The sequence below is a fragment of the Larus michahellis genome, chromosome 3 (assembly GCF_964199755.1).
Source record: "Larus michahellis chromosome 3, bLarMic1.1, whole genome shotgun sequence".
Lineage (NCBI taxonomy): Eukaryota > Metazoa > Chordata > Aves > Charadriiformes > Laridae > Larus > Larus michahellis.
Window position 1 is genome coordinate 43616072 of NC_133898.1, and position 69660 is coordinate 43685731.

At 45.8% G+C, this 69660-nt stretch overlaps 2 protein-coding genes across 2 annotated transcripts; both read left to right on the plus strand.

The window, feature by feature from the left end:
* Positions 1-2951: 2951 nt before the first annotated feature.
* LOC141740510 (protein ELYS-like) lies at positions 2952-24783 on the plus strand. The gene is made up of 24 exons (XM_074579335.1): positions 2952-3072; positions 3792-4045; positions 5748-5928; positions 6723-6930; positions 7647-7763; positions 8731-8815; positions 11839-11989; positions 12640-12772; positions 12860-13041; positions 13417-13478; positions 14312-14440; positions 17702-17792; positions 17881-17970; positions 18133-18273; positions 19038-19142; positions 19918-20011; positions 20960-21083; positions 21205-21261; positions 22230-22376; positions 22468-22655; positions 22825-22969; positions 23065-23196; positions 24394-24541; positions 24629-24783. The coding sequence occupies exons 1-24, from the start codon at positions 2952-2954 to the stop codon at positions 24781-24783; spliced, it is 3240 nt and encodes a 1079-aa protein (XP_074435436.1).
* Positions 24784-36401: 11618 nt separating this feature from the next.
* LOC141740511 (protein ELYS-like) lies at positions 36402-56172 on the plus strand. Its single transcript, XM_074579336.1, has 24 exons — positions 36402-36522; positions 37242-37495; positions 38632-38812; positions 39621-39828; positions 40545-40661; positions 41628-41712; positions 44733-44880; positions 45531-45663; positions 45751-45932; positions 46314-46375; positions 47208-47336; positions 49080-49170; positions 49259-49348; positions 49511-49651; positions 50426-50530; positions 51306-51399; positions 52348-52471; positions 52593-52649; positions 53618-53764; positions 53856-54043; positions 54213-54357; positions 54453-54584; positions 55783-55930; positions 56018-56172. The coding sequence occupies exons 1-24, from the start codon at positions 36402-36404 to the stop codon at positions 56170-56172; spliced, it is 3237 nt and encodes a 1078-aa protein (XP_074435437.1).
* Positions 56173-69660: the final 13488 nt, after the last annotated feature.

Here is a 69660-nt window from a genome sequence, read left to right on the forward strand (position 1 = left end):
CGCCCCTCTCTGCCCTTCCTTAATAAACCGTGACTCCAGGTCTGGAACTTCTGCCAATAGAAAGGAAGCGTGGCGTCAGTCTTTCAGATCTAATAATTGCTTCCTGATCATGTTTGATAAAATGATGGGGGTTTGATAAAAATTAGGGACTTAATTCTGTCGGGAATGCTGAGCCCTGTGTGGGGTGTATGGCTAACCGGGGTCGTTCAGGTGCTCCCTCTGGATGGTTGTATCGGTCTTGGCTGGCAGCTGGCACAGGCGTTTGGGCACACAGTACCGTACCCTGTTCTGCTGAGGACAGCTTCTTGTTCACCTGCTGCATCAACTGGTTTTCCTGCATTGATCTGCCTGGGGTTTGCTTTGTTAAGACAGTGAAACGAACATAATCAGGCTTCTGTTAATTTTGTGCCTTCTACCTAGGAAGCTGTCGGATACAGTTTTAGAGAACTAATGGTGACAAGGCTTTGCTGGTGTGGTATTGCTTGACTTGTGTGGTGGAGAGAAGCCTTAAATTGGCAGGAGAGAGTCACCAACAAGCCGGGCCTGTTGCACGTGTTGCAAATGCATTTGCAGTTGGGCTTGTCAGGTTGCTCTTTGTCAAAGTATGTTTCAGAATGAGATACGCAAAAGCCGCCTGGGCACGGTCCTGGGCAGCCTGCTGTAGGTGACCCTGCCTGAGCAGGGGGGCTGGACCAGAGGACCTCCAGTGATTCTGGAAGGCCTTTCTCTTCATTGTGATGCTGGGATTCTGGAATTCGTGCTGGGATTCTGGAATTCGTGCTGGGAGAGGCGAGCGGTGTGGTGTGCTGGGAGTGCCTTGCTCACCACTGTCTCCCTGTGCTGGGAAGGCTGCGTGTATGTTCTGTCCTGAGACACTCAGCGCCTACGTCTGTCTGTGCAGGTGCACCGAGCAAGGTAAAAAAGAGCGTAAGGTCAGAAGTGCCTTTGGGAACCGCTGCGAGCTTCGCCACGGTAGACGGGGACTGCAACTCTTGAACGGAAGTATAGTCGTGTTAGGGAATAACCGCAGGAGGTAGCTGGGTAAAGTGGCTCCAGCGTCAAGTTCTGATCTGTGTTGGTTTTGTTTGTTTTTTCATGGAGAGGGATGTCACATCTGTGGTCTGCATCAGACACAGGGTCTTCGCTGTTGGGGGCTGTTGGGGTAGAGAGCTGAAATTCTTTCCTCGTCTCACCTTCTGCTGTAGCTTTGTGCTTGTGGAGCATCTGCACAAACTCGGCAAGACAATCTGTAGGCTGCACTTGAGTGAAATAAGGCCGACTGTAGGATTCTGGTACAGACCGTCTCTGTCACGCTGGTGGCTTTTTAGACTACAGCTTAGGGCTTGGATGAAATGTAGGGTTTTTGCCTAAACCGCCGGGAGCGGGGAGGCTTTCTGCCTAAGCGGGAAAGACCTGACCCGGTGGTACTCCCTAAATCACCTGCTCACTCACTCGCTAAATCCTCTTTCTGCAGGAGTAAAATCCGGCAAAGTGCAAATTCACTGAACCTGACGACTACGAGAGTGCAGAAAGTGACTTTTCCATCTGCTGCTCCTTCAGTGCTTGTGAGTTGCTTCCTGTTTCTCTGGGGAAAATGTCATGGAACCAGTCATTAACAACAATTCAAAAATTGGTATAACTTTTATAAACCCTTTTATAACCCTTCCCTGAAATCACTTTAGCTTCCACCTCTGGCGGAATGAAAGAACGACGCCTGTCAGCTGCAGCCTCTCCCAGAGAGCTAGGGAGTCTCTCCGTGCAAGAGGGAGTTAAAAGTTGCCTTAAAAGATGCCTGACTGTGTCCTGGGTGGTGTCCTTTCTAAAAGTGAAGGGGTTTTTAGCCCTCCCTGCAAACTGAGTGTGCCGTTTCACCCGGGTATGAGCTAGCAGCCCGGGCTGACTGCCACAAAAAGGAGATGGACAAATTCCCTCTCCTTCTTCCCGATGCGTGGTCCTGCCTCCTTCCTTGTGCCACCTCTTATGCTTGCTGGTTGTCTCTGCAAGGCAGTTGAGCTCTCGAAGCTGGTGGAACACCACCTGCTTTTCTGGGTGAGTTTCCTGCCTGCTCAGGGAGTGAACTTGGCTCCTAAAGTGCTCTAAGGCACTGTTAAGGCAGCGCGAGGTGAGCCACAGGAGTACGGTAGTAGAACAAAGGAGCAGATGGAGAGATGGGAGGCGGCAGCAAGTCCTCTCTTTTGGTGGCAGGGAAGTCAACATGTTTTGTGAAACCATCTCTTCAGCTGCGGCTGGCCATATTTTTAGCTTTTTCGTCAGTAAGCCCATTGCATTGTTGGCCCTTGAAACGGATTTTCAGGTACTACCGTCAGTCAAAACTGACGTCCCTGAACCCTGACTTGGCTGAATGTGATTCTGCTTGAACATGTAATTTCTCCATGTTTATTCTTCTTGGAGCTTTTTAATGCAAAAATCTATCCTCAGCCTGTGACTCGTGGTACGCTCCTTTCTTTGGAAATAGTTTGGAAGTCATAAGTACCTAAGGTGAAGACCAATGGTAATTTTGGCTGCTAGAAGACAACTGACAATAAGTAACAAAGGGTAAAGTACGAAATCAAGGGAAAGGACAAATGGAAAGTTGTACCTGTTACTGAGAAGCTTTTTAAAATCTGATTTTTCTCAGCTCCCATCTTCCTAACCTGTGTGAGCAGACTTGAACTCAGTGTATTGGGCTTTTTCCTGTTATTTCTCTGTTGATACGTCTGGGTCACTTTTTGTTGGTGATCTCACAGGCATCAGAAAAGCAAAGGATTCTCCTTTTGCTCTGCTGGGAGAGCAAAAAGTCTCCCGAGTGCCATTATTTGCAAGGAAAAGAGCTAGAGGTGATGTCTAGGGGATTTTTCACTGCATACTGATGAAACTTCTGTCACTCTCAAGAATAGTTCTGGCTGACGTGAGTCTAGTTGTGCAATTTTTTCCTGTATTTACAGCGAAGAATGCAAGACCTAACAGCTGAGGTAACGAGCAGTCTGCTGCAGTTTCCAGAGGTGACTCTTCAGGCACTTGGGGAAGATGAGGGAACCCTCGGCTCGGTGCTGTGCGGGAGGTTTTCTGGAGGTGAGCATTTTCCTTTAAATTTGGTCTCGGTATAAAGTTGTTCTTGCCTGGAGGCTACCTGAAGCCTCAGGTCATCGTATCAGCTGTGTCAGGTTGGTGCTGTTAAGAGGCATCCTGTTTAGAGAGAGAGAACAAAAAGGGTGCTTCAGCGATGACAAATGCTAATATTAAAACGTGAGTATAGTTAAACTTTGAAGTGGACTTTCCAGGTGATGTGACAGTAGAGCTGGGTGCCTATCTGGAGGTCTAGGCTTCTGTTAAGACCAGGTAGAATCTATCTACCTGAGTGTAAATGCAGGGATTGAGCTCATACTTCCTTTGGGCTGGCAGTAGTTCAGTGAAACAAAATGCCTTCGATTCTTCCTCTACGCTCTAAGACTTGTATTCCCATATGCGTTTAGATCATTTCTAGCAAAACCAAGGCGAATATGGTATAAAGGCTGTCGATCAGGACCTTGTCATCTTTATCCCAAACAACCCAGATTCTTCGGTGCGGGAATGACAAGTACAAATGCAAAATAACAAGGTGGTTAATTTTAGGAGGGATTGCTTGGGGATTTCAACGGGTGATTTTGAATCATTGACTAGAATGAGGTAGGTCGGTCTTCCTCTGCTAGGTACGTTTATTGAAGGAAAGGGGCAGGCACTGTGATTTTTTTTCAGCTGTTTTCAGTCTTCCGTTGGACATTTGCTTCAGTCCTCTTTCTTTTCTCTCACAGGGAGAAACGGCCTGGCGTGGTTGGCACGTGGTCCTCACCTTGAGGTGGTGAACTCTGTGACAGGAGAGCGGCTCTCTGCGTACCGTTTCAGTGGAGTCAATGAACAGCCTCCCACTGTTCGTGTGGTGAAGGAGTTTTCCTGGGAGAAGAGAACTGGACTGCTGGTTGGGTTGGAAGACGCAGAGGGAAGTGTTCTCTGTCTGTACGACCTTGGACTCTCAAGAGTGGTTAAAGCAGTTGTTCTTCCCGGGAGGGTAGGTACTTTTTAATTGGAGAAACGAAGCTTTGATGTTGTTAGGTGCTGGGTAGGCCTGTTTTAGGACAAGCTTTGGAGCGTCTCTTTGTAGGAGGTATTTTTTCTATCGTGCGTTAACATCCTGTCACTTGAGAGTATCCAGTCAAGACGGCGTTGCTGTAAAATCTTGGGCTTAATGTGCCATTATTGTTGGAGTTTGCTGAGAGTAAAACAAGTTTTCTGGTTTTATTGTAGAGCACAGAGTTACCTGATTCTCTCCTTCCACAAAAAGGCATTGAAAAGCACCTTTTTTTGGCCCTAATTGCTTGATTTCCATCAGAAATACCGTCTTTAAAATGGCTCAGAATTCCATAGTTGTGCTGTAAATGACTTCGACACATTGCCTTGAATCTCAGCCTAGCAAGCAGGCTGAGGAGAACACATTTTTCTGTTGACTTAGGAGAGGAAAAAAGAGCCTCTAGTGAGTTATCTGACAGAGTGTTGGGAGGTCACCTTTCAGCCTGCAGTCCTTGAATCTCTGCTCTCTGACTAGTGTGTTTGTGTAGATGGGACACACTGGTGTAATGTTGCTGATGTTTTCTGTCTTCTGTAACCCAGAAACTCAAATGATGTGTGTCCCCTAGCCTCATTATCTCAATGTAAACAAGAATCGGTGGAAGTCAATAGAAGATCAAGATTCACTATATTTCTATCATCTTAGAATCTGCAACAACTAACTAACTAACTTCTTAGCCAGCTTTCCATCAGGTGCTTTGGTTTGACTTGCTAGAATACAGGTGGAGTTTTGTTTGTTTGTAATGCTACAGTGTGATGACTAGTAGTAAGCATTCGTATTGGGGTCACTGAGAGAGAGAAATACGTACAGCTTTAGCGCAGGAGTCTTTGTGTGCTCGTGTCTCTGCTCTAGCAGTCAGTGTTGTCCTGGGATGTGCTGCAACGTGTGCTGAACGGTCTGTCTTCGCCTTGTGAGACAGTTGCGTGCAGACTGCTGGGCACGTGAAAGAGCAGTGTGCGCTTCCTCCTTTAGGTGGAGTCACCTTTTTATCTGAGAAGCTGCTGCTTTAGGCTGGCTTTTAACATTTTTCTCAACATTCGTGAAAGCGCTGGTGTGCATTTAAAGCTTCTTTTCCTTTATGTGGTTGTTACTTTTCTTCTAAATGCGGACTAGTGTGAATTTTACTAAGCTGGTCTCTCCCTTCAACGCTTTCTAAATACGTTTCACTCCCATGGAAATGGTGTGTCTCCCATGCAACTTGGCCGCTGCCTCGTCTGACTCTCGAGCCCTGATTTATCCTAACGCCCGTTTGTCAAAGAAGGCATAGACCGTATCGCGGTGCTGGTGGGCTGTGAGCGGTGGGAGACCTCGATGTAGTTGTGTTTGTCTGTCTTAAGCCCCTTGAATACGATAAAGTTTCTTGCGTATAACTGATTTTCTGTGTTTTCCTCCAGTTAATTACTGCGAAGTAGGAAATGGAAATTGCTAAGCTGTACTAATAGAATGCCCCATTTAAGTTGAAGTTAAGTCACTTACCCGCAGGAAATCTAGTAAATGGAAGGCAGTAACAGGTTTTTGTACGGGGCTTTTTGGTCTTTGTCTCTTTTCTTGATCTAATTGCAAACGATGCTTTGATGCTCCTGTATTTACTTTTTCTATTGAGCTTGTCAAAGAGTTCAAATAGTAACTTGTAGTTTTCCTGTAGGTAACCGCTATAGAACCCATAGCGAATCACGGAGGACCCAGCGTGAGCACTCAGCACCTCCATCAGAGTCTGCGATGGCTCTTTGGGGTGGCAGCAGTGGCTACAGATGCTGGCCATCTACTTCTGGTTGACCTTAGTTTGGATGATTGCTCCTGCACTCAGAATGATATCGAAGCATTGGGTAAGCCTGCAGTTTTTCCACATGAATTTAAACGCAAGAAAACTTCTGTCTTCTAACGAAACAGTATGCATCCCACTTTGAAGACCCTTGTGTCAGACATTTCTGACGACTGGTTACAGGTGGCAGTTTGACATCGTATAGTCCTGACCTGATTAAACCTGGGAGTGTCTGACTGCTCCTCGCAGTGTTGTAAATGCCCCCTCCCACCAAGATCCCTGTGCCACTATGATTCTTGCCAGAGAGGTGTAGGAATTTTGCCACGTGAGCCGGTGCGGCCGCCTGGTAGGAAGTTGTGTTGGAGGAGCCCTGTTTCCCGGGAATGCTCTTCTGCTTGTGTTAATTGACTTGGGGCAAATTTTGGGCTTGTTTTTTAAAATAAACCCCACTTACCAACACCCATGCATTTGGATGAATGAAATCTCGAATAGGTGTACTCAGATTGCATACACCGTTTTGGCTATTACAACAGCAGCTTCAGCAACTGGTGCCACTTCAAACACGAGGTGCCACTTCAAATTTCATCACGAGGCCCAAACTCCTGCTTTTCAGAGTCCAGGAAGAATTTGGTTACGCTTTTACCTAGCTTTCAAACGTGAGTGAGAAAACTTGTCTGATCCGAGAGTTCTTATGTTCTTTGAAGACATACATAATGGAAATGGCAAAAAAAAGTGTTGCATAAATGGCTATTTTGCCTGGCACGGTAGCATTAGATGATAGGGGTTGTCACGTCAGTGCCTAAAATGCAGCCTAAATGGCATAACGTATTCATTTATTGCTTGGTTTTGTGTGTGTAGATCTAGAAGTTGTCACTAAAAATCCTGCTGAAGTTGCACAAAGAAGAGAAACTGCGACCAGCGAAGGGAGGTGTCTCTGTTTTCAACTACAAAATGCTTCCGGAACAGCAGTATCAGCCCTGTGCTACATAAGCAGAAGCAACCAGCTCGTTGTGGGTTTCTCGGATGGCTACCTGTCGCTCTGGAATATGAAAACGTTGAAGAGAGAGTAAGTAGGCCTTTACACTTGGCCATGCCTGGAGGTGTGGGGCTCTCGATTTGTTGCTTAAGGAAGTATGTGGATGTAAAGAGAACTTTTTCAGGGACTGAAATGAGTATGAGTATAATCTTGGCACGTTCAGAAATCCTCTTCTGACGTAACTTTTCAGTCATACCTGGATGAAGTGGTCCGCCTTCTCCCCAGTGGACTAGGATTGTTTTCCTTATTGTGCCTGTGGATTGAGGAATTGTGGGAAGCATGGTTCCTGGGGTTTTCAGAACCGGTTACTGCAACTGGGGCATCCATTGAAAGGCTGAAGTATGTCAGTGATGTGATTTTGGTGCCGATATTCTCTAAAGTGTCCAGGGTGAAACTAGTGAGACATGAAAACTCAACAGCTGACCTGTGCCTGAAAAATGTATTCTTTCCTGCATGTCAGCTTTGGCCGAAGGAGCAATCTCACCTGAAATATTTGGCTAACTTCTGGTCGGGATTCCCTTCAGCAGATCTGCACTGACTCCCCAGAAGCTGTTGGATGCATAAATAGGCAGTGGAGGAATAATTAGGTGGCAAGAGTAGAGTGTGGAGGTACAAATAAGGTTCAGAAGTCAGGAAGAACAATGCTTGACGTAGTCCAAGAAACGAGAAACTACCTGTGTTTGGGCCAGTAGGCTCCCCTTTTGTTTTCTTTTTCGTTTTGCTTTTTTTTTCCCCTAAACCTGTAGGCACCACTCTCAGCTTGAAGGAGGGAGGATTCCTGTCTATGCTGTCACTTTTCAAGAGCCGGAGAATGATCCTCGCAATTGTTGCTACTTGTGGGCTGTTCAGTCTACGCAGGAAAGGTGAATAAAAACTTTAACTATCAGCCACTGAATTAATTCTTTTTTTTTTTTAAGGATATTTGTTCCCATACAGTTGAACATGTGTATTTGTTGTGTGTCTGCGATTCTTTCCGGTACGGAAGGTGTTAAACTTAGAATGCAATTTTTACAGGATTTACCAGACGTGAAGAGGGACCTACTAGTTCCTGCCTTCTGTCAGAAGGCAAAGCAACAGTGGCCATATTCTTCTGCTCGCATTCTCAAATGGTTTGCTTGTGTTCCTCGATGACCGCTTCATCATTTGTTTGATAGTCACACCGTGGTATTAAAATACCACTAGGAGCAGTTGAGGCTGCAGATCTAGAACACCAGACGTGCCCACACAACAGCCTGCCGCCCCTAAAGGCGGCGGTGACAGTATTGCCGATGGCCTTGTGCCAGCGTCAGCAGTCTGTGGAGCCTTGGTGAGCCAGTGCAGCTCCCCTGGCAGAAAACGATTCAGCAGAAAAGCCAATGGGTTCCCGCTGTTCTGCTGAATCAAATCGGACTTGGAAGGGTGCAGAGTGTGCAAGAGGGGGAGGGGAACTTTGGTGGTAAGGGAAGGGCAGAGAGATCTCTCTTTCTGCATCAGCAAGCGATTCCATCAGCTCAGCTGTTGGTAGAGTGGCAGTCTTTTAAAACTTGACTTCAAAGCAGTTTTGATGGAGAACTCTTCATTGTGAAGAACTATTTCCAACAATTCTTAGTCCATACAACATATTACAGCTTTCCAATTGTACGGTTGGCTTTTGCCCCTGAAGCTGTTAGTGTCAAAACGCCCTCCTTCATGTTTCAGTGGCTAAATGTGGCCGATGATCATGTTTTGGGAAGAGGTGGTGTTCTTTTCAGCAGGAGCATGCTATTAAGAAAACGTCTAGGTCTACTAACACGACAATGAGGACTATAAAGCAGCTTTGTAACCAAATTTCATAATTTATCCCTTTTTCAGTGAAGGTGATGTGGTGAGTTTACACCTGCTGCAGTTAGCGTTTGGTGACAGAAAACGCGTGGCCTCAGGACAAGTCATGTATGAGGTAAGAGGTGCATGCGTGGGAAAAGCAGACAATAGTAATTTTCTCTAAGGGAGTATCAGTTGAGTTATAGGGGTGAGATTTACCATCAAACTTCAGAGCTGGCTGAAAAAATAATAATGTTTTGCTGAGTCTTCTTGGGCACGGCCTTTGTCCATACCTTTTGGAAAGAAGGCGTACCATTTTATACTGCAGTGTCGTGTGTTCCAGCTAGATTCATCTGCAAAGAGCCCGTATAAATGAAATTCCTGAAGAGGACGCGGCTTTTGCAAATAAAATTATTCTGAAATACCAAATGAATGGCATGTAGGAAGAGAAGATTGGGCCTTGAATCGCTTGGTTTAACCAAGCTTCGGACTTGAATAAGCTTCTGTCTCTCTCCCTTTCTTAAAATACAGTCATACTCTAGTCTTTGCTGATCTTCAGTTTTATATTCTTGGTTTCCCTTAGAGCTTTGTCAGCCGGACTTCTCACATGAAATGCACCTACAGTGTCTCTTCAGTGTTGATCCTGACACTTAGTAGCTGTAAAGATAACTCGTTCTTCTTTTTGGCTGGGTGACCTATTCAATCTACTCTTAAAGCCAGGAAAATATGTAATTTGGTCAGAAGAGTGTACCTAAATGTTAGATCTGGCTCCAAGGAGGATGCGTTTAAAATACAGATGTGAGGTATCCTTGTATCTCAGATAGCTAACAGAGACAAGGCGCATCTGTTAGATGTGTAATTCCATTCAGTTGTACGCCTGGAAGTCTTCCAAAATCTTTTTGAGGGGACAGTAATCTTAGTTCAGAGCAAGTCTTTCCTCCTGATTTGGTACTTTCTCTTGCATATTCTCAATAGCTATGGAACGAAACAGGGGTGACTCTTGTATCGTGGTACTCTGGTTTTTGTAGGGACTGTGCCTTTTGATTTTTTTGGATTAATTTAGATTTTGAGTGTTTTGCTTATGTGTAGGAAAGGTGCTTCCTCATTTGGCACTGTTGCTTTTGCATAGATAGAGGTTAGGTGTTTGGAAAAGGTGGTGTTTCTTTAAAATGCATTATCTATCACGGTGACCAAGTAGAAGGATCTTCCAGTGATTCATGGCGTGCTGGATGCTATCTCTTTATCTTTGTTGATGTGCGGGACCTGTGCTCCACAGCGGATACTTTTAGTCTCAGAACACTTCCTTGTAGTCACAGATTGGTTAGTACTACATGACTGTCTGCCTGCATGGCTGTCTGAGTCAAGTTTCTTGTCCATCTTCAGGGGTAGAAAATTTAAGTGTCTCCCGTTTGCTAGGCCAAGTTTGAGTAAAGAAGGAGGAATCTACTGTTGATCCTTGTTCATTGGATAGAGTTCATAGGAGCTCAAAAGACTTTTTCAATACAGCAGTGCTTTTTGTTCCAGGAATTAGGTTTGAGGCTATGAAGCAGTGCCTCTTTGACTGTGTGTCATGGTAAAAGTCACAAATAGGACTTATGGAACATGTGGTACTGTGTTTTTCTATATGCGTGTCAAACTCTCGTCTCCATTGCCTTCAAGGCTGGTTTAAGTCTGCTTAAGTAATTAAACAGAAAGGTATGTTTAAGTAATGCTTCCAAAGACCTTTTTTGTACTGTTGCAGCAGTTGCTAAATCTGGTGCATCAAATCACGATCGTAGAGCGCATCTTTACCCTCGTTCTGCACAATGCTTGCGGATGGGCAGAGTATACACTCTCTACTTTGATATCAGAGTTTGACCAGTGCATCTCGTTTGAAAACTTGTTTTTGTGTTTTGCTAGTCAATGGAGTCATTACTTAACATCTCCCATACAATGGAGTTCCTTAGAATGACTTTGCCCGGCGTGGAAAGTTTAAAATGCACTGCTTTGCTTCAGAAGCATTTTCTTTTTAGTTATGAAAGACTTTTTTTAATTATTTAATTTTTCTTTTTAGACAACCTTCATATTTATTTGTAACTCTTCCTGGAATCATTAAGAGAAAGCTCGCCTCTTCTCAGATTAGGTGAATTAGATGTATCCTATGAGATCATACGGGAATGTGTGGTTTCATGCCAGTTCGTTTCAGAGCTCTGCAAGTTTAGGAAACTTGGGTAGAATGTGGCGTTATCAGTTTATGGGTTGTGTGGGTTGGGTTTCTTTTTCCCTCTTTTTTTTTTTTTTTTTTTTTAATTATAGAGCTGCTATTTGTCCCCAGTACACCCGTTCATGTGTTGTATGGTAGACAGTTTGAATGAATGCTGTATTTGGAAAGACGGTATTTCACTTCACGCTTACTTAAAAAATGGCACTATCAGAGGTTCAACACAATCGTGCCGGGGTTTCTGTGTATCTCAAAATTAGTTTGTTTACTGTGTAGTAATTCGTGATGCTAAAAGCCTTGGCCACGTGCACCCCGTGTCCTTTCTGGTTTTCCCTTTTGCTGTTGGCTGTGCTTGGTGAAGGAGCTGAGGGATATTTCACCCGTTAGTCTCTGACAAGATGAGAGGAGGAGCTGTCATAGCTTACGTGGCTTGAAAGAAGATTGCTAATCAGTATGAAGTTCTCACAGTAACTAGAGAGGGGTGCACGGTCACTCTGGTGGTGTGCCCATAGAAAATACCTCTTGACAGCTTTAGCTGCTCTAATGCTGGGGCTTCTCTAACTTCATCAGTTCTGCAATCAAGACATGGAGCAAAGAGCTTTGCATGCATGTGTGTTGCATCATTTTAGATATCTCTTTGTAGCGATATATTTATTTTTATAAAGAACATTCTTGGATGTCGCAAGGAATTCTGCAAAACATGTTTAGATCTGAATAATGTTAGGGAAATTCTAAATTTTGAAAAAGTGCAAAGCCTTTACAGCCAAACTTATCCGTTACGATTTGACACTGCATTCTCTTGCATGTCAGGCGTAGTTTCTATTTACCATCAGAAATAGGCTCATGCGAAATAGACAGTATAATAAGCCTATTCTGTTAGACTGTCTTTCATATTTAGCCATAATGTATGTTTTTCTCTTAGAATGACCTTTGCTCTCTTCTCTGATTTTTGCCCCCAGGGTTTGGAATACCGTGGCAAAAAGTTCAGTTTAGATCTCACGGGTGGAGTCTTTCCCTTGAGAGGCCAGACGAGGAGTACGAAATTAATCAGCTGCCAGACTGTCGAAAAATTCCGCAGCGACGTTGACGGAGAGGATAGCGTAAATGAAGGTTTGTTCTGATGTCCGTGTTTGGTGATTTTAAAAGAAGTGCTTTTGGAACCTAAGCAACGAATGCTGTTCTGTCCCCACAGTCTGAAAGTCTTGCCTATCTGCATAGACTAGACTGTTGGGATTATTTTCGAAGAAAAAATGGATGCTTAAGTTATGTGGGACTTCTTTAAGGGAAAAAGTGGGTTTTATTTTATGCTTGCTGACATGCTATCGCGATGTATGGTGGGGCCGTTTGTATGATGATGGTCAGTCGTTTTACTCCTCCAGCTGCCATCTTTGAACAAGAAGTTCAAACTCTCCATTGCTTAGGAATGTTACCAGAATTTTTTCCCTTCTTCAAACCGATGTCCGCATCTGCATCCAGATGGTAGCCCGTCACAAGTGCTGTTCCCCAGGGCACTGCACTGGGGCCACTTCTCTTTAGTATCTTGACCAGTGATCTGGACGAGGGGACAAGAAAAAGGGGCAGTGTGACTGAAACCTATCACAGAGATGTTTGCTATTCCGTAATTACTGTAATCACTCTTAGGAAGTGTTGTGTTTCACGAGTGACAGAACAGAATGAAGCCAAAATAGAAAGTGGTGTTTTAAAACTATCGCATCCATCGTATTTTCTACAAGTCAGAAACAATGTCTTGTCTTTTACAGTCACGTCTCCTGACACCAGTGTCTCAGTCTTCAGTTGGCAAGTGAATACGTACGGTCAGGGAAAACCATCTACTTACCTGGGTGTATTTGACATTAATCGCTGGTATTCTGCTCAAATGCCAGATTCACTAAGGTAGATTTTTCTTCAGTAGTTTTCCATATGCCTGCCAATAATTCATTTGAATGTCGGCATTTAGCTTACGCGCTTGTTTTCTTTAAGGCCGGAAGAATTCCCTCATGAGTGCCCCTATTTTGCACTGTGGTCGCTGGATACCGTAGTGAGCGTGACTTCTCCGAAGCTCCTTTTGGATATTCTGGTCCATGAGCGGAGTCTAAGTCGGGGAGTTCCTCCTTCTTATCCACCACCTGAGCGGTTTTTTCATCCAGGCAACTATAACTTTGGTAGGTATTTCACTGCTTTTGAGAGTGATAAGCTTAAAATGAGGTCAAATGCCATTCATTGGTTCTCTTGTTCAGTCATTGTTTGTCATTCAAAACCCAAACCAAACCAAAAAAACACCCAGTCCCCCCCAAACCCAACTCTGATCGTGTTGTACTGACAAGGTATTTACTATTGTGAAACATATCTGACAGCCGGCTGAGTTTTGGTGCTTTTGTAATGTAGCCGGTGAAGTGGTGCTGGTTATAGCCTGAAATGACCGTGAACTGAAGCTCAAAGCTTATATGTTTCTAGATACCGGTGTGTAAAAACTGTAAACTGGTCATGGCATAACTGTGAGAGTACGGAAGGTTGTCAAACGTTCCCTGTTTCTGCAGATGGTACGTGCTTGCTGACCTCCGGAGTCGTTCACATGACTTGCACCGGCTTCCAGAAGGAGGTGATCTTTTACTGTATCTTTATTGCGAGTGGCAGGAGATGTAGCTTTTCTAAGTTTTCTGTTGCACTGCTTTCCGTGTTAGGGACCGTTTCATGCTCATCCTGCCCGTCCACACGCATAGTTGCAATTGTATCCTGTCGCCAGTTGTATGCAAATGGTAATGTTTTAGGTCCCCTCTTGGGACTGTACAACTGCCGTTGTCTCCTCTTGAAGCACGATCGGGGATTGAATGTCTAGAAAGGAACGCAACGTTGCTCCAGGAGCAAGAACAAAACCACTGTAGAAGGCGGGGAAAGGTGTTACTTCTTTATTGCCCCTCAGTCGAACTGCCTGCATAGTCTTGAGTTAGAGTTTCGATCCCTGATTCTCTTGGAAAAAGGAGGGAATGGAGAAAATGAAAAATCACATAACTGTTTGAGGAGTGAAAATTTTGTTTTCTCCCAAACTCGGCCAAATTATAACTTCTGAGCCACGGCACAGATTGTGACAGATAATTTTGAGTGAAGTTTCAGCTCACTAAATGTTTCCAACATGAATCGGCTTCCATACGAATAGGCATGGAAAGGATCTTCCAAAGCGTGAAGTTGCATGTTAGCTGAGCTTATATAGAATGTATTTTGTGTCAGTGTTGAGGGAAAGAGCAAGGCCTGTGTATAGACAGAGAAGGTAGAAAAGACTTAATTACGCAGATTGCTAACCTAAAGCATCTTAGTGGTTCAGGCTGTCTGACGGTGTCAGTGAACATTTAGATTCTTCCTTTTAGAGGTTATCCAGAAGCGTAGTGACGGAATAACAATGCTGTCTTAATCTGTGGTTTTCGATCGATGTTTCAGACCTTGAATTTTTTGAAGAAATCTGGTCCTTCAATATGGGAAGCCATTCAGGATAGCTACAATAGGTGTCTTGTAGCTGGCTTGCTGTCTCCAAGAGCAGTTGATGTCCAGCCATCCAGTTTGAGTCAGGTGAGTGCCTATGAGGGAATCAAGAGGGAAATACATCCATCTGGTCTGACAGGGCTGGAGGGGCTACAAGACACGATACTCCAATTTGAAATACAGGTGTTGACCTGAGCTAGCAGAAGTAACCGTATCCTTAGATCCAAAGTGGTGACTTTGACTGGGAACAGCCCTAAGAGATCTGTCTTTAGAGACCCCTCTCTTAATTCGGTGCCACACACAGATGCGCACAAGGAAGCGTGCAGTCAGTGCTGGTCATGCCCAGCATAACGCATGTGTCCCCCAGAGTAACCCCCATCCCTGTCAGTTTCTCAAAGCAGTGGTTCAGTGCAGTAGCCGACGATGGGGGCGTCTCACTGGGATGCGAGCTCTTGCAGGCGTCGGCTTGCTGCACTGTACGTGATCATTTGCTTCCAAGGAAGTGGGCTGTGGTAAAGGATTACTGCTGTCAGCTCTCCCTGGCAATTTCTTCACGGCTTGCCCTCGTTTTCCCTTCATCGGTAGGCTTTTCTGCATCCTCTCCGGGCGGATCTTCACCTCTGTAGCCTCTGCCTTGTGCTGCAGTAGCCCAATTTGCTGCTCTGAGACTGCCCTCTTGCAGCTGCAACACCTTAATCACCTTTATCTCATGACACTTGCTACCTTCTATGTGCTTTATGCCACCACAGTGACTTCACTCCCCCTGCCATAGGTTTTCCATTTGCATCAACCTTTCTCTGTCATTTGAAGAGTTCCGTGAGAGGTGGAGCCTTTGTGATGAGCAGCCCATCTTCTTCCCCCCGGCAGGGTCTAAGCGAAAGGATCAGCCAGCTGGTCATCATGCAGTGGAGCCATCAGCAGGAAGGGGAGAGTAGCCTTCCCGCTGCCCTCATCTTCCTGCCTCCTGGATTCTACATCAGGCTTGTTATGCATTTGAGCAGGGATTTCCTGTGAGTGTTAGGAAGACAAATTTCAGAAGTAGGGTCAAGAAGCTTGCTTTGCAGTTTTGTTTGCCACTGTGAGCAGTATTTGGTGTGTTTCCTTGCCTGAAACCAGTATTCAGAAAAGGTGGAAACATCTCATGTGTCTTCTAATGTGTAGAAATCGCTTTGAATGTCATGGTTTTGCCTGGAAGGGAAGGATACTTTTCAGTCTGTTTTAAAATAAACAAACAAACAAATCTCCCCTCCCCTCATCACCCCCCGCAACAAAATAAAGTTTTCTGAGGGATCCTTTCATCTGGAAGAAGTATGAGAACTCCAGCTGAGACAAGCTACTACTTAATATTGCGCGTCTGTGCATACCTGTGAATTATTCTTCTAAAGGATTAGCACCACATTATAATCCAGTATTTGAAGAGCCTAAAATTTAAACCTATTAGAATGTAAATGTTTCACTTTTCTGTTATTTCAGAAAATTCATAGAATCGTTTGGGTTGGAAGGGACCTTAAAAGATCATGTAGTCAACCTCTCCTGCGGTGAGCAGGGACGTCTTCACCTAGATCAGGTTGCTCAGTGCCCCATCCAGCCTGACCTTGAATGTTTCCAGGGATGGCACATCTACCACCTCTCCGGGCAACCTCTTCCAGTGTTTCACCACCCTCATTGTAAAAAATGTCTTCTGTATATCTAGACTGAATCTATCCTCTTTTAGTTTAAAGCCGTTACCCCTGTGTCCTATCGCAACAGGCCCTGCAAAAAAGTTTGTCCCCATCTTTCTCATAACCGCCTTCTAACTACTGAAACCCCTAATAAAGTCTTCTCGGAGCTTTTTCTTCTCCAGGTTGAACAACCCCAATTCTCTCAGCCTGTCCTCACAGGAGAGGTGCTCCAGCCCTCCAAGGGGCACAGTCACCTGCCTCGATCTGCTGGCTGCACTTCTTTGGATGCAGCCCAGGATATGGTGGGCCTTCTGTGCTGCACGTGCACAGTTGACTCACGTCCAGCTTTTCATCCACCGGTACCCCCAAGTCCTTCTCCTCGAGGCTGCTCTCAATCCCTTCATCCCCCAGCCTGTATTGATACTGGGGGTTGCCCAAGGTGCACTTGGCATTGTTGAACCTCATGAGCTTCACACAGGCCCACTTCTCGAGCTTGTCCAGGTCCCTCTGGATGGCATTCCATCCTCCAGGCATATCAGCCGCACCACTGAGCTTGCTGTCATCTGCAAACTTGTTGAGGGTGCACTTGATCCCACTGTCCATGTCACCGATGGAGATCCTAAACAGTACTGGTTCCAATATGGATGCTTGAGGGACACCACTTGTTACTGATCTCCATCTGGACATGCAGCCATTGACCACTACCCTCTGGATGCCACCATCCAACCAATTCCTCAGCCACCAAACAGTCCACCCATTAGATCCCTGTCTCTCCAATTTAGAGGGAAGGATGTTGTGGGGGACCATGTCAAAGGCCTTACAGAAGTCCAGGTAAATGAACCCGTAGCTCTTCCCTTGTCCACTGGTGTAGTCACTCCATCATAGAAGGCCAGTAGGTTGGTCAGGCAGGACTTGCCCCTGGTGAAGCCATGCTGGCTGTCTCAAATCACATCCCTGTCCTCCGTGTGCCTTGGCATAGCTTCTAGGAAGATCTGTTCCACGATCTTCCAAGGCACAGAAGTGAGGCTGACAGATCAGTAGTTCTCAGGGTCCTCCTTTCTACCATTTTTAAAAATGGGTGCAGTGTTTCCCTTTTTCCAGTCACTGGGCATTGTTACCAATTTGCCAGTGCTGCTCGTGGAGGGGGTACGCTTTTTTTGACCTTCCTTTTCTGGCTGACTTATAACTTAATTTTCTGGCTGACTGAAAATTCTAACAGTGTTTTTGGGTATGAGACCTGCTTCATGTCTTCACAGTCTAGAAAACTGCTTGGCCGTAGCTTCAAGTGTTTCCAAGCAAACAATGTATTTGTTCTGCCCCCTTCGTGCACTCCAATGGCAAACCTACATGCACAGAATGCGTAACAGGTGATAGCAGAGGATGTTTCTGAAAATAGTTGGAACTCAGTACGTGAAGACTGTAATGCAGAGGCACGCGAAGAAAGATTAGAATTAGGCTGCAGTAAGTTGAAATGTCAGAGGAAAAGTGTGTTAATGTGTTCCTCAGAGCAGTGAGCAGTCCAGCCTGTGGCTGGAATTAAGAGAAAGGACGTGGCATTCCTGGCCTGTGTCCTGATTGACTTTGTGATGTCTGAATGAGTATGCAGTTAGAAAGAAACATTTACTGTTGATGGTTCACATGGTGCAAGTAGGTAAGATTCTCATTTGAGTTTGTCTGTTACGTTTAGGAGGAGCAGCTGGAAGCAGTATTGTCAGCTGCTGTCCAGACAGGTTCTGTGGGACTTCTGACTGGATGCATTAAACATTGGATATCTGAAGGTAATACTTCGAACGTTGTTTTTTTACGTGGTACCTCTTTGAGTTGGAGCCTGTTGATTCATTTCTTTTTTGTTCTCTTTGTTTAAAGAGCAGCCGAGGTCTGCTGGTAATTTACGGTTTGTTCTTGAGTGGACATGGAACCAAGTGATCTCTACAAAAGAAGAATTTGACCAAATCTGTGAGTACTAGTGTAGTCATTCCGCAAACCTAAAGTCGTTCTTTCTGATTGAGCTTCCTCAGTAATACGCCGCTATAGGATATTGCACGCGGTCCTTGAAGTGCGCCTTGAAACTCTGGAATTGCTCTGTCGGCTAACGATTTAATATTTATTCTTGAAAAGGTGTTCCGCTGTTTGATGGCTCTTGCAACTTCATTGACCCCCAGACATTACGGTCTCTCCAGCGCTGCCAGTTGCTTTTGAGCAACCTTAGCACGGTCTTAAACTGTTTTCTCACAGAAGCACAAGAGCTTACTGAAAAAGGTTTGTAGTAGTGCTACAAAATCTTTCGTATGTTTTACTAAGATTTGGAATTGTGGCAACATGGGCTTTTGTTGTTTTTGAGGATTGGAAGACAGTCACATTTAGCTGGGAGAAGGGGCTTAAAGCTGAGCGCTTGGGACCACCACAAAACACGCATGGAGTTCAGGGCAACAGTTTATGGTGGAGCTCATGCAAGGGGGTGGGGGAGGCTACATTCAGAGAGAAGCTTTGTAGGCAACTGGGCTGAAATTACAGCAACCGAATGTGGTATTGCTGAAAATTATTCCTTTGAGTTCTTAGCTAGCAAGTTCTAGTTGCATGCAGACACCGTGTTGCAAATTGCTAAACAATACGAAGGAAGCGTAAACGAGTAACATGCAAAGTAAGTTACTTGAGTTTCTACAGCTTTTTCTCTTAGAAATGGTTCTTGGCCTATTGAGAAAAGAAAAGAATATCCCTTTGCTATCAGAAGAATCTCTGCTACGTGAGAAACAGATGTCTTATTCCTGCGTGCATTTAGTAGTTCAGGCTTTGTTCTTTTTTTATTTTAGCCTTTAGTGAGTTTAGTTCTTTATAGGGGTTGCTTTTTGTTTTGGTGGTGATAGTGGGGTTTTTCTTCAAATAAGAAAGCGATACAGCGTGAAAAACGCAAAGACAAAGATTTCTAATGTGCTATTTTTATACTTTTGGTTTAGTAGGATGAAGGGAGTTTTGCGAAAATGAACGGAATTGCATAACACTAATCATCTCCTGCCTTTTTTCAGGTTTTGCAGACGTGACAAATAAGCAAGCGGTAACCGGCCTCATTTCTTTGTATGCACGAGTGGTCATCTGGTTCTGTCGATCCGGTCTCCTTCCAGAGGGTTTAGGTAAGCGTGACCTGTCATACGTTTGTAACAAGGCGACCATCCAGTGAGTGACTCCCACGAACGCGTGCTTAGCCATGTTTTTGTAACGGTTTCGTCAGGAAGAAGTCGTGCTGGTTCAGTGGCAGGGTGTGCTGAAGTTCTGTGGGTGAAGTTGAGATTTTGCTGGGTTGTCAAGTACACAGCGTAGAATGAGGCAGGCAGTTTCTTTCCTGGGTGAATTTTAGGAATAGCAATGGGCCTCTGACTTCAAGGCGCTGCTTGTGTCCACAGCTTGAACTACTTGAGATTTTAAACAAAGTACTATTAAACAACAAGTACCGGAATGCTTGTTTTTACAGTGAGAGCATTACCTGCATGTTTTGAACTTTCTATCAGTTGCTTGAGGAGAAAGTACACCTTGGAAATCCTTCTTTAGTTGGATGGATTAGAAATTCCATTGTCAGCCTTAATTGTCTCACAAACAATTGTTTTAAACAATGGTTTTAAAACCATTCCCTTTGAGAACTGGGTGGTTTTTTTTATAGTGAACTTCAGCTTACCCTACATGTTGTGAATGCTGCGTGAACTGTAACCTTGAAATGGCACTTGGGGCAAGAAGGAATTGAGTCTTGTCTCTTAGAGCTCTTTTAGCAAAGGCAGAAAGAGGATTGGCTTCTTTCAGAGTTGGAGGCTTCTTGATGCTTAGCTTGTACGATCTTCTGTCTCTTTAGGCAAAAATTTTCGTTTACAAGTGTGATATGACTGCTTTAACTTGCTTCTACTTTGTTGCCTGTAGATGACGATACGCGTTTGTCAAGACCTTTCTACAATTATCCTCTGATTGAGAGCTACTATACTGGTCACCGACAGAAACTTGAGCGTTTATCAAGGTAAGAGCTAGGGGAAGACTCTAGAACACTTCCACGGCAAATTCAGAAGTGGAAGGGAATGGCTTTTATCTCAACAGTTGCATGGGCTATGCGTAATGCCGCTGCCAGCAATACTCTTGACTTCAGTGACACGCGTGTTCTGTTGAACAGAGAGGTTACTTTCCTGTGTTAAAACGTTGCTATCTACCTCTGCTTAGTACCACTGGTTGGTATCATCATTTTTCGGGAGTCTACTTTATTCATTGGCTAATGTGTATAATTTCTGACTACTGAAAAAGGCCATGTGATTAGGACAGGATCAGTCACCTCCAGTTCAGCAAAGCAGGGTGTTCACAGAACAATTGTTTTGGAAGCAGAAGAAAGCGTGTTTTTTAAAAAACAATCATCTCCGTCCTTGACTGGTAATAGAGGGTCATAACTGTATTGGCCTAAGTCCCCTTCTCACAAGTACGTGGTGTGATTTCGTAAGATGGTTGGAGTTACATGGAGTTGGCACGCCTCGCACTCTCCTGGCTGTCGGATAGAAGTCACTTGCGAACGTCAGCTCTCTTTCCTGGACTAGCTGCCTAGCACATAGGCGGCATGCCTTGGATTAGCTGATAATAGGTTTTTCTTTGGAAATTGTTCTGAAAACTGAATAAAGACCTGACCAAGCTTCGGCGATGGCACTGTGACCAAGAGGCTGCAAGGTGAGTTAAGGTGGAAGCTGCAGGGTAGGAGGTATTGACTTCAAAGTTCATCTTCCTTGGCTTACTTCTCAAGTAACTTACATACAGGCTCGTGTGTTCCTTCGAAGCACAGAGCCTCTAGTGTCCTTTTTCTGCTTTGTGCCATCGGGAGATTAAAGGGCAGGGCTGCAGTCAGCAGAAGACTGGAGGAAAGCCGTTACACCGGGAGGCTGGAATTAGTGTTTAACTCTGTCCAAATCCTTGCTACCTTTTGTTCCAGAGGAAAATGGGACTCGGACTGCTTGATGGTTGATGGAATGGTTTCCCAGTTAGGAGACCAAGTGGAGAAGCTGTGGCGGAGAGATGCAGGAGGAACTGGGAAATACCCGCCTGCCAGTTTGCATGTGAGTGTCCTGTTCACTGAGAACAACAACAAACGGCCGCCCTCCCCGCCAAACCCCACCCAAAAGCCAATGATTTAGGGAAGACAGGCTTTTTTTCAGAACTGTTAATTTTTCATTTCAGGCACTGCTGGATCTCTATTTGCTAGAAAACATTGAAGAAAACTGCAAACACGCAATTGTATCCTTTCTAGTTATTTTTATTACACCTCCAGGGGATGCACATAAATGTTCTTCAGTGTTGGTCGCCGACCTGTTTCATGACATTTTTTCATTTATGCTTCAAAGGCGATGCAAGTGAAAACATTTAGTTTAGCGTTAAGTTGTAGACAGAAGCGCTGTTTTATTTCTTTGTACTGTGGATTTTTGATGACTTTTTTCTTAAACGTTTTGTTGCAAAAGTCTTCTCCGATAGGGAGAAAACAGTTTTAGTAATAAGGGTTGAAGATATAAAATGTCCTTAGTTTTTCTCCAAATTTAAACACCGTTTAAAATTGTCTAAAACACCCATGATGGGTTATAAAACAATTTCTGTTTCAGAGCAAAAGGATTTCTAAGAGTGGTTTACCAGTACCGGATTTTTGCTGAAATCACGGGTTTTCCAGCGCAGCTCACGGTGCTTGCTTTGGTTCCATTGAAAGTGCAGGCACACGGAATAAGCAACAGGGAGAAGAGAAAAGTCATGGGGCAGAAACTTAATTTTTAAGCTGCTGAAATACACAGCCTTGCTTTTGCTGTTTGTTGCCTAACCCGCGAGGGGAGCCTAGAGAGCAAGGGGCTTAGAAACGCTTATAGCCCGGAGCTGTCTTGTTAGATGATGTCCCTAAAACCGGACGTCAGAAAGAGAAAATGACGCTACCAATGAGTGACCCGCATACTGGTTTAAATCCAGTTTTAATCATTCGGAGCTGAGCTGTACTGTAAGGATGCCACAATTTACACTGTTTTATAGACGCTGGACATGAGGGAAAAACCCAACTGTGGAATTTATTTGCTGTAATAATTGAGCGTTGGATGCTCCAATGTTTTGAATGTATTTTCTGCTTCCTACCACTTTTATATTCTTACTTCATTATGTTTTTCTAAAGGTAATGTGATAAACTTTTGGTCTTACAAGCTGATTAGCCTTAATGAGATACCTGATGTCAGACAATTTACTTGCTGCTGGATATCAAGCGTTCCTTTCCGAGTGAGACAGAAACTTCAATCGACTCCTTCGCAACTGCCTTTGGCATGCCTTGGGGACTTGTTAAGCTTGTTGAAGGTTTTTGGCTTCTAGATCACAATGATTACGAAGTAAGTATGGTAGAGTTGAGTTAGACATACATGGCAGTACAAAGCTATAATCTAGAAAATGATTTTAAAACCCGATCTCTAACTTGTACAGAATTCACTGGCCCTGCTCTTTCATCCCGCTACAATCAAAACCGCGTCATGGCAGCACAAGAGAATTATTCAGTCCCTCCTGTGCCAAGGGGAGCATGGGCAAGCCCTCAGATACATCCAGCTGATGAGGCCACCCACGGCAAGCAGCGGGGAAGTGCAGCTTCTCCTCACTGTGTTGCTCTCCAATAGGTAAAGAAATATACCCCACCATTTTGTCACGCAAATCTTGTGAAAATGGAGAACAAAGAATAGAAATCATCATCCCCTAAGTTTCCTTTAAACTTTGAGTACAAGACTCTTGGGGCATCTCTTTGGTTATGCTATTAACATCCCTTTACGTCTGAAACATTAATTACAGGTGCATGGTGGAGGCTTGGGGTCTGTTGCACCAACATGCCGCTCAGGCAAACTTAGAAGACCTCTTAAAACACATGTACGAAATGTGCCGGGAGATGGGCCTGATGGAAGACTTGCTGAAGCTGCCTTTCACAGACACCGAACAAGTAAGTGGGAGCAAGGAAAAATGTTCATCGTCTCTTTGAAAAGAGAAAAGGCAGAGCCATAACAGATTTTTGGAATGATTTTTTTTTTCTCATAGGAGTGTTTGGAGAAGTTTTTAAGGACCAGTGCTGGTGTTCAGAATCAAGAATTCCTTTTAGTCTACCATCTGCAGCGTGCCAACTACATTGCAGCCCTAGAGCTGAATCAATCCATGAATGTAAATCTTATGGTAAGCGTGAAAGTTCTGTTCTGTCAAGCGTGCAAGTTTCTGCTGGGTGTTACTAACTGGTTTGGATAGTACTCAATAAAAATCCTGCTTTGTTTTTTTCATACCAGTCTTTGAAACACTCGGAACAAGTTTCTACACCTTTGGTTACAGCTGAAGCTAAATGTTGACCAATATACGTCACTACTCCAAAGCTACTCTATGAAGCTATAAATTAAATGTTACACACCACTGTTGACCCCACTGAGAACAGTTTGTTTGCATCTGAGGAATAAACATGTATCTTTCCCATCAGCCAATCGTACCATTCCGTTATTGAGATACGTATGTTATGCGTGGCTTAGATTACTGGAAGTTGTTGGTGTCACTCCTTCCTGTGGGATGACGAGTAGGTTGTATGTCATCGCTTGTGTCTTGCACGCAACTGTATTTTTCTAGCTGAGAGCAGGCTAGGTGCCAATCCACAGGTTAAATTTCTGTGGGTTTTCTTTGTTTTTTTAATTTCTGCGAGTTATAGTGTGCTCTCCGATTCACAACTTTCATTTCACGGCTTTTATGACAAAAATTCTTGTCTAACCTCTATTTCTCAAAATAGCCAGATTACATTTTGTGTTACATGAACTTGTGTTCTGGATTTGTGACGCGTTTGCTGTTTTCTGGAATCATAGTTTTCCAGTGACTCAAACTTCTAAGGTGGTTTTGGAAGTCGTAGGTCCTGCATTTGAAAACTGTCATGCGGCCAGGTGGTGTGCGTAGGTCGCTTTTTCTTGCTTGTTTTAATCTTCACATCATGTTGTCCAGGGTAATTTCCAGTTGTCCCGTATATTCAGGGCACTGGCGTTTCAGGAAGAACAAGGGAAAGCCTGCTATGTAGTAAGTCGTTTGCAAATTGCAGGTGATATCAGAAAATTGCAGGTGATAACAGGTGTATCAGAAGAAGGTTCTGCAGAGTGCCAGCATTGTTTTAACTTCAAGTTGTAGGCTCTGTTGCTATTCCAGTCTTCCTTCCACTTTGCTAAAAGTACCAGGTGAAATCGGTGTGTGCGGATGGGTAGAACTTGCCGCTGTTCTGTGCAGTGGAGGTGTTTTCCCACACCCGTAGAGGAAATCTGCTCACTAATGCGAAATAGCAGGGAGAGGTCTGTGCAAGGAACTTCTTGTAATTAGTTAAGCTTTTGCTTTCCGCTTTTCCTTCATCAGAACGACGGCGATCATCGCTTGACCGACAGAGCAGTTGCCAGAAATTCTCTATTAGCCCAATATGGCAAGATCCTTCCACGAATTGAAAGGCAGCTGGCCGTAGAGAGAGCCAAGCTTTACCATTTGCCTGCACTGGCCTCAAGAGAAGGTAACTTTTAGCGGGGGGAAATAGAGGGGAGAATTCCCTGTCACTTGGATGACACCAGGCTGAAATTTTTCCCCTCTTGCTTTCCAGTCTCAAGACCAAAGCCATTAACTCCAGTAAGAAAACAAGCTAAAGCAGGAAATGTGCGTCGAAGACCAAATTTTCTGGCGAAAATATTGTCCAGAATTAAAGAATCCTGGGCAGGAATGAAGGAGAAAACCGGTTTCTCACAAGGTGGATTTTAAAGATGCTGTCGTTTTTATAGCTGCTAAACGTGCTGTTTCTTCAGCAGGATGTTTCTAAAATTGAGGATGTTTCTAAAATGGGACCTGTTGAGATCCAAACAGGAGAGCAAGCAGTTGGGTTTCAACAGCACCCGCCAGTCCCTCACTAGAGACAGGAACAAGAAGAGACCTTAGATGCATTCACTTATTCAGCTCGTCTCGGCTTTGGGATTTAGGACAACACTGTAGAGAAGACGGGGCTGGACTTGGGAATACGCAAATCCCTCATGGGAGTCAATGGAAAATTTGGGATGGGAAGAAGGCAGCAGGTCACAAAGCTTCCGCAGTCATTCCCGTAGCAGCGCAGTGAAGGTGTTTCTGCTTGCGTTATAACTGGTGGGTACTGATGTAGATGTAAGCGCCTGGTTTTGGCTTGTGGGCCCTCACTGAATTTAGGACAAACTGCTTACTGCTTTCTTGTTCGTAGATTTGTAAGCATAAAAGGAAAGTTTACGCAGACTAGTATTTCTTGACTTTAGTTTTGAAGCATGGCGTGTTGCTAATAATATATCGCTTTCGCAAGTTTTGACGAGGCGGGAGGCAAGAAAATAAGCTGATTCTATGGAGACTGCTGTTGAGGGGCTGCTTCCTTCTGCCGTTGTTGGCTAGCACTGCAACTTAGAGGGCTGGGCAAAGGTCTTTACACGTGGATTCAATTATCCCGACCATCCGAGTCCCTGGAAATAAGTAACGGTTACTGCTTTTGTTCTCCCCATAAAACCCCGAGTATCTTCACGTGGATCTAGAAGAAACGAATACTTGCTCAGCACAGGGAACGGGAAAAGACGAGGTGGAGCTATTTAGAATATACTGTGTTGTCTCAGGCAGTCCAAGCGATTCCTTGAAGTGCAGGGTTGAGCTGTCGGATGTGAGGGCTGGCCAGTTTGACAAAGTGTTGCCGACTGGAACTTTCAGCTTTTCTCTCATCGTTGCCTTTTACCCTGTTAGATGCAGAGTGGGTCGCCGTGTGGGCATTTGTCGTCAGTGCAGGAAGTACTGCAATGGGATGATTTCTGCCAGTTGTGGCTACAGCTCGCATTGTAAAACTGCTCACTTTGTCCAGGAGTGGTGGCAAATCGTAGTCAGGAACAGAAACACCAGAAACGGGGCACGCGATGGCCTACACTGAACACTCTCTTCTCTGTCCCTTAGACACAGAGGCTGTCATCGGTAGCAGAGAGTACACTGTATGTTTCTGACTTTACACCCAGCAGTGATCTGAAAGGAAAAGCGGCATTTCACTGTCCTCAGTTTCATCTGTGTGAGTGTGAAGTCAGTCTGTTTGGTAACGACTATTGCATTAACAGGCTTTTTTTTAACTGTAGGTGGTGGAAGATAGTGCGCTTAAGTCACCAACCTCAGAAGCAGCACCGGCAACACCAGGATAAAGTGAAGGACATCCATCGGGCGATCGTCCATACAGCTAGGATTCTCCAGAGTCATAGTTAGCATGTTGTTTGACTGTCAATAAACATTGTTGAATGTGATGCAGCTGAAGGAGACGGAGAGCTTTTTACACCTCAGAGTAATTTTCAGCGACAAGCGTTGTAATAAGGAATGCCCCCCAGCCCTCCTCCTCTCGCTTAGCTTTTGTAGCTGAGCAGACGGCAGAGGGTATGGAACATCCCTTTGGTCAGTTTGGGTCAGCTGTCCTGGCTACGTGCCCTCCCAGGATCTTGTCTTTTTTCCTCCTGAGTCCTTTCTCAGACCCAGCCTTCGCACCGCACCCCTAGCAGCTCCCTCTGCATCTCCGGGATGATCAGTTCGCCCTCCTCTACGAGCAAAGGAACCCAGAATATCTTCCAGGAAGGAGAACTCGAACCCCACGTGGACTGATGGCGTAAGGTGGGCTGTAGTTAGTGATTTTTCCAGTTAAAGGCTTTACAGACCGTGATTACACTTGCAGTTTTATAGAGTTTGCTCAAACTGCTTACGTTGAGAACTGGAACTGCAAATCAGAATGGCAGACTTGCATTTGGTCTTAAACGGCTATGTTAGGCCTTCTGTAACGTCACCTGCCTGCCTGCAGGAACACTCGGAATTAGGAGAATTTGAGATTTGAGGTTTGTGCGGTGATGTCATCCTGGGAGCTTCGTCCAGTTTTGTATGGACTCTATCTATTTCATTATTTCCCTTTTTATTTTATTTTTAGGATTTCACGAAAGCAGTTTAGTTTCTCCTAAGCTCGTAAATCTCTCTCTACCTCTCCTCCTCCTCTCCGTGTACGAGAGGTTGGGGGGGAGCATCTGTCGCCGGCCATTGGCCAATTCGGCCAAAACCACGACAGATTTATTGGCGCCCGACGTGGGGCACGAACGCAGCTCTGATAGATTGCCTGAATAGTTTGAATTCCAGCTTGTTCAGGGAGAACAGAGAGTTCACAGCATGTCGGTCTTACGTGAAATCTGGTATCGTGCCTTTAGAGAGCTTTGTATGAAGTTAATGGACGCAGTGGGGTTTAAGCGGTCAAATATATTGCATGGCCTGTTTCTCGTTTGTGTTTGGACGCGGTGGTCTAAGCGTGCCACGTTGGCGTGGGTTTGCCTTCAGAGGTATAAAATAATTGCTTGGATAACGGTTCTGCCTGCCTATCTTGGGCATCTCGTGATGGAGGCTTTTCCTAATTACACTTTCGGGATGGATTCTTTTCCTAATTACGCTCTTGGTCGTACCTGGGGAAAGTTGACTTTGCCCTTCGGTGATGATGCCAAAGCGACAGTAACAGAATCGGGATGAGAAACCTTCGGGCCGTTTCGAGAGTGAAGGTTACTTTCATTCGTACGTGATCCTGTTGTCGGTTTTCCCGAGTGTGTTGCAGGGCTGGTTTATTGTTAAATATCGGTGCAGGAGTGAGTATGATGTGACATGTGATGTTGCTACTCAGACCCCGGGGCCAAAGCCAAAGACAGCAGAAACTCGGGCAGCCCTGCCACCGAAAGCTGCAGTAGGAATTCAGACAACCCCCCCACGGAAAGCTACAGCAGAAACTCAAACAACTCAGGTGACTGCCCAAGCCGCAACACAGGCACAAACAACGCCACCGGCCCCGACACCAGCCCGAGCGGCATCGGCTGCCCCCCACCGGCCCCGGCATCGGCCAGGCCCACGGCGGCTGCGCCGCCCAGAGGCCCCGGCGAAAGCCACGCCTCCGCCCATACAGGCCAAAGCCACGGCCCGGCCGTAGGGACACCGCCGCCAGCGGCATGGGCTGCCCCCACACGGGCCCCGGCAAACGCCACGGCTCCGGCCCGGAGGCGGTGGAGAAAATGACTAAGACAATAGCTGAGCAAAATGAGAAAAGTGCTAAACTTCATGAAATGCTTGAAAAAGTGTCTGAGAAGGGGAAAGAATCCCACTCTTCCCCTGAACAGAGCCAGGTTGCAGTCATTAAGAAACAACGGTAGCGATTCAGCTTTTGGCCACCTCACTTGCTCTTCCTCACTTGGCGGTACAGTTCTGCTCTGACTTTGCGAGCCTGTCCAGCTTGCTGGTCTCCTGGGCACCGTTTTCCCCACTTCACGGTTCAGTTTTCTATTGGAACCAGAAGAGGGAGGGGCTGGGAAAGGCCAAGTGGGTGCTACTCTTTGCAATGATGGCGTGCTCTCCTGTCATTCCACCTTACGAAACCACGCTCTTACGGTCTTTAGTTCCCCATAGAAGGCAGGAGTGGGTCAGACAACGAGTAAAGAGAACGTCTTGTTTCTGGCCGTGTTTTCCGGTTCCTTCTGGAAAACCGTCTGGGGAGAGCTGCCTCTTAAAATCAGGGCGTGGGGGCGCTCAAAAAGCTCACGCGAATACTGAGTGAGAATGCTTGCGACAGCCTGGTAAGGAACGAAAGCAAAAGGAAGCTTCTTTCTGTATGTTTTCTGCCTTGACCCTATCTTCAAAGAAGCCCATAAATAATTCTTTGGCATCGATTTTGTAATTCCAACATTGCAAAACGTTTTCCTCTACTGAATACTGTTGGTAATCAAAAAATCAATTTGATACTTCTCTTTCTTTTCAGGACCACAAGAAAAGGAGGCTCTTGGTCACCTCCACCGGTGGAAATAAAATTCGTCTCTCCTTTTGGAAGTGCACTGGATAAAGCCATGGATCGTATTGCAAGAATATGCCCAGTGTGCGAATATGTCTGAGGATAACCGAGCAGTTTAATCCCCCATCAGAACTTCCCCTCGTGGAACACTACTCTCAGGCTTGTTATTTCAATAAAATTGTTTGCTGCAATTTCATCAGTTCCCATGTAACCACTCGTAAATAGCTTTGTTGTTGATTTCTGGTGGGGAAAACAAGCTACGGGCAGAAACCAATCCATAGTGTCTCACGAGTCATTTAGTTCTTATCCATAGTCTTACTGGTACAGAACAGGTTTCTTTTTGGCGTTGGTGAACTTAATACTGCGAAGCTTAAAGCTTGATGCCGGTGTCTGCCAAGTAGCGAAGGGTTGTTACAAATCTGCTGAGCCGGGGCTTCGTCCTTGCTGGCGGCAGGAGCCCGGCCTGGTGCACCCCAGACCTGGGGGTGTCTCTGTCCCAGACCCTTGGATGCGGCTGCTGCTTTCCCGTTTGCAGGTCAGGCCAGTAGCAAGGCTGAGGGTGCACCACACACATGCACGACAGCAACGCGGCTGGCTACGCAGGCTGCCAGAGACGGGGCCGTGCCTTTACCACCTGCCATCTTGCACTGGGGCAGCTCACAGAAAGCCGCCTCTCTGGCTTGTTGCAGTTGAAGCTCACGAGTGACACCAGAGGCATGCTGTCACTCTGCAGGTTCCCCCACGCAGCCACATTTGCAGAGCCCCAGAGGATCAGCAGAGCCTTGAGCCCAGCTGTCGTCTGTGCCCCAATTCTGGGCTCCGTCTCTCACCTCTGGCTGAGACACCGCAACTTTCCAGAGGTGGCTTTTCCTCCTGCTCACTGGCTAGCCCACCCTGAGGTCTGCTAGCGGTTTCCTCGTGCACATTTGGCTAGGGGAAAATACAACAAAAATACAATAAAATGGTGTATTGAAACGTATGTTACGATGGAGTTTAAAAAGTCTTCTCTGATAAGAGAAAACAGTTTTAGTAGGAAATGTTGAAGATATAAAATCCCTTAGTTTCTCTCAAAGTTTAAACACCGTTTTAAATTTTTTAAAACCCTCCTATCTGTAGCAAATGGCTTCTTACTAGAATGATGTGGTGAAATATCCTGTTTCAGAGCAAAAGGATTTCTAAGAGTGGTTTACCAGTACCGGATTTTTGCTGAAATCACGGGTTTTCCAGCGCAGCTCACGGTGCTTGCTTTGGTTCCGTTGAAAGTGCAGGCACACGGAATAAGCAACAGGGAGAAGAGAAAAGTCATGGGGCAGAAACTTAATGTTTAAGCTGCTGAAATACAGAGCCTAGCTTTTGCTGTTTGTTGCCTGTCTGTTTTACCTTCTAATTACTTCTTGTCTTTACAGAACACTTTCAACATGCTGGAAATCTATAATGACCAGGTAATGAGGTCGCTTTGCTTCCGTATTAACAAATCTTAGTTTTCTGTGTACGTTGATTTCTTTTTTGCTCATTGTAATTTGAAAATCATCCTTTATGCTCTCTTAACGTGACCCTTCTGGGCATGTTGGCTGAAGTGTGTGGGTGCTGCCTGGACCTAAGAGCATCGTTTTGCTGCTTGAGCCACCCGGCTGCTCTGCCGTAACACTGGCCAAGCTGTTTCATCTCTTGTAGTACATTCCTTCTTTCTCTTTTCTGGGTTGTCCTCCTTTTTTGAAGAAAAAAGGGGGTTAAGAAGGAAGATCCGAGGGCTGGAGCACCTCTCCTATGAAGACAGGCTGAGAGAGTTGGGGTTCTTCAGCCTGCAGAAGAGAAGGCTCTGGGGAGATCTTATAGCAGCCTTCCAGTACCTAAAGGGGGCCTACAGGAAGGATGGGGAGGGACTCTTTATCAGGGAGTGTAGCGATAGGATGAGGGGTAACGGTTTACAGCTGAAGGAGGGTAGATTTAGATTAGATATCAGGCAGAAATTCTTTACTGTCAGGGTGGTGAGGCACTGGAACAGGTTGCCCAGGGAAGCTGTGGATGCCCCTTCCCTGGAAGTGTTCAAGGCCAGGCTGGATGGGGCTTTGAGCAGCCTGGCCTAGTGGGAGGTGTCCCTGCCCAGGGCAGGGGGGTTGGAACTACATGATCTTTAAGGTCCCTTCCAACCCAAACCATTCTATGATTCTAAAAGATTCGTAGCACTATTAATGCATCACTCAAATGGAGACCATTTCTGTTTTCAGAACAGAAACGTGGCTGACACAAAATCGATCTCTCGCTTTCTACGTTAGAGATTGAAACCCCGCTTCTTTTGCAAGAGTTCTCTGCATATTTGGAAAAATTTAACTAAATAGAGATAAATGCAGCTATAAAACTATAAGCACCTGTTTTATATAAACGCCGTGTTCTTTACATAAAGCGAGGCAGTATTATAAAACAAGTAGTTTTGTTTCCTGTAATCTGCGATTACTGTTGGTCCTGTGCACCAGATGTTGCATTCCTAAATAAGATGAAACCCCCACAGGGTCCTCTTTGTCTCGGGTGAATTAACTGTATACTCCAGCACCTTTGAAGAGGTATTTTTTCTTAAAGCAAGTACTATCAAATGAAAGATGGAAGAATACAAATAGAAAACGTGCACATGCGAAAATGTTGACTGTAAATGCTGACAGTCTTCAAACAGCTTACCTGAGTTTCTTCAAATGCTAACTTTCTTACTGTTTTGAACAAATTTAAGGACAGATTCTTCAACTGTTACTTGTACCAATACCATCGACGTGGTTTTGAGGGTTCTTTTTACGTTGGTGCTAGCGTAAGGCAGAGTTACCAGGATTTGAGCACCTTCGGTATTCACTTTGACAAAAACCACCTCTGTCTCCTCATCTGTCTGTCTCTCTTTCTCCTAAATTGCTAACCTGCTAAAAAGAGTTAGTTTATAGCCAGATTGCTAAGACACTAGGATTCTTCTTTTATGTTTAAGGACTTTATGGTCATCTTTTCCATGTTAATCCCTATCTCATTTTTGGTAGGGTTTAAAACTAATTTTAAAAACCTCCTTCAAAATCCAATGGCAGGTAATACGTTTGATACGCTCACAGACTGCAGCCGAGACTCCAGCAGACCTCTGTTACGAAGGAACTCTGTCAACCTGACGATACGCTGAAAGGCACACTTTCATAGTTTTTCCCGCTCTGGTCTCGGTGCCAATTGCGGTCAGGTGCTGGGCAAAATGAGAAGAGATACCAGCTCAAAGTGACTGACAGCTGAGGAGGAAGGAAAGGGTGAATGTGCCAATAAGGGAGGGCAGCATATTAAGAGCTTATTCTGTATTCTTATTAACGCACGGCGTATATTTTGACAGCTAAGTTATGTGACGGAGGTAGCTCTTTTTCCTGAGAATTCTGGGTCTCTCTCGTGTGCGTGACTTAATTCAGCTTCTTTCCTTCCCTTTCTCTGCCGGCAATGCAGCACAGAGTTGAAACGTAGAGCGTACAGATGACCCCTGCTGCCAGGCGTTGGTTGTCTCTGCTTCCCGATGCCGGATCCCAGCGACAGTGCCACACAGAGCTATTCCTTCCTGCCCAGGAGCAGTTTGCTTCCCGGCCACTTCCCCAGTCCCCCGTCTCCTTCTGCAAGAGGAGGTTCCCTCTCTCCTCCTGGCCTTTCTGGGGCTCAGAACTGAAAACGGCCCTCTTTGCAGTCCTTCCAGACAGGCTTTCGCTGGGACTCCAGCACTAATTATTCCTTCTTATTCCAGCTCCCCTGAAAAGAGCTCAGGCACTTAGATGTCTGCTGTCCCAACGCGGTTCATGGCTCCGTGACCGCGTGGCTGCAGCTGCCTGGCTACGAGGAGATACCAGGAGCAGAAGATTTAACGTTTCCCGCACCAGTTCAGTCCTGCAAAGAGCTGAATTGCTTTCACGTGCCGATGAACGCAGACCCCTTGTTGTGTCTGAATTAGGACTCCATCTGACCCGGAGATGAGGCCCATGTGAACCAAGACCCCCAGAAGCCTTGTCTGGGGTGGGCGCTCCCTGACAGCGGCTGCTCTCCCCTTACTGCCTGCTGGCCAGCTGGTGCTCTGCTCTATTAAGGCATCTTAGCAGCACCGCTGCATTTCTGCCTGGCGATACAGGAGTAGTACTTAATAGCTGTGACTTGGGATTTTTTTTCAAAGGTGTTCTGTTTGGTTTTTTTCTCCACAGACACATTGTTTTTAAAAACTTGAGAAGAAAAGAAGACAGCTCTGCCTTTGAGAAATGGTCCCTGTCCTCATCTGCAGCACTGGCGTGGGCACATCCAGTTGCTCAGAGTCAGTTCCCTTATCAAGTGCTGATCAAGACAAAAGCCCAAACCCAGTGTAAGTAAGGCTATTGCAGGCAGGAGGGAGAAGAGTTTCTGCTGGCTGGGAATGAGTGGCGGATCCGGAGCACACAGGCCACGTGGGAGTCCCGTCCGGAGGAAGCCTGGAAGGAGTGGGAGCACCAGCACATTGCTGTGGCTCAGGCGAGTTTCCCAGTAACGGGCATTGCGGCCAGATCCATTAACCTCTGGTCTTCTGAGTCTGATGTTTTCCCCTTTTTGTCATCTTTAAGATTTGTTACTCACGCCCCTCTCTGCCCTTCCTTAATAAACCGTGACTCCAGGTCTGGAACTTCTGCCAATAGAAAGGAAGCGTGGCGTCAGTCTTTCAGATCTAATAATTGCTTCCTGATCATGTTTGATAAAATGATGGGGGTTTGATAAAAATTAGGGACTTAATTCTGTCGGGAATGCTGAGCCCTGTGTGGGGTGTATGGCTAACCGGGGTCGTTCAGGTGCTCCCTCTGGATGGTTGTATCGGTCTTGGCTGGCAGCTGGCACAGGCGTTTGGGCACACAGTACCGTACCCTGTTCTGCTGAGGACAGCTTCTTGTTCACCTGCTGCATCAACTGGTTTTCCTGCATTGATCTGCCTGGGGTTTGCTTTGTTAAGACAGTGAAACGAACATAATCAGGCTTCTCTTAATTTTGTGCCTTCTACCTAGGAAGCTGTCGGATACAGTTTTAGAGAACTAATGGTGACAAGGCTTTGCTGGTGTGGTATTGCTTGACTTGTGTGGTGGAGAGAAGCCTTAAATTGGCAGGAGAGAGTCACCAACAAGCCGGGCCTGTTGCACGTGTTGCAAATGCATTTGCAGTTGGGCTTGTCAGGTTGCTCTTTGTCAAAGTATGTTTCAGAATGAGATACGCAAAAGCCGCCTGGACACGGTCGTGGGCAGCCTGCTGTAGGTGACCCTGCCTGAGCAGGGGGGCTGGACCAGAGGACCTCCAGTGATTCTGGAAGGCCTTTCTCTTCATTGTGATGCTGGGATTCTGGAATTCGTGCTGGGATTCTGGAATTCGTGCTGGGAGAGGCGAGCGGTGTGGTGTGCTGGGAGTGCCTTGCTCACCACTGTCTCCCTGTGCTGGGAAGGCTGCGTGTATGTTCTGTCCTGAGACACTCAGCGCCTACGTCTGTCTGTCCAGGTGCACCGAGCAAGGTAAAAAAGAGCGTAAGGTCAGAAGTGCCTTTGGGAACCGCTGCGAGCTTCGCCACGGTAGACGGGGACTGCAACTCTTGAACGGAAGTATAGTCGTGTTAGGGAATAACCGCAGGAGGTAGCTGGGTAAAGTGGCTCCAGCGTCAAGTTCTGATCTGTGTTGGTTTTGTTTGTTTTTTCATGGAGAGGGATGTCACATCTGTGGTCTGCATCAGACACAGGGTCTTCGCTGTTGGGGGCTGTTGGGGTAGAGAGCTGAAATTCTTTCCTCGTCTCACCTTCTGCTGTAGCTTTGTGCTTGTGGAGCATCTGCACAAACTCGGCAAGACAATCTGTAGGCTGCACTTGAGTGAAATAAGGCCGACTGTAGGATTCTGGTACAGACCGTCTCTGTCACGCTGGTGGCTTTTTAGACTACAGCTTAGGGCTTGGATGAAATGTAGGGTTTTTGCCTAAACCGCCGGGAGCGGGGAGGCTTTCTGCCGAAGCGGGAAAGACCTGACCCGGTGGTACTCCCTAAATCACCTGCTCACTCACTCGCTAAATCCTCTTTCTGCAGGAGTAAAATCCGGCAAAGTGCAAATTCACTGAACCTGACGACTACGAGAGTGCAGAAAGTGACTTTTCCATCTGCTGCTCCTCCAGTGCTTGTGAGTTGCTTCCTGTTTCTCTGGGGAAAATGTCATGGAACCAGTCATTAACAACAATTCAAAAATTGGTATAACTTTTATAAACCCTTTTATAACCCTTCCCTGAAATCACTTTAGCTTCCACCTCTGGCGGAGTGAAAGAACGACGCCTGTCAGCTGCAGCCTTTCCCAGAGAGCTAGGGAGTCTCTCCGTGCAAGAGGGAGTTAAAAGTTGCCTTAAAAGATGCCTGACTGTGTCCTGGGTGGTGTCCTTTCTAAAAGTGAAGGGGTTTTTAGCCCTCCCTGCAAACTGAGTGTGCCGTTTCACCCGGGTATGAGCTAGCAGCCCGGGCTGACTGCCACAAAAAGGAGATGGACAAATTCCCTCTCCTTCTTCCCGATGCGTGGTCCTGCCTCCTTCCTTGTGCCACCTCTTATGCTTGCTGGTTGTCTCTGCAAGGCAGTTGAGCTCTCGAAGCTGGTGGAACACCACCTGCTTTTCTGGGTGAGTTTCCTGCCTGCTCAGGGAGTGAACTTGGCTCCTAAAGTGCTCTAAGGCACTGTTAAGGCAGTGCGAGGTGAGCCACAGGAGTACGGTAGTAGAACAAAGGAGCAGATGGAGAGATGGGAGGCGGCGGCAAGTCCTCTCTTTTGGTGGCAGGGAAGTCAGCATGTTTTGTGAAACCACCTCTTCAGCTGCGGCTGGCCATATTTTTAGCTTTTTTGTCAGTAAGCCCATTGCATTGTTGGCCCTTGAAACGGATTTTCAGGTACTACCGTCAGTCAAAACTGACGTCCCTGAACCCTGACTTGGCTGAATGTGATTCTGCTTGAACATGTAATTTCTCCATGTTTATTCTTCTTGGAGGTTTTTAATGCAAAAATCTATCCTCAGCCTGTGACTCGTGGTACGCTCCTTTCTTTGGAAATAGTTTGGAAGTCATAAGTACCTAAGGTGAAGACCAGTGGTAATTTTGGCTGCTAGAAGACAACTGACAATAAGTAACAAAGGGTAAAGTACGAAATCAAGGGAAAGGACAAATGGAAAGTTGTACCTGTTACTGAGAAGCTTTTTAAAATCTGATTTTTCTCAGCTCCCATCTTCCTAACCTGTGTGAGTAGACTTGAACTCAGTGTATTGGGCTTTTTCCTGTTATTTCTCTGTTGATACGTCTGGGTCACTTTTTGTTGGTGATCTCACAGGCATCAGAAAAGCAAAGGATTCTCCTTTTGCTCTGCTGGGAGAGCAAAAAGTCTCCCGAGTGCCATTATTTGCAAGGAAAAGAGCTAGAGGTGATGTCTAGGGGATTTTTCACTGCATACTGATGAAACTTCTGTCACTCTCAAGAATAGTTCTGGCTGACGTGAGTCTAGTTGTGCAATTTTTTCCTGTATTTACAGCGAAGAATGCGAGACCTAACAGCTGAGGTAACGAGCAGTCTGCTGCAGTTTCCAGAGGTGACTCTTCAGGCACTTGGGGAAGATGAGGGAACCCTCGGCTCGGTGCTGTGCGGGAGGTTTTCTGGAGGTGAGCATTTTCCTTTAAATTTGGTCTCGGTATAAAGTTGTTCTTGCCTGGAGGCTACCTGAAGCCTCAGGTCATCGTATCAGCTGTGTCAGGTTGGTGCTGTTAAGAGGCATCCTGTTTAGAGAGAGAGAACAAAAAGGGTGCTTCAGCGATGACAAATGCTAATATTAAAACGTGAGTATAGTTAAACTTTGAAGTGGACTTTCCAGGTGATGTGACAGTAGAGCTGGGTGCCTATCTGGAGGTCTAGGCTTCTGTTAAGACCAGGTAGAATCTATCTACCTGAGTGTAAATGCAGGGATTGAGCTCATACTTCCTTTGGGCTGGCAGTAGTTCAGTGAAACAAAATGCCTTCGATTCTTCCTCTACGCTCTAAGACTTGTATTCCCATATGCGTTTAGATCATTTCTAGCAAAACCAAGGCGAATATGGTATAAAGGCTGTCGATCAGGACCTTGTCATCTTTATCCCAAACAACCCAGATTCTTCGGTGCGGGAATGACAAGTACAAATGCAAAATAACAAGGTGGTTAATTTTAGGAGGGATTGCTTGGGGATTTCAACGGGTGATTTTGAATCATTGACTAGAATGAGGTAGGTCGGTCTTCCTCTGCTAGGTACGTTTATTGAAGGAAAGGGGCAGGCACTGTGATTTTTTTTCAGCTGTTTTCAGTCTTCCATTGGACATTTGCTTCAGTCCTCTTTCTTTTCTCTCACAGGGAGAAATGGCCTGGCGTGGTTGGCACGTGGTCCTCACCTTGAGGTGGTGAACTCTGTGACAGGAGAGCGGCTCTCTGCGTACCGTTTCAGTGGAGTCAATGAACAGCCTCCCACTGTTCGTGTGGTGAAGGAGTTTTCCTGGGAGAAGAGAACTGGACTGCTGGTTGGGTTGGAAGACGCAGAGGGAAGTGTTCTCTGTCTGTACGACCTTGGACTCTCAAGAGTGGTTAAAGCAGTTGTTCTTCCCGGGAGGGTAGGTACTTTTTAATTGGAGAAACGAAGCTTTGATGTTGTTAGGTGCTGCGTAGGCCTGTTTTAGGACAAGCTTTGGAGCGTCTCTTTGTAGGAGGTATTTTTTCTATCGTGCGTTAACATCCTGTCACTTGAGAGTATCCAGTCAAGACGGCGTTGCTGTAAAATCTTGGGCTTAATGTGCCATTATTGTTGGAGTTTGCTGAGAGTAAAACAAGTTTTCTGGTTTTATTGTAGAGCACAGAGTTACCTGATTCTCTCCTTCCACAAAAAGGCATTGAAAAGCACCTTTTTTTGGCCCTAATTGCTTGATTTCCATCAGAAATACCGTGTCTCTGCTCTAGCAGTCAGTGTTGTCCTGGGATGTGCTGCAACGTGTGCTGAAAGGTCTGTCTTCGCCTTGTGAGACAGTTGTGTGCAGACTGCTGGGCACGTGAAAGAGCAGTGCGCGCTTCCTCCTTTAGGTGGAGTCACCTTTTTATCTGAGAAGCTGCTGCTTTAGGCTGGCTTTTAACATTTTTCTCAACATTCGTGAAAGCGCTGGTGTGCATTTAAAGCTTCTTTTCCTTTATGTGGTTGTTACTTTTCTTCTAAATGCGGACTAGTGTGAATTTTACTAAGCTGGTCTCTCCCTTCAACGCTTTCTAAATACGTTTCACTCCCATGGAAATGGTGTGTCTCCCATGCAACTTGGCCGCTGCCTCGTCTGACTCTCGAGCCCTGATTTATCCTAACGCCCGTTTGTCAAAGAAGGCATAGACCGTATCGCGGTGCTGGTGGGCTGTGAGCGGTGGGAGACCTCGATGTAGTTGTGTTTGTCTGTCTTAAGCCCCTTGAATACGATAAAGTTTCTTGCGTATAACTGATTTTCTGTGTTTTCCTCCAGTTAATTACTGCGAAGTAGGAAATGGAAATTGCTAAGCTGTACTAATAGAATGCCCCATTTAAGTTGAAGTTAAGTCACTTACCCGCAGGAAATCTAGTAAATGGAAGGCAGTAACAGGTTTTTGTACGGGGCTTTTTTGTCTTTGTCTCTTTTCTTGATCTAATTGCAAACGATGCTTTGATGCTCCTGTATTTACTTTTTCTATTGAGCTTGTCAAAGAGCTCAAATAGTAACTTGTAGTTTTCCTGTAGGTAACCGCTATAGAACCCATAGCGAATCACGGAGGACCCAGCGTGAGCACTCAGCACCTCCATCAGAGTCTGCGATGGCTCTTTGGGGTGGCAGCAGTGGCTACAGATGCTGGCCATCTACTTCTGGTTGACCTTAGTTTGGATGATTGCTCCTGCACTCAGAACGATATCGAAGCATTGGGTAAGCCTGCAGTTTTTCCACGTGAATTTAAACGCAAGAAAACTTCTGTCTTCTAACGAAACAGTATGCATCCCACTTTGAAGACCCTTGTGTCAGACATTTCTGACGACTGGTTACAGGTGGCAGTTTGACATCGTATAGTCCTGACCTGATTAAACCTGGGAGTGTCTGACTGCTCCTCCCAGTGTTGTAAATGCCCCCTCCCACCAAGATCCCTGTGCCACTATGATTCCTTCCAGAGAGGTGTAGGAATTTTGCCACGTGAGCCGGTGCGGCCGCCTGGTAGGAAGTTGTGTTGGAGGAGCCCTGTTTCCCGGGAATGCTCTTCTGCTTGTGTTAATTGACTTGGGGCAAATTTTGGGCTTGTTTTTTAAAATAAACCCCACTTACCAACACCCATGCATTTGGATGAATGAAATCTCGAATAGGTGTACTCAGATTGCATACACCGTTTTGGCTATTACAACAGCACCTTCAGCAATTGGTGCCACTTCAAACACGAGGTGCCACTTCAAATTTCATCACGAGGCCCAAACTCCTGCTTTTCAGAGTCCAGGAAGAATTTGGTTACGTTATTATGGTTACGCTTTTGCCTAGCTTTCAAATGTGAGTGAGAATACTTGTCTGATCCGAGAGTTCTTATGTTCTTTGAAGACATACATAATGGAAATGGCAAAAAAAAGTGTTGCATAAATGGCTATTTTGCCTGGCACGGTGGCATTAGATGATAGGGGTTGTCACGTCAGTGCCTAAAATGCAGCCTAAATGGCATAACGTATTCATTTATTGCTTGGTTTTGTGTGTGTAGATCTAGAAGTTGTCACTAAAAATCCTGCTGAAGTTGCACAAAGAAGAGAAACTGTGACCAGCGAAGGGAGGTGTCTCTGTTTTCAACTACAAAATGCTTCCGGAACAGCAGTATCAGCCCTGTGCTACATAAGCAGAAGCAACCAGCTCGTTGTGGGTTTCTCGGATGGCTACCTGTCGCTCTGGAATATGAAAACTTTGAAGAGAGAGTAAGTAGGCCTTTACACTTGGCCATGCCTGGAGGTGTGGGGCTCTCGATTTGTTGCTTAAGGAAGTATGTGGATGTAAAGAGAACTTTTTCAGGGACTGAAATGAGTATGAGTATAATCTTGGCACGTTCAGAAATCCTCTTCTGACGTAACTTTTCAGTCATACCTGGATCAAGTGGTCCGCCTTCTCCCCAGTGGACTAGGATTGTTTTCCTTATTGTGCCTGTGGATTGAGGAATTGTGGGAAGCATGCTTCCTGGGGTTTTCAGAACCGGTTACTGCAACTGGGGCATCCATCGAAAGGCTGAAGTATGTCAGTGATGTGATTTTGGTGCCGATATTCTCTAAAGTGTCCAGGGTGAAACTAGTGAGACATGAAAACTCAACAGCTGACGTGTGCCTGAAAAATGTATTCTTTCCTGCATGTCAGCTTTGGCCGAAAGAGCAATCTCACCTGAAATATTTGGCTAACTTCTGGTTGGGATTCACTTCAGCAGATCTGCACTGACTCCCCAGGAGCTGTTGGATGCATAGATAGACAGTGGAGGAATAATTAGGTGGCAAGAGTAGAGTGTGGAGGTACAAATAAGGTTCAGAAGTCAGGAAGAACAATGCTTGACGTAGTCCAAGAAACGAGAAACTACCTGTGTTTGGGCCAGTAGGCTCCCCTTTTTTTTTCTTTTTCGTTTTGCTTTTTTTTTCCCCTAAACCTGTAGGCACCACTCTCAGCTTGAAGGAGGGAGGATTCCTGTCTATGCTGTCACTTTTCAAGAGCCGGAGAATGATCCTCGCAATTGTTGCTACTTGTGGGCTGTTCAGTCTACGCAGGAAAGGTGAATAAAAACTTTAACTATCAGCCACTGAATTAATTCTTTTTGTTTTTAAGGATATTTGTTCCCATACAGTTGAACATGTGTATTTGTTGTGTGTCTGCGATTCTTTCCGGTACGGAGGGTGTTAAACTTAGAATGCAATTTTTACAGGATTTACCAGACGTGGAGAGGGACCTACTAGTTCCTGCCTTCTGTCAGAAGGCAAAGCAACAGTGGCCACATTCTTCTGCTCGCATTCTCAAATGGTTTGCTTTTGTTCCTCGATGACCGCTTCATCATTTGTTTGATAGTCACACCGTGGTATTAAAATACCACTAGGAGCAGTTGAGGCTGCAGATCTAGAACACCAGACGTGCCCACACAACAGCCTGCCGCCCCTAAAGGCGGCGGTGACAGTATTGCCGATGGCCTTGTGCCAGCGTCAGCAGTCTGTGGAGCCTTGGTGAGCCAGTGCAGCTCCCCTGGCAGAAAACGATTCAGCAGAAAAGCCAATGGGTTCCTGCTGTTCTGCTGAATCAAATCGGACTTGGAAGGGTGCAGAGTGTGCAAGAGGGGGAGGGGAACTTTGGTGGTAAGGGAGGGGCAGAGAGATCTCTCTTTCTGCATCAGCAAGCGATTCCATCAGCTCAGCTGTTGGTAGAGTGGCAGTCTTTTAAAACTTGACTTCAAAGCAGTTTTGATGGAGAACTCTTCATTGTGAAGAACTATTTCCAACAATTCTTAGTCCATACAACATATTACAGCTTTCCAATTGTACGGTTGGCTTTTGCCCCTGAAGCTGTTAGTGTCAAAACGCCCTCCTTCATGTTTCAGTGGCTAAATGTGGCCGATGATCATGTTTTGGGAAGAGGTGGTGTTCTTTTCAGCGGGAGCATGCTATTAAGAAAACGTCTAGGTCTACTAACACGACAATGAGGACTATAAAGCAGCTTTGTAACCAAATTTCATAATTTATCCCTCTTTCAGTGAAGGTGATGTGGTGAGTTTACACCTGCTGCAGTTAGCGTTTGGTGACAGAAAACGCGTGGCCTCAGGACAAGTCATGTATGAGGTAAGAGGTGCATGCGTGGGAAAAGCAGACAATAGTAATTTTCTCTAAGGGAGTATCAGTTGAGTTACAGGGGTGAGATTTACCATCAAACTTCAGAGCTGGCTGAAAAAATAATAATGTTTTGCTGAGTCTTCTTGGGCACGGCCTTTGTCCATACCTTTTGGAAAGAAGGCGTACCATTTTATACTGCAGTGTCGTGTGTTCCAGCTAGATTCATCTGCAAAGAGCCCGTATAAATTAAATTCCTGAAGAGGACGCGGCTTTTGCAAATAAAATTATTCTGAAATACCAAATGAATGGCATGTAGGAAGAGAAGACTGGGCCTTGAATCGCTTGGTTTAACCAAGCTTCGGACTTGAATAAGCTTCTGTCTCTCTCCCTTTCTTAAAATACAGTCATACTCTATTCTTTGCTGATCTTCAGTTTTATGTTCTTGGTTTCCCTTAGAGCTTTGTCAGCCGGACTTCTCACATGAAATGCACCTACAGTGTCTCTTCAGTGTTGATCCTGACACTTAGTAGCTGTAAAGATAACTCGTTCTTCTTTTTGGCTGGGTGACCTATTCAATCTACTCTTAAAGCCAGGAAAATATGTAATTTGGTCAGAAGAGTGTACCTAAATGTTAGATCTGGCTCCAAGGAGGATGCGTTTAAAATACAGATGTGAGGTATCATTGTATCTCAGATAGCTAACAGAGACAAGGCGCATCTGTTAGATGTGTAATTCCATTCAGTTGTACGCCTGGAAGTCTTCCAAAATCTTTTTGAGGGGACAGTAATCTTAGTTCAGAGCAAGTCTTTCCTCCTGATTTGGTACTTTCTCTTGCATATTCTCAATAGCTATGGAACGAAACAGGGGTGACTCTTGTATCGTGGTACTCTGGTTTTTGTAGGGACTGTGCCTTTTGATTTTTTTGGATTAATTTAGATTTTGAGTGTTTTGCTTATGTGTAGGAAAGGTGCTTCCTCATTTGCCACTGTTGCTTTTGCATAGATAGAGGTTAGGTGTTTGGAAAAGGTGGTGTTTCTTTAAAATGCATTATCTATCACGGTGACCAAGTAGAAGGATCTTCCAGTGATTCATCGTGTGCTGGATGCTATCTCTTTATCTTTGTTGATGTGCGGGACCTGTGCTCCACAGCGGATACTTTTAGTCTCAGAACACTTCCTTGTAGTCACAGATTGGTTAGTACTACATGACTGTCTGCCTGCATGGCTGTCTGAGTCAAGTTTCTTGTCCATCTTCAGGGGTAGAAAATTTAAGTGTCTCCCGTTTGCTAGGCCAAGTTTGAGTAAAGAAGGAGGAATCTACTGTTGATCCTTGTTCATTGGATAGAGTTCACAGGAGCTCAAAAGACTTTTTCAATACAGCAGTGCTTTTTGTTCCAGGAATTAGGTTTGAGGCTATGAAGCAGTGCCTCTTTGACTGTGTGTCATGGTAAAAGCCACAAATAGGACTTATGGAACATGTAGTACTGTGTTTTTCTATATGCGTGTCAAACTCTCGTCTCCATTGCCTTCAAGGCTGGTTTAAGTCTGCTTAAGTAATTAAACAGAAAGGTATGTTTAAGTAATGCTTCCAAAGACCTTTTTTGTACTGTCGCAGCAGTTGCTAAATCTGGTGCATCAAATCACGATCGTAGAGCGCATCTTTACCCTCGTTCTGCACAATGCTTGCGGATGGGCAGAGTATACACTCTCTACTTTGATATCAGAGTTTGACCAGTGCATCTCGTTTGAAAACTTGTTTTTGTGTTTTGCTAGTCAATGGAGTCGTTACTTAACATCTCCCATACAATGGAGTTCCTTAGAATGACTTTGCCCGGCGTGGAAAGTTTAAAATGCACTGCTTTGCTTCAGAAGCATTTTCTTTTTAGTTATGAAAGACTTTTTTTAATTATTTAATTTTTCTTTTTAGACAACCTTCATATTTATTTGTAACACTTCCTGGAATCATTAAGAGAAAGCTCGCCTCTTCTCAGATTAGGTGAATTAGATGTATCCTATGAGATCATACGGGAATGTGTGGTTTCATGCCAGTTCGTTTCAGAGCTCTGCAAGTTTAGGAAACTTGGGTAGAATGTGGCGTTATCAGTTTATGGGTTGTGTGGGTTGGGTTTCTTTTTCCCTCCTTTTTTTTTTTTTTTTTAATTATAGAGCTGCTATTTGTCCCCAGTACACCCGTTCATGTGTTGTATGGTAGACAGTTTGAATGAATGCTGTATTTGGAAAGACGGTATTTCACTTCACGCTTACTTAAAAAATGGCGCTATCAGAGGTTCAACACAATCGTGCCGGGGTTTCTGTGTATCTCAAAATTAGTTTGTTTACTGTGTAGTAATTCGTGATGCTAAAAGCCTTGGCCACGTGCACCCCGTGTCCTTTCTGGTTTTCCCTTTTGCTGTTGGCTGTGCTTGGTGAAGGAGCTGAGGGATATTTCACCCGTTAGTCTCTGACAAGATGAGAGGAGGAGCTGTCATAGCTTACGTGGCTTGAAAGAAGATTGCTAATCAGTATGAAGTTCTCACAGTAACTAGAGAGGGGTGCACGGTCACTCTGGTGGTGTGCCCATAGAAAATACCTCTTGACAGCTTTAGCTGCTCGAATGCTGGGGCTTCTCTAACTTCATCAGTTCTGCAATCAAGACATGGAGCAAAGAGCTTTGCATGCATGTGTGTTGCATCATTTTAGATATCTCTTTGTAGCGATATATTTATTTTTATAAAGAACATTCTTGGATGTCGCAAGGAATTCTGCAAAACATGTTTAGATCTGAATAATGTTAGGAAAATTCTAAATTTTGAAAAAGTGCAAAGCCTTTACAGCCAAACTTACCCGTTACGATTTGACACTGCATTCTCTTGCATGTCAGGCGTAGTTTCTATTTACCATCAGAAATAGGCTCATGCGAAATACACAGTATAATAAGCCTATTCTGTTAGACTGTCTTTCATATTTAGCCATAATGTATGTTTTTCTCTTAGAATGACCTTTGCTCTCTTCTCTGATTTTTTCCCCCAGGGTTTGGAATACCGTGGCAAAAAGTTCAGTTTAGATCTCACGGGTGGAGTCTTTCCCTTGAGAGGCCAGATGAGTACTAAATTAATCAGCTGCCAGACTGTCGAAAAATTCCGCAGCGACGTTGACGGAGAGGATAGCGTAAATGAAGGTTTGTTCTGATGTCCGTGTTTGGTGATTTTAAAAGAAGTGCTTTTGGAACCTAAGCAACGAATGCTGTTCTGTCCCCACAGTCTGAAAGTCTTGCCTATCTGCATAGACTAGACTGTTGGGATTATTTACGAAGAAAAAATGGATGCTTAAGTTATGTGGGACTTCTTTAAGGGAAAAAGTGGGTTTTATTTTATGCTTGCTGACATGCTATCGCGATGTATGGTGGGGCCGTTTGTATGATGATGGTCAGTCGTTTTACTCCTCCAGCTGCCATCTTTGAACAAGAAGTTCAAACTCTCCATTGCTTAGGAATGTTACCAGAATTTTTTCCCTTCTTCAAACCGATGTCCGCATCTGCATCCAGATGGTAGCCCGTCACAAGTGCTGTTCCCCAGGGCACTGCACTGGGGCCACTTCTCTTTAGTATCTTGACCAGTGATCTGGACGAGGGGACAAGAAAAAGGGGCAGTGTGACTGAAACCTATCACAGAGATGTTTGCTATTCCGTAATTACTGTAATCACTCTTAGGAAGTGTTGTGTTTCACGAGTGACAGAACAGAATGAAGCCAAAATAGAAAGTGGTGTTTTAAAACTATCGCATCCATCGTATTTTCTACAAGTCAGAAACAACGTCTTGTCTTTTACAGTCACGTCTCCTGACACCAGTGTCTCAGTCTTCAGTTGGCAAGTGAATACGTACGGTCAGGGAAAACCATCTACTTACCTGGGTGTATTTGACATTAATCGCTGGTATTCTGCTCAAATGCCAGATTCACTAAGGTAGATTTTTCTTCAGTAGTTTTCCATATGCCTGCCAATAATTCATTTGAATGTCGGCATTTAGCTTACGCGCTTGTTTTCTTTAAGGCCGGAAGAATTCCCTCATGAGTGCCCCTATTTTGCACTGTGGTCGCTGGATACCGTAGTGAGCGTGACTTCTCCGAAGCTCCTTTTGGATATTCTGGTCCATGAGCGGAGTCTAAGTCGGGGAGTTCCTCCTTCTTATCCACCACCTGAGCGGTTTTTTCATCCAGGCAACTATAACTTTGGTAGGTATTTCACTGCTTTTGAGAGTGATAAGCTTAAAATGAGGTCAAATGCCATTCATTGGTTCTCTTGTTCAGTCATTGTTTGTCATTCAAAACCCAAACCAAACCAAACAAACACCCAGTCCCCCCCAAACCCAACTCTGATCGTGTTGTACTGACAAGGTATTTACTATTGTGAAACATATCTGACAGCCGGCTGAGTTTTGGTGCTTTTGTAATGTAGCCGGTGAAGTGGTGCTGGTTATAGCCTGAAATGACTGTGAACTGAAGCTCAAAGCACTCAGTTATATGTTTCTAGATAGCGGTGTGTAAAAAATGTAAACTGGTCATGCCATAACTGTGAGAGTACGGAAGGTTGTCAAACGTTCCCTGTTTCTGCAGATGGTACGTGCTTGCTGACCTCCGGAGTCGTTCACATGACTTGCACCGGCTTCCAGAAGGAGGTGATCTTTTACTGTATCTTTATTGCGAGTGGCAGGAGATGTAGCTTTTCTAAGTTTTCTGTTGCACTGCTTTCCGTGTTAGGGACCGTTTCATGCTCATCCTGCCCGTCCACACGCATAGTTGCAATTGTATCCTGTCGCCAGTTGTATGCAAATGGTAATGTTTTAGGTCCCCTCTTGGGACTGTACAACTGCCGTTGTCTCCTCTTGAAGCACCATCGGGGATTGAATGTCTAGAAAGGAATGCAACGTTGCTCCAGGAGCAAGAACAAAACCACTGTAGAAGGCGGGGAAAGGTGTTACTTCTTTATTGCCCCTCAGTCGAACTGCCTGCATAGTCTTGAGTTAGAGTTTTGATCCCCAATTCTCTTGAAAAAGGAGGGAATAGAGAAAATGAAAAATCACATAACTGTTTGAGGAGTGAAAATTTTGTTTTCTCCCAAACTCGGCCAAATTATAACTTCTGAGCCACGGCACAGATTGTGACAGATAATTTTGAGTGAAGTTTCAGCTCACTAAATGTTTCCAACATGAATCGGCTTCCATACGAATAGGCATAGAAAGGATCTTCCAAAGCGTGAAGTTGCATGTTAGCTTAGCTTATATAGAATGTATTTTGTGTCAGTGTTGAGGGAAAGAGCAAGGCCTGTGTATAGACAGAGAAGGTAGAAAAGACTTAATTACACAGATTGCTAACCTAAAGCATCTTAGTGGTTCAGGCTGTCTGACGGTGTCAGTGAACATTTAGATTCTTCCTTTTAGAGGTTATCCAGAAGCGTAGTGACGGACTAACAATGCTGTCTTAATCTGTGGTTTTCGATTGATGTTTCAGACCTTGAATTTTTTGAAGAAATCTGGTCCTTCAATATGGGAAGCCATTCAGGATAGCTACAATAGGTGTCTTGTAGGTGGCTTGCTGTCTCCAAGACCAGTTGATGTCCAGCCATCCAGTTTGAGTCAGGTGAGTGCCTATGAGGGAATCAAGGGGGAAATACATCCATCTGGTCTGACAGGGCTGGAGGGGCTACAAGACACGATACTCCAATTTGAAATACAGGTGTTGACCTGAGCTAGCAGAAGTAACCGTATCCTTAGATCCAAAGTAGTGACTTTGACTGGGAACAGCCCTAAGAGATCTGTCTTTAGAGACCCCTCTCTTAATTCGGTGCCACACACAGATGCGCACAAGGAAGCGTGCAGTCAGTGCTGGTCATGCCCAACATAACGCATGTGTCCCCCAGAGTAACCCCCATCCCTGTCAGTTTCTCAAAGCAGTGGTTCAGTGCAGTAGCCGACGATGGGGGCGTCTCACTGGGATGCGAGCTCTTGCAGACGTCGGCTTGCTGCACTGTCACGGTACGTGATCATTTGCTTCCAAGGAAGTGGGCTGTGGTAAAGGATTACTGCTGTCAGCTCTCCCTGGCAATTTCTTCACGGCTTGCCCTCGTTTTCCCTTCATCGGTAGGCTTTTCTGCATCCTCTCCGGGCGGATCTTCACCTCTGTAGCCTCTGCCTTGTGCTGCAGTAGCCCAATTTGCTCCTCTGAGACTGCCCTCTTGCAGCTGCAACACCTTAATCACCTTTATCTCATGACACTCACTACCTTCTATGTGCTTTATGCCACCACAGTGACTTCACTCCCCCTGCCATAGGTTTTCCATTTGCAATGCACCAACCTTTCCCTGGAGCAATCAGCAGGAAGGGGAGAGCAGCCTTCCCGCTGCCCTCCCCTTCCTGTCTCCTGCATTCGTCACCACATTTGTGGACGTGTGTTAGGACATGAACGCTTCTGCACAGTGTGGTAGCTCAAAGAAATTTCTTGGCAAGCTGGCCAATGGTGTGTTTCCTTGCCTGAAACCAGTATTCAGAAAAGATGGCAATATCACATGTGTGTTCTACATGTGTAGAAGTCGCTTTGAATGTCATGATTTTGCCTAGAGGGGAAAGATACTTTTGAATGTGTTTAAAAAAACCCAACCAACCAAACAAATCCCATCCCAAAAACCAAAGTAAAAACTTACGAAGGGTCCTCTCACCTGAGAGAAGTACGAGAACACCAGCTGAGATAAGCTACTACTTAGTATCGCGCGTCTGTGCATACCTGTGATTTATCCTTGTAAGGATTACCACTACACTATAATACAGTATTTGAAGAGCCTACCATTTAAACCATTAGGATGTAAATGTTTTGCTTCTTTTCTGTCACGTTACAAAATTCCAACGTACTGTTTTGGGTGTCAGAACTGCTTCATGTCTTCACAGTCTAGAAAACTGCTTGGCCGTAGCTTCACTGTTTCCATGCAAACGTTGCACAGTTGTGTTTGTCCTGTCCCCTTCCTGAGTTCCTGAAGTCAAATTTATCTGCACAGATGTGTAACGCGTATTAGCAGAGGATGTTTCTGGACGTAGTAAGTTGGAACTCAGTACGTGAAGACTGTAATGCAGAGGCACGCGAAGAAAGATTAGAATTAGGCTGCAGTAAGTTGAAATGTCAGAGGAAAAGTGTGTTAATGTGTTCCTCAGAGCAGTGAGCAGTCCAGCCTGTGGCTGGAATTAAGAGAAAGGACGTGGCATTCCTGGCCTGTGTCCTGATTGACTTTGTGATGTCTGAATGAGTATACAGTTAGAAAGAAACATTTACTGTTGATGGTTCACATGGTGCAAGTAGGTAAGATTCTCATTTGAGTTTGTCTGTTACGTTTAGGAGGAGCAGCTGGAAGCAGTATTGTCAGCTGCTGTCCAGACAGGTTCTGTGGGACTTCTGACTGGATGCATTAAACATTGGATATCTGAAGGTAATACTTCGAACGTTGTTTTTTTACGTGGTACCTCTTTGAGTTGGAGCCTGTTGATTCATTTCTTTTTTGTTCTCTTTGTTTAAAGAGCAGCCAAGGTCTGCTGGTAATTTACGGTTTGTTCTTGAGTGGACATGGAACCAAGTGATCTCTACAAAGGAAGAATTTGACCAAATCTGTGAGTACTAGTGTAGTCATTCTGCAAACCTAAAGTCGTTCTTTCTGATTGAGCTTCCTCAGTAATACGCCGCTATAGGATATTGCACGCGGTCCTTGAAGTGCGCCTTGAAACTCTGGAATTGCTCTGTCGGCTAACGATTTAATATTTATTCTTGAAAAGGTGTTCCGCTGTTTGATGGCTCTTGCAACTTCATTGACCCCCAGACATTACGGTCTCTCCAGCGCTGCCAGTTGCTTTTGAGCAACCTTAGCACGGTCTTAAACTGTTTTCTCACAGAAGCACAAGAGCTTACTGAAAAAGGTTTGTAGTAGTGCTACAAAATCTTTGGTATGTTTTATTAAGATTTGGAATTGTGGCAACATGGGCTTTTGTTGTTTTTGAGGATTGGAAGACAGTCACATTTAGCTGGGAGAAGGGGCTTAAAGCTGAGCGCTTGGGACCACCACAAAACACGCATGGAGTTCAGGGCAACAGTTTATGGTGGAGCTCATGCAAGGGGGTGGGGGAGGCTACATTCAGAGAGAAGCTTAGTAGGCAACTGGGCTGAAATTACAGCAACCGAATGTGGTATTGCTGAAAATTATTCCTTTGAGTTCTTAGCTAGCAAGTTCTAGTTGCATGCAGACACCGTGTTGCAAATTGCTAAACAATACGAAGGAAGCGTAAACGAGTAACATGCAAAGTAAGTTACTTGAGTTTCTACAGCTTTTTCTCTTAGAAATGGTTCTTGGCCTATTGAGAAAAGAAAAGAATATCCCTTTGCTATCAGAAGAATCTCTGCTACGTGAGAAACAGATGTCTTATTCCTGCGTGCATTTAGTAGTTCAGGCTTTGGGGTTTTTGTTTTTTTTTTTATTTTAGCCTTTAGTGAGTTTAGTTCTTTATAGGGGTTGCTTTTTGTTTTGGTGGTGATAGTGGGTTTTTTCTTCAAATAAAAAAGCGATACAGCATGAAAAAAGCAAAGAAAAAGATTTCTAATGTGCTATTTTTATACTTTTGGTTTAGTAGGATGAAGGGAGTTTTGTGAAAATGAACAGAATTGCATAACGCTAATCATCTCCTGCCTTTTTTCAGGTTTTGCAGACGTGACAAATAAGCAAGCGGTAACCGGCCTCATTTCTTTGTATGCACGAGTGGTCATCTGGTTCTGTCGATCCGGTCTCCTTCCAGAGGGTTTAGGTAAGCGTGACCTGTCATACGTTTGTAACAAGGCGACCATCCAGTGAGTGACTCCCACGAACGCATGCTTAGCCATGTTTTTGTAACGGTTTCGTCAGGAAGAAGTCGTGCTGGTTCAGTGGCAGGGTGTGCTGAAGTTCTGTGGGTGAAGTTGAGATTTTGCTGGGTTGTCAAGTACACGGCGTAGAATGAGGCAGGCAGTTTCTTTCCTGGGTGGATTTTAGGAATAGCAATGGACCCCTGACGTCAAGGCGCTGCTTGTGTCCACAGCTTGAACTACTTGAGATTTTAAACAAAGTACTATTAAACAACAAGTACCAGAATGCTTGTTTTTACAGTGAGAGCATTACCTGCATGTTTTGAACTTTCTATCAGTTGCTTGAGGAGAAAGTACACCTTGGAAATCCTTCTTTAGTTGGATGGATTAGAAATTCCATTGTCAGCCTTAATTGTCTCACAAACAATTGTTTTAAACAATGGTTTTAAAACCATTCCCTTTGAGAACTGGGTGGTTTTTTTTATAGTGAACTTCAGCTTACCCTACATGTTGTGAATGCTGCGTGAACTGTAACCTTGAAACGGCACTTGGGGCAAGAAGGAATTGAGTCTTGTCTCTTAGAGCTCTTTTAGCAAAGGCAGAAAGAGGATTGGCTTCTTTCAGAGTTGGAGGCTTCTTGATGCTTAGCTTGTACGATCTTCTGTCTCTTTAGGCAAAAATTTTCGTTTACAAGTGTGATATGACTGCTTTAACTTGCTTCTACTTTGTTGCCTGTAGACGACGATACGCGTTTGTCAAGACCTTTCTACAATTATCCTCTGATTGAGAGCTACTATACTGGTCACCGACAGAAACTTGAGCGTTTATCAAGGTAAGAGCTAGAGGAAGACTCTAGAACACTTCCACGGCAAATTCAGAAGTGGAAGGGAATGGCTTTTATCTCAACAGTTGCATGGGCTATGCGTAATGCCGCTGCCAGCAATACTCTTGACTTCAGTGACACGTGTGTTCTGTTGAACAGAGAGGTTACTTTCCTGTGTTAAAACGTTGCTATCTACCTCTGCTTAGTACCACTGGTTGGTATCATCATTTTTCGGGAGTCTACTTTATTCATTGGCTAATGTGTATAATTTCTGACTACTGAAAAAGGCCATGTGATTAGGACAGGATCAGTCACCTCCAGTTCAGCAAAGCAGGGTGTTCACAGAACAATTGTTTTGGAAGCAGAAGAAAGCGTGTTTTTTAAAAAACAATCATCTCCGTCCTTGACTGGTAATAGAGGGTCATAACTGTATTGGCCTAAGTCCCCTTCTCACAAGTACGTGGTGTGATTTCGTAAGATGGTTGGAGTTACATGGAGTTGGCACGCCTCGCACTCTCCTGGCTGTCGGATAGAAGTCACTTGCGAACGTCAGCTCTCTTTCCTGGACTAGCTGCCTAGCACATAGGCGGCATGCCTTGGATTAGCTGATAATAGGTTTTTCTTTGGAAATTGTACTGAAAACTGAATAAAGACCTGACCAAGCTTCGGCGATGGCACTGTGACCAAGAGGCTGCAAGGTGAGTTAAGGTGGAAGCTGCAGGGTAGGAGGTATTGACTTCAAAGTTCATCTTCCTTGGCTTACTTCTCAAGTAACTTACATACAGGCTCGTGTGTTCCTTCGAAGCACAGAGCCTCTAGTGTCCTTTTTCTGCTTTGTGCCATCGGGAGATGAAAGGGCAGGGCTGCAGTCAGCAGAAGACTGGAGGAAAGCCGTTACACCGGGAGGCTGGAATTAGTGTTTTACTCTGTCCAAATCCTTGCTACCTTTTGTTCCAGAGGAAAATGGGAATCGGACTGCTTGATGGTTGATGGAATGGTTTCCCAGTTAGGAGACCAAGTGGAGAAGCTGTGGCGGAGAGATGCAGGAGGAACTGGGAAATACCCGCCTGCCAGTTTGCATGTGAGTGTCCTGTTCACTGCGAACAACAACAAACGGCCGCCCTCCCCGCCAAACCCCACCCAAAAGCCAATGATTTAGGGAAGACAGGCGTTTTTTCAGAACTGTTAATTTTTCATTTCAGGCACTGCTGGATCTCTATTTGCTAGAAAACATTGAAGAAAACTGCAAACACGCAATTGTATCCTTTCTAGTTATTTTTATTACACCTCCAGGGGATGCACATAAATGTTCTTCAGTGTTGGTCGCCGACCTGTTTCATGACATTTTTTCATTTATGCTTCAAAGACGATGCAAGTGAAAACATTTAGTTTAGCGTTAAGTTGTAGACAGAAGCGCTGTTTTATTTCTTTGTACTGTGGATTTTTGATGACTTTTTTCTTAAACGTTTTGTTGCAAAAGTCTTCTCCGATAGGGAGAAAACAGTTTTAGTAATAAGGGTTGAAGATATAAAATGTCCTTAGTTTTTCTCCAAATTTAAACACCGTTTAAAATTGTCTAAAACACCCATGATGGGTTATAAAACAATTTCTGTTTCAGAACAAAAGGATTTCTAAGAGTGGTTTACCAGTACCGGATTTTTGCTGAAATCACGGGTTTTCCAGCGCAGCTCACGGTGCTTGCTTTGGTTCCGTTGAAAGTGCAGGCACACGGAATAAGCAACAGGGAGAAGAGAAAAGTCATGGGGCAGAAACTTAATTTTTAAGCTGCTGAAATACACAGCCTTGCTTTTGCTGTTTGTTGCCTAACCCGCGAGGGGAGCCTAGAGAGCAAGGGGCTTAGAAACGCTTATAGCCCAGAGCTGTCTTGTTAGATGATGTCCCTAAAAACGGACGTCAGAAAGAGAAAATGACGCTACCAATGAGTGACCCGCATACTGGTTTAAATCCAGTTTTAATCATTCGGAGCTGAGCTGTACTGTAAGGATGCCACAATTTACACTGTTTTATAGACGCTGGACATGAGGGAAAAACCCAACTGTGGAATTTATTTGCTGTAATAATTGAGCGTTGGATGCTCCAATGTTTTGAATGTATTTTCTGCTTCCTACCACTTTTATATTCTTACTTCATTATGTTTTTCTAAGGGTAATGTGATAAACTTTTGGTCTTACAAGCTGATTAGCCTTAATGAGATACCTGATGTCAGACAATTTACTTGCTGCTGGATATCAAGCGTTCCTTTCCGAGTGAGACAGAAACTTCAATCGACTCCTTTGCAACTGCCTTTGGCATCCCCTGGGGACTTGTTAAGCTTGTTGAAGGTTGTTGGCTTCTAGATCACGATGATTACGAAGTAAGTATGGTAGAGTTGAGTTAGACATACATTGCAGTACAAAGCTATAATCTAGAAAATGATTTTAAAACCCGATCTCTAACTTGTACAGAATTCACTGGCCCTGCTCTTTCATCCCGCTACAATCAAAACCGCGTCATGGCAGCACAAGAGAATTATTCAGTCCCTCCTGTGCCAAGGGGAGCATGGGCAAGCCCTCAGATACATCCAGCTGATGAGGCCACCCACGGCAAGCAGCGGGGAAGTGCAGCTTCTCCTCACTGTGTTGCTCTCCAATAGGTAAAGAAATATACCCCACCATTTTGTCACGCAAATCTTGTGAAAATGGAGAACAAAGAATAGAAATCATCATCCCCTAAGTTTCCTTTAAACTTTGAGTACAAGACTCTTGGGGCATCTCTTTGGTTATGCTATTAACATCCCTTTACGTCTGAAACATTAATTACAGGTGCATGGTGGAGGCTTGGGGTCTGTTGCACCAACATGCCGCTCAGGCAAACTTAGAAGACCTCTTAAAACACATGTACGAAATGTGCCGGGAGATGGGCCTGATGGAAGACTTGCTGAAGCTGCCTTTCACAGACACCGAACAAGTAAGTGGGAGCAAGGAAAAATGTTCATCGTCTCTTTGAAAAGAGAAAAGGCAGAGCCATAACAGATTTTTGGAATGATTTTTTTTTTCTCATAGGAGTGTTTGGAGAAGTTTTTAAGGACCAGTGCTGGTGTTCAGAATCAAGAATTCCTTTTAGTCTACCATCTGCAGCGTGCCAACTACATTGCAGCCCTAGAGCTGAATCAGTCCATGAACGTCAATCTTATGGTAAGCGTGAAAGTTCTGTTCTGTCAAGCGTGCAAGTTTCTGCTGGGTGTTACTAACTGGTTTGGATAGTACTCAATAAAAATCCTGCTTTGTTTTTTTCATACCAGTCTTTGAAACACTCGGAACAAGTTTCTACACCTTTGGTTACAGCTGAAGCTAAATGTTGACCAATATACGTCACTACTCCAAAGCTACTCTATGAAGCTATAAATTAAATGTTACACACCACTGTTGACCCCACTGAGAACAGTTTGTTTGCATCTGAGGAATAAACATGTATCTTTCCCATCAGCCAATCGTACCATTCCGTTATTGAGATACGTATGTTATGCGTGGCTTAGATTACTGGAAGTTGTTTGTGTCACTCCTTCCTGTGGGATGACGAGTAGGTTGTATGTCATCGCTTGTGTCTTGCACGCAACTGTATTTTTCTAGCTGAGAGCAGGCTAGATGCCAGTCCACAGGTTAAATTTCTGTGGGTTTTCTTTGTTTTTTTAATTTCTGCGAGTTATAGTGTGCTCTCCAATTCCACAACTTTCATTTCACGGCTTTTATGACAAAAATTCTTGTCTAACCTCTATTTCTCAAAATAGCCAGATTACATTTTGTGTTACATGAACTTGTGTTCTGGATTTGTGACACGTTTGCTGTTTTCTGGAATCATAGTTTTCCAGTGACTCAGTCTTCTAAGGTGGTTTTGGAAGTCGTAGGTCCTGCATTTGAAAACTGTCATGCGGCCAGGTGGTGTGCGTAGGTCGCTTTTTCTTGCTTGTTTTAATCTTCACATCATGTTGTCCAGGGTAATTTCCAGTTGTCCCGTATATTCAGGGCACTGGCGTTTCAGGAAGAACAAGGGAAAGCCTGCTATGTAGTAAGTCGTTTGCAAATTGCAGGTGATATCAGAAAATTGCAGGTGATAACAGGTGTATCAGAAGAAGGTTCTGCAGAGTGCCAGCATTGTTTTAACTTCAAGTTGTAGGCTCTGTTGCTATTGCAGTCTTCCTTCCACTTTGCTAAAAGTACCAGGTGAAATCGGTGTGTGCGGATGGGTAGAACTTGCCGCTGTTCTGTGCAGTGGAGGTGTTTTCCCACACCCGTAGAGGAAATCTGCTCACTAATGCGAAATAGCACGGAGAGGTCTGTGCAAGGAACTTCTTGTAATTAGTTAAGCTTTTGCTTTCCGCTTTTCCTTCATCAGAACGACGGCGATCATCGCTTGACCGACAGAGCAGTTGCCAGAAATTCTCTATTAGCCCAATATGGCAAGATCCTTCCACGAATTGAAAGGCAGCTGGCCGTAGAGAGAGCCAAGCTTTACCATTTGCCTGCACTGGCCTCAAGAGAAGGTAACTTTTAGCGGGGGGAAATAGAGGGGAGAATTCCCTGTCACTTGGATGACACCAGGCTGAAATTTTTCCCCTCTTGCTTTCCAGTCTCAAGACCAAAGCCATTAACTCCAGTAAGAAAACAAGCTAAAGCAGGAAATGTGCGTCGAAGACCAAATTTTCTGGCGAAAATATTGTCCAGAATTAAAGAATCCTGGGCAGGAATGAAGGAGAAAACCGGTTTCTCACAAGGTGGATTTTAAAGATGCTGTCGTTTTTATAGCTGCTAAACGTGCTGTTTCTTCAGCAGGATGTTTCTAAAATTGAGGATGTTTCTAAAATGGGACCTGTTGAGATCCAAACAGGAGAGCAAGCAGTTGGGTTTCAACAGCACCCGCCAGTCCCTCACTAGAGACAGGAACAAGAAGAGACCTTAGATGCATTCACTTATTCAGCTCGTCTCAGCTTTGGGATTTAGGACAACACTGTAGAGAAGATGGGGCTGGACTTGGGAATACGCAAATCCCTCATGGGAGTCAATGGAAAATTTGGGATGGGAAGAAGGCAGCAGGTCACAAAGCTTCCGCAGTCATTCCCGTAGCAGTGCAGTGAAGGTGTTTCTGCTTGCGTTATAACTGGTGGGTACTGATGTAGATGTAAGCGCCTGGTTTTGGCTTGTGGGCCCTCACTGAATTTAGGACAAACTGCTTACTGCTTTCTTGTTCGTAGATTTGTAAGCATAAAAGGACAGTTTACGCAGACTAGTATTTCTTGACTTTAGTTTTGAAGCATGGCGTGTTGCTAATAATATATCGCTTTCGCAAGTTTTGACGAGGCGGGAGGCAAGAAAATAAGCTGATTCTATGGAGACTGCTGTTGAGGGGCTGCTTCCTTCTGCCGTTGTTGGCTAGCACTGCAACTTAGAGGGCTGGGCAAAGGTCTTTACACGTGGATTCAATTATCCCGACCATCCGAGTCCCTGGAAATAAGTAACGGTTACTGCTTTTGTTCTCCCCATAAAACCCCGAGTATCTTCACGTGGATCTAGAAGGAACGAATACTTGCTCAGCACAGGGAACGGGAAAATAAGAGGTGGAGCTATTTAGAATATACTGTGTTGTCTCAGGCAGTCCAAGCGATTCCTTGAAGTGCAGGGTTGAGCTGTCGGATGTGAGGGCTGGCCAGTTTGACAAAGTGTTGCCGACTGGAACTTTCAGCTTTTCTCTCATCGTTGCCTTTTACCCTGTTAGATGCAGAGTGGGTCGCCCTGTGGGCATTTGTCGTCAGTGCAGGAAGTACTGCAATGGGATGATTTCTGCCAGTTGTGGCTACAGCTCGCATTGTAAAACTGCTCACTTTGTCCAGGAGTGGTGGCAAATCGTAGTCAGGAACAGAAACACCAGAAACGGGGCACGCGATGGCCTACACTGAACACTCTCTTCTCTGTCCCTTAAACACAGAGGCTGTCATCGGTAGCAGAGAGTACACTGTATGTTTCTGACCTTACACCCAGCAGTGATCTGAAAGGAAAAGCGGCATTTCACTGTCCTCAGTTTCATCTGTGTGAGTGTGAAGTCAGTCTGTTTGGTAACGACTATTGCATTAACAGGCTTTTTTTTAACTGTAGGTGGTGGAAGATAGTGCGCTTAAGTCACCAACCTCAGAAGCAGCACCGGCAACACCAGGATAAAGTGAAGGACATCCATCGGGCGATCGTCCATACAGCTAGGATTCTCCAGAGTCATAGTTAGCATGTTGTTTGACTGTCAATAAACATTGTTGAATGTGATGCAGCTGAAGGAGACGGAGAGCTTTTTACACCTCAGAGTAATTTTCAGAGACAAGCGTTGTAATAAGGAATGCCCCCCAGCCCTCCTCCTCTCGCTTAGCTTTTGTAGCTGAGCAGACGGCAGAGGGTATGGAACATCCCTTTGGTCAGTTTGGGTCAGCTGTCCTGGCTACGTGCCCTCCCAGGATCTTGTCTTTTTTCCTCCTGAGTCCTTTCTCAGACCCAGCCTTCGCACCGCACCCCTAGCAGCTCCCTCTGCATCTCCGGGATGATCAGTTCGCCCTCCTCTACGAGCAAAGGAACCCAGAATATCTTCCAGGAAGGAGAACTCGAACCCCACGTGGACTGATGGCGTAAGGTGGGCTGTAGTTAGTGATTTTTCCAGTTAAAGGCTTTACAGACCGTGATTACACTTGCAGTTTTATAGAGTTTGCTCAAACTGCTTACGTTGAGAACTGGAACTGCAAATCAGAATGGCAGACTTGCATTTGGTCTTAAACGGCTATGTTAGGCCTTCTGTAACGTCACCTGCCTGCCTGCAGGAACACTCGGAATTAGGAGAATTTGAGATTTGAGGTTTGTGCGGTGACGTCATCCTGGGAGCTTCGTCCAGTTTTGTATGGACTGTATCTATTTCATTATTTCCCTTTTGATTTTATTATTAGGATTTCATGAAAGCAGTTTAGTTTCTCCTAAGCTCGTAAATCTCTCTCTACCTCTCCTCCTCCTCTCCGTGTACGAGAGGTTGGGGGGGAGCATCTGTCGCCGGCCATTGGCCAATTCGGCCAAAACCACGACAGATTTATTGGCGCCCGACGTGGGGCACGAACGCAGCTCTGATAGATTGCCTGAATAGTTTGAATTCCAGCTTGTTCAGGGAGAACAGAGAGTTCACAGCATGTCGGTCTTACGTGAAATCTGGTATCGTGCCTTTAGAGAGCTTTGTATGAAGTTAATGGACGCAGTGGGGTTTAAGCGGTCAAATATATTGCGTGGCCTGTTTCTCGTTTGTGTTTGGACGCGGTGGTCTAAGCGTGCCACGTTGGCATGGGTTTGCCTTCAGAGGTATAAAATAATTGCTTGGATAACGGTTCTGCCTGCCTATCTTGGGCATCTCGTGATGGAGGCTTTTCCTAATTACACTTTCGGGATGGATTCTTTTCCTAATTACGCTCTTGGTCGTACCTGGGGAAAGTTGACTTTGCCCTTCGGTGATGATGCCAAAGCGACAGTAACAGAATCGGGATGAGAAACCTTCGGGCCGTTTCGAGAGTGAAGGTTACTTTCATTCGTACGTGATCCTGTTGTCGGTTTTCCCGAGTGTGTTGCAGGGCTGGTTTATTGTTAAATATCGGTGCAGGAGTGAGTATGATGTGACGTGTGATCATAGAATCATAGAATTGTTGAGGTTGGAAGGGACCTTTAAGATCATCGAGTCCAACCTTTAGCCTACCCTGACAAGAGCCACTTCTAAACCGTGTCCCTCAGTGCCCCATCTACCCTTTTTTTAAACACCTCCAGAGACGGTGAATCCACCACCTCCCTGGGCAGCCTATTCCAATGTTTAATAACCCTTTCAGTGAAAAAATGTCTCCTAATATCTAATCTAAACCTCCCCTGACATAACTTGAACCCGTTTCCCCTCGTCCTATCACTTGTCACCAGGGAGAAGAGGTCAGCCCCCATCTCTCTACAACCTCCTTTCAGGTAGTTGTAGAGGGTGACAAGGTCTCCCGTCAGCCTCCTCTTTTCCAGGCTAAACAACCCCAGCTCCCTCAGTCGTTCTTCATAAGGTTTGTCCTCCAGGCCCCTCACCAGCTTTGTAGCCCTTCTCTGGACACGCTCCAACACCTCAATGTCCCTCTTGTAGCGAGGGGCCCAAAACTGAACGCAGTACTCGAGGTGGGGCCTCACCAGTGCCGAGTACAGGGGGATGATCACTTCCCTAGTCCGGCTCACCACACTATTCCTGATACAGGCTAGGATGCTGTTGGCCTTCTTGGCCACCTGGGCACACTGCTGGCTCATATTCAGCCGGCTGTCAACCAACACTCCCAAGTCCTTTTCTGTCGAGCTGCTTTCGAGCCACTCTGCCCCAATCCTGTAGCGCTGCATGGGGTTGTTGTGACCCAAGTGCAGGACCCGGCACTTGGCCTTGTTGAACCTCATACCATTGGTCTCAGCCCATCGGTCCAGCCTGTCCAGATCCCTCTGCAGAGCCAACCTACCCTCAAGCAGATCAACACGCCCGCCCAGTTTAGTGTCATCTGCGAACTTACTGAGGGTGCATTCAATCCCTTCATCCAGATCATTGATAAAGATATTAAAGAGAACCGGCCCCAGCACCGAACCCTGGGGGACACCACTTGTGACTGGACACCAACTGGATTTAACTCCATTTACCACCACTCTCTGGGCACGGCCATCCAGCCAGTTTTTTACCCAGCGAAGAGTACACCTGTCCAGGCCATGAGCAGCCAGTTTCTCCAGGAGAATGCTGTGGGAAACAGTGTCAAAAGCTTTGCAAAAATCCAAGTAGATAACATGCACAGCTTTTCCCTCATCCACTAAGTGGGTCACCTTATCATAGAAGGATATTAGGTTTGATAGGCATGACCTGCCCTTCACAAACCCATGCTGACTGGGCCTGATCACCCTGTTCTCCCGCATGTGCCGTGTAATGGCACTGAGGAGGATCTGTTCCATGACCTTCCCAGGCACCGAGGTCAGACTGACTGGCCTGTAGTTCCCCGGATCCTCCTTCCGGCCCTTCTTGTGGATGGGTGTCACATTTGCTAACCTCCAGTCAGCTGGGACCTCCCCGGTTGTCCAGGACTGCTCATAAATGATACCAAGTGGCCTGGCGAGCACCTCCGCCAGCTCTTTCAATACCCTTGGGTGGATCCCATCCGGCCCCATAGATTTGTGCACCTCCAGGTGCTGAAGCAGGTCCCTCACAATTTCCCTTTGGATTAGAGGGGCTTCATTCTGCTCCCCATCCCTGTCTTCTAGTTCAGGGGTCTGGGTGCTCAGGGAACAACTGGTCCTACTGCTGAAGACTGAGGCAAAGACTTCATTAAGTACCTCAGCCTTTTCCTCATCCTTGGTCACTATGTTGCCGGCCCCATCTACTAGAGGACAGAGATAATCCTTAGTCCTCTTCCTATTGCTAATATATTTATAGAAGCTTTTTTTGTTGTCCTTGACAACAGAAGCCAGGTTTAGCTCCAGCTGGGCTTTGGCCCTCCTGATTTTTTCCCTACATAGCTTAACTACCTCTTTGTAGTCGTCTTGAGTGGCCTGCCCTTCCTTCCAGAGGCCATAGATCCTCTTTTTTTCCCGAAGTTGCAACACTAGCTCCCTGTTTAGCCAGGCCGGCCTTTTTCCCCGACGGCTTGTCTTCTGGCACATGGGGACAGCCTGCTCCTGCGCCTTTAAGACTTCCTTCTTGAAAATCATCCAGGCTTCCTGGGCTCCTTTGCCCTGGAGGACTGCCTCCCAGGGGACTTTGTCAACCAGGCTCCTGAAAAGCCCAAAGTCCGCCCTCCGGAAGTCCAAGGTAGCAGTTCTGCGGACCCCTCTCCTTGCTTCTCGCAGAATTGAAAACTCTATCATTTCATGGTCACTGTTCCCAAGACAGCCTCCAACCTTCACATCCCCCACAAGACCTTCCCTATTTACAAACAACAGATCCAGCAGGGCACCTTCCCTAGTTGGCTCTCTCACTAGCTGTGTCAGGAAGTTATCCCCAGCACATTCCAGGAACCTTCTAGACTGTTCCCTCCCTGCTGTATTGTATTCCCAGCAGATGTCCGGCAAATTGAAGTCCCCCACGAGGACAAGAGCTCGCGATCTTGAGACTTCTCCCAGCCGTTTATAGAATATTTCATCTGCCTCCTCATCCTGATTGGGCGGTCTATAACAGACTCCTACTACGATATCCGCCTTGTTAGCCCTGCCCCTGATTCTTACCCATAAACACTCAACCCCATTATCACCATCATTAAGTTCAAAGCATTCATAACACTCCTTAACATACAGGGCCACACCCCCGCCTCTCCTTGCTTGCCTATCCTTCCTGAAGAGCCTATAGGCATCCATGGCAGCACTATAGCTATGTGAGTCATCCCACCACGTTTCTGTGATGGCGACTACATCATAGTTTCCCTGCTGCACGATGGCCTCCAGCTCGTCCTGCTTATTCCCCATGCTGCGTGCATTAGTGTAGATGCACTTCAGTTGGGTTAATTGTCCTACCACTTTCTTGGGGGGACAGGCCCTGATTTGCACCTGGTCATTCTCGGACACTACTGTGGTTACCAAATTATCACTACTCCTTGTGTCTATGCTGCCACACAATTCACTATCCCCCACCATCGCTGAGGCAGGCTGCAAGACCTTGCTATCACTTATACCCATGAGCACTGCTATGTTGCTCCCAGGCACCACTTTTGTGATCCTGGTTTCGTCCCCATCCCCCATCAAACCTAGTTTAAAGCCTTATGGATAAGCCCTGCTAATTCTTGTCCCAGTCTCTTTCATCCCCTTCGGGTTAGGCTTCCCCCGCCTGATGCCAGCATGCCTGGTTTCCTGTAGATCAGCCCATGTTCAAAAAAGCCAAAGTCCTGCCGGACGCACCAGTCGCGGAGCCAGGAGTTAATTTGCTGGCTCCTCCTATTTATCCCCTCGTCTACCCCTGCAAATGGTGGGATAGAGGAGAACACTATTTGTGCTCCCGATCCCTTAACCAGCCGTCCCAGGGCCCTAAAGTCATTCTTCATTGCCCTCAGACTTCTGGTACCTACTTCGTCACTGCCTACCTGAAATATCAGTAGCGGATAGTAATCTGATGACAGGACCAGGGAAGGGAGTTTCCTCCGTATGTCCTTAATTCTGGCCCCAGGGAGGCAGCTACTCAGATGTTGCTACTCAGGTGATGTTGCTACTCAGACCCCGGGGCCAAAGCCAAAGACAGCAGAAACTCGGGCAGCCCTGCCACCGAAAGCTGCAGTAGGAATTCAGACAACCCCCCCACGGAAAGCTACAGCAGAAACTCAAACAACTCAGGTGACTGCCCAAGCCGCAACACAGGCACAAACAACGCCACCGGCCCCGACACCAGCCCGAGCGGCATCGGCTGCCCCCCACCGGCCCCGGCATCGGCCAGGCCCACGGCGGCTGCGCCGCCCAGAGGCCCCGGCGAAAGCCACGCCTCCGCCCATACAGGCCAAAGCCACGGCCCGGCCGTAGGGACACCGCCGCCAGCGGCATGGGCTGCCCCCACACGGGCCCCGGCAAACGCCACGGCTCCGGCCCGGAGGCGGTGGAGAAAATGACTAAGACAATAGCTGAGCAAAATGAGAAAAGTGCTAAACTTCTTCATGAAATGCTTGAAAAAGTGTCTGAGAAGGGGAAAGAATCCCACTCTTCCCCTGAACAGAGCCAGGTTGCAGTCATTAAGAAACAACGGTAGCGATTCAGCTTTTGGCCACCTCACTTGCTCTTCCTCACTTGGCGGTACAGTTCTGCTCTGACTTTGCGAGCCTGTCCAGCTTGCTGGTCTCCTGGGCACCGTTTTCCCCACTTCACGGTTCAGTTTTCTATTGGAACCAGAAGAGGGAGGGGCTAGGAAAGGCCAAGTGGGTGCTACTCTTTGCAATGATGGCGTGCTCTCCTGTCATTCCACCTTACGAAACCACGCTCTTACGGTCTTTAGTTCCCCATAGAAGGCAGGAGTGGGTCAGACAACGAGTAAAGAGAACGTCTTGTTTCTGGCCGTGTTTTCCGGTTCCTTCTGGAAAACCGTCTGGGGAGAGTTGCCTCTTAAAATCAGGGCGTGGGGGCGCTCAAAAAGCTCACGCGAATACTGAGTGAGAATGCTTGGGACAGTCTGGTAAGGAACGAAAGCAAAAGGAAGCTTCTTTCTGTATGTTTTCTGCCTTGACCCTATCTTCAAAGAAGCCCATAAATAATTCTTTGGCATCGATTTTGTAATTCCAACATTGCAAAACGTTTTCCTCGACTGAATACTGTTGGTAATCAAAAAATCAATTTGATACTTCTCTTTCTTTTCAGGACCACAAGAAAAGGAGGCTCTAGGTCACCTCCACCAGTGGAAATAAAATTCGTCTCTCCTTTTGGAAGTGCACTGGATAAAGCCATGGATCGTATTGCAAGAATATGCCCAGTGTGCGAATATGTCTGAGGATAACCGAGCAGTTTAATCCCCCATCAGAACTTCCCCTCGTGGAACGCTACTCTCAGGCTTGTTATTTCAATAAAATTGTTTGCTGCAATTTCATCAGTTCCCATGTAACCACTCGTAAATAGCTTTGTTGTTGATTTCTGGTGGGGAAAACAAGCTACGGGCAGAAACCAATCCACAGGGTCTCACGAGTCATTTACTTCTTATCTGTAGTCTTACTGGTACAGAACAGGTTTCTTTTTGGCATTGGTGAACTTAATACTGCGAAGCTTAAAGCTTGATGCCGGTGTCTGCCAAGTAGCGAAGGGTTGTTACAAATCTGCTGAGCCGGGGCGTCGTCCTTGCTGGCGGCAGGAGCCCGGCCTGGTGCACCCCAGACCTGGGGGTGTCTCTGTCCCAGACCCTTGGATGCGGCTGCTGCTTTCCCGTTTGCAGGTCAGGCCAGTAGCAAGGCTGAGGGTGCACCACACACATGCACGACAGCAACGCGGCTGGCTACGCAGGCTGCCAGAGACGGGGCCGTGCCTTTACCACCTGCCGTCTTGCACTGGGGCAGCTCACAGAAAGCCGCCTCTCTGGCTTGTTGCAGTTGAAGCTCACGAGTGACACCAGAGGCATGCTGTCACTCTGCAGGTTCCCCCACGCAGCCACATTTGCAGAGCCCCAGAGGATCAGCAGAGCCTTGAGCCCAGCTGTCGTCTGTGCCCCAATTCTGGGCTCCGTCTCTGACCTCTGGCTGAGACACCGCATCTTTCCAGAGATGGTTTTTCCTCCTGCTCACTGGCTAGCCCACCCTGAGGTCTGCTAGCGGTTTCCTCGTGCACATTTGGCTAGGGGAAAATACAACAAAAATACAATAAAATGGTGTATTGAAACGTATGTTACGATGGAGTTTAGAAAGTCTTCTCTGATAAGAGAAAACAGTTTTAGTAGGAAATGTTGAAGATATAAAATCCCTTAGTTTCTCTCAAAGTTTAAACACCGTTTTAAATTTTTTAAAACCCTCCTATCTGTAGCAAATGGCTTCTTACTAGAATGATGTGGTGAAATATCCTGTTTCAGAGCAAAAGGATTTCTAAGAGTGGTTTACCAGTACCGGATTTTTGCTGAAATCACGGGTTTTCCAGCGCAGCTCACGGTGCTTGCTTTGGTTCCGTTGGAAGTGCAGGCACACGGAATAAGCAACAGGGAGAAGAGAAAAGTCATGGGGCAGAAACTTAATGTTTAAGCTGCTGAAATACAGAGCCTAGCTTTTGCTGTTTGTTGCCTGTCTGTTTTACCTTCTAATTACTTCTTGTCTTTACAGAACACTTTCAACGTGCTGGAAATCTATAATGACCAGGTAATGAGGTCGCTTTGCTTCCGTATTAACAAATCTTAGTTTTCTGTGTACGTTGATTTCTTTTTTGCTCATTGTAATTTGAAAATCATCCTTTATGCTCTCTTAACGTGACCCTTCTGGGCATGTTGGCTGAAGTGTGTGGGTGCTGCCTGGACCTAAGAGCATCGTTTTGCTGCTTGAGCCACCCGGCTGCTCTGCCGTAACACTGGCCAAGCTGTTTCATCTCTTGTAGTACATTCCTTCTTTCTCTTTTCTGGGTTGTCCTCCTTTTTTGAAGAAAAAAGGGGGTTAAGAAGGAAGATCCGAGGGCTGGAGCACCTCTCCTATGAAGACAGGCTGAGAGAGTTGGGGTTCTTCAGCCTGCAGAAGAGAAGGCTCTGGGGAGATCTTATAGCAGCCTTCCAGTACCTAAAGGGGGCCTACAGGAAGGATGGGGAGGGACTCTTTATCAGGGAGTGTAGCGATAGGATGAGGGGTAACGGTTTACAGCTGAAGGAGGGTAGATTTAGATTAGATATCAGGCAGAAATTCTTTACTGTCAGGGTGGTGAGGCACTGGAACAGGTTGCCCAGGGAAGCTGTGGATGCCCCTTCCCTGGAAGTGTTCAAGGCCAGGCTGGATGGGGCTTTGAGCAGCCTGGCCTAGTGGGAGGTGTCCCTGCCCAGGGCAGGGGGGTTGGAACTACATGATCTTTAAGGTCCCTTCCAACCCAAACCATTCTATGATTCTAAAAGATTCGTAGCACTATTAATGCATCACTCAAATGGAGACCATTTCTGTTTTCAGAACAGAAACGTGGCTGACACAAAATCGATCTCTCGCTTTCTACGTTAGAGATTGAAACCCCGCTTCTTTTGCAAGAGTTCTCTGCATATTTGGAAAAATTTAACTAAATAGAGATAAATGCAGCTATAAAACTATAAGCACCTGTTTTATATAAACGCCGTGTTCTTTACATAAAGCGAGGCAGTATTATAAAACAAGTAGTTTTGTTTCCTGTAATCTGCGATTACTGTTGGTCCTGTGCACCAGATGTTGCATTCCTAAATAAGATGAAACCCCCACAGGGTCCTCTTTGTCTCGGGTGAATTATCTGTATACTCCAGCACCTTTGAAGAGGTATTTTTTCTTAAAGCAAGTACTATCAAATGAAAGATGGAAGAATACAAATAGAAAACGTGCACATGTGAAAATGTTGACTGTAAATGCTGACAGTCTTCAAACAGCTTACCTGAGTTTCTTCAAATGCTAACTTTCTTACTGTTTTGAACAAATTTAAGGACAGATTCTTCAACTGTTACTTGTACCAATACCATCGACGTGGTTTTGAGGGTTTTTTTTACGTTGGTGCTAGCGTAAGGCAGAGTTACCAGGATTTGAGCACCTTCAGTATTCATTTTGACAAAAACCACCTCTGTCTCCTCATCTGTCTGTCTCTCTTTCTCCTAAATTGCTAACCTGCTAAAAAGAGTCAGTTTATAGCCAGATTGCTAAGACACTAGGATTCTTCTTTTACGTTTAAGGACTTTATGGTCATCTTTTCCATGTTAATCCCTATCTCATTTTTGGTAGGGTTTAAAACTAATTTTAAAAACCTCCTTCAAAATCCAATGGCAGGTAATACGTTTGATACGCTCACAGACTGCAGCCGAGACTCCAGCAGACCTCTGTTACGAAGGAACTCTGTCAACCTGACGATACACTGAAAGGCACACTTTCATAGTTTTTCCCGCTCTGGTCTCGGTGCCAATTGCGGTCAGGTGCTGGGCAAAATGAGAAGAGATACCAGCTCAAAGTGACTGACAGCTGAGGAGGAAGGAAAGGGTGAATGTGCCAATAAGGGAGGGCAGCATATTAAGGGCTTATTCTGTATTCTTATTAACGCACGGCGTATATTTTGACAGCTAAGTTATGTGACGGAGGTAGCTCTTTTTCCTGAGAATTCTGGGTCTCTCTCGTGTGCGTGACTTAATTCAGCTTCTTTCCTTCCCTTTCTCTGCCGGCAATGCAGCACAGAGTTGAAACGTGGAGCGTACAGATGACCCCTGCTGCCAGGCGTTGGTTGTCTCTGCTTCCCGATGCCGGATCCCAGCGACAGTGCCACACAGAGCTATTCCTTCCTGCCCAGGAGCAGTTTGCTTCCCGGCCGCTTCCCCAGTCCCTCGTCTCCTTCTGCAAGAGGAGGTTCCCTCTCTCCTCCTGGCCTTTCTGGGGCTCAGAACTGAAAACGGCCCTCTTTGCAGTCCTTCCAGACAGGCTTTCGCTGGGACTCCAGCACTAATTATTCCTTCTTATTCCAGCTCCCCTGAAAAGAGCTCAGGCACTTAGATGTCTGCTGTCCCAATGCGGTTCATGGCTCCGTGACCGCGTGGCTGCAGCTGCCTGGCTACGAGGAGATACCAGGAGCAGAAGATTTAACGTTTCCCGCACCAGTTCAGTCCTGCAAAGAGCTGAATTGCTTTCACGTGCCGATGAACGCAGACCCCTTGTTGTGTCTGAATTAGGACTCCATCTGACCCGGAGATGAGGCCCATGTGAACCAAGACCCCCAGAAGCCTTGTCTGGGGTGGGCGCTCCCTGACAGCGGCTGCTCTCCCCTTACTGCCTGCTGGCCAGCTGGTGCTCTGCTCTATTAAGGCATCTTAGCAGCACCGCTGCATTTCTGCCTGGCGATACAGGAGTAGTACTTAATAGCTGTGACTTGGGATTTTTTTTCAAAGGTGTTCTGTTTGGTTTTTTTCTCCACAGACACATTGTTTTTAAAAACTTGAGAAGAAAAGAAGACAGCTCTGCCTTTGAGAAATGGTCCCTGTCCTCATCTGCAGCACTGGCGTGGGCACATCCAGTTGCTCAGAGTCAGTTCCCTTATCAAGTGCTGATCAAGACAAAAGCCCAAACCCAGTGTAAGTAAGGCTATTGCAGGCAGGAGGGAGAAGAGTTTCTGCTGGCTGGGAATGAGTGGCGGATCCGGAGCACACAGGCCACGTGGGAGTCCCGTCCGGAGGAAGCCTGGAAGGAGTGGGAGCACCAGCACATTGCTGTGGCTCAGGCGAGTTTCCCAGTAACGGGCATTGCGGCCAGATCCATTAACCTCTGGTCTTCTGAGTCTGATGTTTTCCCCTTTTTGTCATCTTTAAGATTTGTTACTCACGCCCCTCTCTGCCCTTCCTTAATAAACCGTGACTCCAGGTCTGGAACTTCTGCCAATAGAAAGGAAGCGTGGCGTCAGTCTTTCAGATCTAATAATTGCTTCCTGATCATGTTTGATAAAATGATGGGGGTTTGATAAAAATTAGGGACTTAATTCTGTCGGGAATGCTGAGCCCTGTGTGGGGTGTATGGCTAACCGGGGTCGTTCAGGTGCTCCCTCTGGATGGTTGTATCGGTCTTGGCTGGCAGCTGGCACAGGCGTTTGGGCACACAGTACCGTACCCTGTTCTGCTGAGGACAGCTTCTTGTTCACCTGCTGCATCAACTGGTTTTCCTGCATTGATCTGCCTGGGGTTTGCTTTGTTAAGACAGTGAAACGAACATAATCAGGCTTCTCTTAATTTTGTGCCTTCTACCTAGGAAGCTGTCGGATACAGTTTTAGAGAACTAATGGTGACAAGGCTTTGCTGGTGTGGTATTGCTTGACTTGTGTGGTGGAGAGAAGCCTTAAATTGGCAGGAGAGAGTCACCAACAAGCCAGGCCTGTTGCACGTGTTGCAAATGCATTTGCAGTTGGGCTTGTCAGGTTGCTCTTTGTCAAAGTATGTTTCAGAATGAGATACGCAAAAGCCGCCTGGACACGGTCCTGGGCAGCCTGCTGTAGGTGACCCTGCCTGAGCAGGGGGGGCTGGACCAGAGGACCTCCAGTGATTCTGGAAGGCCTTTCTCTTCATTGTGATGCTGGGATTCTGGAATTCGTGCTGGGATTCTGGAATTCGTGCTGGGAGAGGCGAGCGGTGTGGTGTGCTGGGAGTGCCTTGCTCACCACTGTCTCCCTGTGCTGGGAAGGCTGCGTGTATGTTCTGTCCTGAGACACTCAGCGCCTACGTCTGTCTGTCCAGGTGCACCGAGCAAGGTAAAAAAGAGCGTAAGGTCAGAAGTGCCTTTGGGAACTGCTGCGAGCTTTGCCACGGTAGACGGGGACTGCAACTCTTGAACGGAAGTATAGTCGTGTTAGGGAATAACCGCAGGAGGTAGCTGGGTAAAGTGGCTCCAGCGTCAAGTTCTGATCTGTGTTGGTTTTGTTTGTTTTTTCATGGAGAGGGATGTCACATCTGTGGTCTGCATCAGACACAGGGTCTTCGCTGTTGGGGGCTGTTGGGGTAGAGAGCTGAAATTCTTTCCTCGTCTCACCTTCTGCTGTAGCTTTGTGCTTGTGGAGCATCTGCACAAACTCGGCAAGAAAATCTGTAGGCTGCACTTGA

Coding starts and splice junctions, on each gene's coding strand:
- LOC141740511 (XM_074579336.1), top strand. CDS start 36,402: ATGCGAGACCTAACAGCTGAGGTAACGAGCAGTCTGCTGCAGTTTCCA. Junction 41,713..44,732: donor CAGGACAAGTCATGTATGAG/GTAAGAGGTGCA, acceptor TTTTTCCCCCAG/GGTTTGGAATACCGTGGCAA. Junction 52,650..53,617: donor AAAACTGCAAACACGCAATT/GTATCCTTTCTA, acceptor ACCTGATGTCAG/ACAATTTACTTGCTGCTGGA.
- LOC141740510 (XM_074579335.1), top strand. CDS start 2,952: ATGCAAGACCTAACAGCTGAGGTAACGAGCAGTCTGCTGCAGTTTCCA. Junction 21,084..21,204: donor ACCCGCCTGCCAGTTTGCAT/GTGAGTGTCCTG, acceptor TTTTCATTTCAG/GCACTGCTGGATCTCTATTT. Junction 24,542..24,628: donor TGCACTGGCCTCAAGAGAAG/GTAACTTTTAGC, acceptor CTTGCTTTCCAG/TCTCAAGACCAAAGCCATTA.